General features: G+C 40.7%; 1 protein-coding gene and 1 pseudogene across 2 annotated transcripts; both read right to left on the bottom strand.

The window, feature by feature from the left end:
- Nucleotides 1-44334: 44334 nt before the first annotated feature.
- LOC103647015 (uncharacterized) lies at nt 44335-55251 on the bottom strand. Its single transcript, XM_008671590.1, has 7 exons — nt 55205-55251; nt 55053-55115; nt 54853-54945; nt 54723-54776; nt 54518-54625; nt 44690-44935; nt 44335-44589 (listed from the first exon to the last, which is right to left on the bottom strand). Exons 2-7 carry the CDS (start codon nt 55065-55067, stop codon nt 44569-44571), a joined length of 537 nt encoding a protein of 178 aa, XP_008669812.1. The 5' UTR covers nt 55068-55115; nt 55205-55251; the 3' UTR covers nt 44335-44568.
- Nucleotides 55252-56240: 989 nt separating this feature from the next.
- Nucleotides 56241-58431, bottom strand: LOC103647013 (uncharacterized; annotated as a pseudogene). The gene is made up of 4 exons (NR_161313.1): nt 58296-58431; nt 56842-58214; nt 56532-56773; nt 56241-56457 (listed from the first exon to the last, which is right to left on the bottom strand). The product of NR_161313.1 is annotated as an uncharacterized protein (transcript).
- Nucleotides 58432-72089: the final 13658 nt, after the last annotated feature.

The raw sequence follows: 72089 nt of genomic DNA, 5'->3' as shown, positions 1-72089 counted from the left end.
AATATTCATTTCTTTCAAAACTGGTTTCTCAACATAAACAATCATTCTTTGCAATGATAGTTGGAGCTATCCACCAACCGCTCAACAACTTAAATTCAAATTGATGATTACCTTGTACCCCAAAACACGCAATTCACACTCCTCTTAGAAACATCCACAATCAAGCATATATAACAATATTATTGTAATAAAACTCAACCATGAAAAACATGGTGAAAACAACATAGGCATACTTGTATATCACAAGCATAATAACAACTTCATTCTCACCAATGACCAGCAATATCTACCACATTAATAAAACAATATCAAAATTTCAGAAATAAATTATATCAAGCATTAAGCCATAAACAACTTACCACATCACCGTAAAGGAATAGGGAGGGGTGAAACTATTGTCATCTGCACTCCAAAGACATTAATATATATCAAAGATATTTGAACCCATACCCTTCCTATATGTGCAAGTGTGTCAAATTTATCTTCAAATTGCCAAGAATCTAAAGCCTATGCTTTGATACCAACTGTAACACCCCGGGATCCACAAACACCCCAGAATGCTACTAAACTACACATCTAATATTCATATATAAAATTTCGACAACATCTCCTTTGAAAATTGCATAAACGTGGGAAGCAACAAAGTATAAATAGATATCATGATAAGAAAACATATAAGACATTAATAATCTGCTAGCAATGGGAAGACAACCATAACAACATGAACTGAATTAATCAGTGCGCACGACTAGTTAAAAACAAACATCCTTTGACAAGAAGTTTCTAATTAAATCATGGCTGCGTCTGGGCAGCATTATTATGAGAATGAAGGTGGATGTGCTGCTACTTCCCACTCCCCTTGATGAGCAACAAGCACCTGCATTGAGTAATGCAAGAGTGAGATGAAACATCTCAGCAAGCTAATTGTTCTGACGAGATATTTAAACCACAAATTGAATTCATCAACATTTTAAAAGAGTCACAATTAAAAATCAGAAATGCTTGTAGATATAGAACTCAGTAGTCCCACTATAACCAATACCATCTCATTTCCTCGAACAACCACAATAGGTTCTATAACACTTCCCTGCGTCAACAATACCTGCAAATATCACTTCAATGTATGCATAGGAATGCAATGTGTAGGTACTCTATCTTCATACCTCTGGGGGTATAAAACCACATCATCTGCAAATATCACTTCAATGAATGCATATGAATGCAATGCATATGTCCTCTGCCTTCATACCTCTAAGGGTATGAAGCCGCATCGTACCCCTTCTCGGGCAACGTACGATGCTAAGTTGTACCGGTACGGTCGGACCATAGGTCACGACAAAACTTCATATGCAAATGAGTCATGCAATGTATATGGCATGCTACATTTATCAATAAACTTTACTTCCTTCAGATACAACACAAACCTCAAATAATACTTCATTTACCTTCAGATACAATACCAACCTCAAATAATACTTCATTTACCTTCAGGGGTGTGAATTAATCTCATGAGTCATACTCAAATCATAATCATCATCAATATATGATTGAGCATCAGTATAATGCAAGCAAGTAAAGCATCACCATAGAGTCCAATTATGAAAGAATCTGATACTTCTGAATATTAGAGTGTAGGCGATAGAAATAACAGGTCAGAACGGAAGCAACCACCGCTACATTCACTTGCCTTCATCGAAGAAGAAGAAATGTACTAGACATGATCTGGAGTGTAGCCACCTGCTAGTGGGCATAAAACTTAGTACAAATATTTTATAAACATTTGCCATCAATCAACAAAACACTCCTACACTTGAAACCAAGACCCAGTGGAAAGACTCCCACCCTGAACCACATGCCATACAACAGCAACGCTGTTTGTTAATTTTGTATCTTTAAAATTAAAACAGCGGTGATATCAAACAAATACTCTAGGAGTATCTACACAAAATACTCTACAACTTCAGTATTCAATAGATAATTAAATTCTGCCATCTACAAGTTCTAAAACATCTGACAAGATAACTGACTGAATCTGTTTTAGACAGCAGTATGATTAACTTTAAAATTCGATATCTCCAAAACTGCTGAACCAAAAATTATGAAATTCTGCTGGAAGTAAGAACTTTTATCCCTCTACAAAAGTCTCCATAGTTGGAAGAGCCAATTCGGCCATTTACTAGATGAAACCCACCAGTGAACCGACCCACTCATTTTTGTCAGGTAAACAGGAACAGCCACAGTAAAACAAACATAACTGGAGTTTCACAAATCATATGAATGCACTCTTTAACAATCTGGAAAGCTTATAAAATTATCTACAACTTCTTTTACCAACCCACAGTTTAATTCTGTTGATAAAATTGCCTAAATCTTAAGAGAACAGATTCTGCACAGAATTATGAGACTGAAAAACTGCTATAGTAAAACTGCAATAACTTTCTGGTCGGATGTCCGATTGAGGTGTTCTTCGCGGCCACCGAAAGATCTACAAATTATCTACGACTCATACATAGACTTTTTATTTTTTTGAGGCCACTAAGACCACGGAAAACTGGCATGAACAGAAACTGTCGAATCTGCCATTCTGCAGAAAACTAAATTCGAGATCAAAACCTAACCCCACATCAAATCCAACCTCTAATCCTTTAATTCCCATGATCCACAACCTCCAAAAGCCCATAATTACAGGGAGGAACAAGGATCTCATCCATACCTAGGGTTTCCCCAAGAAATCTTCAAGAGGAGATGGGGAAGAACATCTCCTTGATCCTCTCTTCCTCTTCAATTCAACGTGCCCCTCCTTTTCTCGATCCTTGCTGCGTAGGAGGAGATCTTGGGGGAGGAAGCAATGGAGGATGGCTGCCATAGGGGGAGGGGGCGTCCAGCCAAGGGGGAGAAAAAGGGGGTGGCGGCCAAGAGGGGGGTGAAGGGGAAAAAAAGGGGTGGCCACCTAGGGTTTTTTGTGGGAGAAAGAAACGACGCCTCAGATGACTTCTATCTTTGCATCCAATGGCCCACAACCCTTTACCTCATCCACGCACCAGAGATTAACTTTTGGTCAACATTTTTTTGGGATATTACATAGACCGTTGAAGCTCTGACAAGTGGTGCATCGGACAGTCACTGTTCACTATCCGGTGCGCCATCTGCGCCTGCTCTGACTTCTGCGCACGCAGGTCGCGCACTGTTCACCTTTTGCAGATGACCGTTGGTGCTGTAGCCGTTACTCCGCTTGGCACACCGGACAGTCCGGTGCTACATCGGACAGTCCGGTGAATTATAGCGGAGAGGCAATCCCAGAAACTCGAAGGTGGCAAGTTCGGAGTTGATCTCCCTAGTGCACCGGACAGTCCGGTGCGCCAGACCAGGGCAGCCTTCGGTTTTCTTTGCTCCTTTCTTTTTGATCCCTTTCTTTTAACTTTGTATTGGTTTATTGTGAACCTTTGGCACCGGTAGAACTTATAATCTAGAGCAAACTAGTTAGTCCAATTATTTGTGTTGGGCAATTCAACCACTAAAATCGTTTAGGAAAAGGTTTGACCCTATTTCCCTTTCACCAACTAAAAGCAACTGCTTAACCTTAACTCCACATACATCTAGTCCACCTTAGCCAAATGGGACATTTGCTGAGTACGTTGATGTGTACTCACCCTTGCTTTAAAAACCACCCACCCAGGTTGTCCCCACTGTATTCAGTGCTCATGAGGAGATGCAGGCAACATGGAGGACTTTGAGGAGTTACAGGATTACGACGAGTTTTAGTTATGTTAGTGGCAAACGCCCTAGTCAGCTGCCTGTGAAGGCCATATCTGCTACGTTTCGTATTTTGCACTTTGATAATGTTAATGACTATGTTAAGTAATGACTATGTGGATGCCTTGGACATCTTGATGTAATAAAGTACTATTTCCGCTATTTATTTTGAGCAATGTGTGATGATGTCCAATTATGTAATCGTTGTGTACGTGAGATTCTGATCCTGGCATGTACATGGTTCGCATTCGGTTTGCCTTCCAAAACCTGGTGTGACACTTCTCATCAGCTTTACATAAAACCATTCGTTTGCCCAACCGGTAGGCCACTTTGTGCGATAACCAATCACTGGAGCCTTTGTGTCTTTTCGGTATGCAAAATTGTAGCATCCGAAGTTTTTATGTAGACCATTTGCCCTTGCTTTGGTCTGATAATGAAACTCATGGACTCTGCAGAATCCTTTGGCATTAGCACTTTTTCATTGACCTCGTAAAGCCCAAATATACACGTTAAGCCTGACTATAGTGTTTAGAGTCTATTGATGAAGATATGTTTCAATTTTTTTCAAAACTCCACTGATTATTTCATACAAAGGGAGCCGAAGCCCTACCCTAAAGAAACTCTTAAAAACAACAACTTGGTCATCTCTTGGCTCTGGAATTATTTTGTCTCCAGCAAACCGCAATAATTCGTCATCATTTTCCCAAAATATCCAAGCTTCTTCATTAAAACTAAGTCTTCTGCCTTCATGATGGATTTTCCAAATTCAATATGCCTAGGTTTGCTTGGACTCAAAATGGCATCATCCTCATCATCATCACTAGCAGCTTCGACAATAGCATCATCTTTCTCCGAAATAACCTCTTGAACAGCTAGTCTAGAACGTTTCATTACTTCTGACATCGAGGTCGTATCAACTGCTTCAGTATCCTCACCTTCGTTTGTTAGTCTAGCAGTAGATCTGATCCTAGCCATTTCAGTCCTTAAGACGAAGCTAAATTTCAACTAACTTGGCAATTGTACGAAGGTTACATAGTAATTGCACAGAAAACAGAAAGCTTCGGCTTCAGTAAAAATTTTCAACAGCACAACGATGCAATAGCAATGAATGTTGTGGTAACTTCTCACCAACTCATCTGTTTATATAGCCCTGCAGGTGAAGAAGGCGAACCACTGTATCACGCATACTGGCTGATCGGTTGACGGGCAAAGTCCATAATGTTTTATTCGTTTTTAAATAACAAGCTCAGGGAAGGTATTTTTCGGACCTTCGACATTCAGAAGCCTTCATGTTTTTCGCGGATCGAGCTCGTTATGAAAAAACGACCTAGCACCGTGAAGGGCTACTGTTCGGGGTCTCCTTCTCTACTGAAGGTCCTCAGGACGAAGAAATTGACTATAAGCAATGAGACTGAATGCCGAAGCTACAGCAAGCATGCGTGAAGCGCTGAAGGATGACAACTTTGGCTCAAGGTGGATACGAAGGTCAAACACGATGTTGAGCCGAAGAGGAAAAGACTCGTTAATCTCTGATGTTTCTATAAGGATTATGTGTATATGTCAGGGTCATAAATGTATTTTTGCTCGGGTTGCATCCCATGCCTATAAATAGATGAATAGTACCCCCGTACTGTTCATGCTGGATTGGGATTGTACTCTCACTTTCACCTTCGAGCAAGCCAAAGGTACAAATGCAATATATATCATGTATTACTTTGTCAACATATGATACAAACTTCAATGTTAGTAGTGGCATTATAACCTTCGTTCGAGAATCATCAAACCCGTAAGGATTTGATGCTTCGAAGGATGAAGGTCCTTTGCATGTAACATTTGTGTTGCCTTGTTTTGTGATTCAGCAATCATAAACAAGAGATCAATAATACTCACTACCTAGGCCCAGTAATAGTTAGTAGTGGCAGTAATACTCTCTACCTAGTCCCAGTAATAATTAGTAGTGGAAGCAATACTCACTAACTAGTCCTAATAATAGTTAGTAGTGGCAATTATACTCCCTAGCTAGTCTCAGTAGCAGTTAGTAGTGGTGCTCTAAATAATTATGTATCAAGTTTAATAGTTTTATTAATAGTTAGTAGTGGCAGTAAACTCACTACCTAGTCCCAGTAATAGTTAGTAGTTGCAGTAATATTGCCTACCTAGTCTCTGTAATAGTTAGTACTGGAGATATGAATAATTATGTATCAAGTTTTATATTCTCAGTAATAGTTATTAGTGCCAGTAATACCAACTATCTAGCCTTAGTAATATCTTAGTAGTGGTAGTAATATTGACTACATACTCTCAGTAATAGTTAGTAGTGTTATTCTGAATAATTATTCATCAAGTTTTATAGTCATAGTAATAGTTAGTAGTTGCAGTAATTACTGTCAGACACAATGCTTTTTACTCATTTTTTATGAGTGCTTTTTATAGTGGATTTTTATACAAGTTGTTCTTATATTGTTTATTTCGCACAAATTAATGTGTTTACACACTTCAGGGATGTTGAGAAGACAGTATACTCCGCCAACCGTGGGCCTAGGGTTGTTGATGTCAGGGAATCAGAGCTTGCTATTGTATGTGCTGCGCGTGGTGGCTTGACTAGTTCTGTTAGGGGAACTCATGGTAGAATTCGTCAAAACGCCATCGCAAACAAGGGCAGAAGATCACCAATGGCTACACATGGAAGGCAACCGTCTGGATCATCTGATACAGGCCGAGCCACAAATTCTGAAAGAGACATCCCATATGGGGTTAGTTCACTAGAGTCATCATTGGATGTCTTTGCGGCGTTGCTCCCTGACGAATCTGCAAAGGAGGCATTTAGAAAAGCATTGATAGAGCACGACAATTCTATTAGGTAGTGCAGGACAATATTGAAGTGATAGAGAAGCAAATTGCGGATTCGCAGGCTGAGTGTAGCATCCCAAAATTTAATCCCAAGGTTAGAAACCCTAATCTCCTAGCCCCCCTTGATTATTCTCTAGACTCCACCTCATAGGACATTTCATCATATGCATACACCATGATTGTTAGTAGCACCTCACATAGAGTATTTTTTTTGATACCTAAGAATATATAGCTAAATATTTGTTCAAAAGAAAAAGGAGATAAAAGATGTGGCAGAACCGCCCGAATTATTCCAGCTTAAGTGCCTAAGTCACGCCTCAAAGTCGGTAACACACTAAAATCGGAATAACCCATCAGTCCCTCAGATTTAGTCTGATAAAGCCACATAACCAGGATCAAATACCACATACTCACTCGAAGGTGAGCCACAGAAGAAATACAATAAAACAAGAAAAACTAAAATTAAAGTACTGAATTATTACATAAATCGGAGTTTTTCAAGTAGCTGGTAAAAGTTCATAAAAGAAGATGCAGCGGATAATCGATGTCGTCGGTAGCGAGGAATTGGGCAAGGCCTAGCCCACTACTCCTCTTGCTCCTCTCCTGCCGGAGCAGCATCGCACTCGATCGTCTAACCCGGTGGCAGGGTGGTAGGCCAAGTCACACCATCAACCATATCCTGAAGTGTACCTGCAAAAATTATGCCACAAGCAAGGCTGAGTATACTAATACTCAGCTAGACTTACCCGGTGTGAGGAATCTACTCCTCTACCTCTAGACCATGCAACTGTTTGGCTGAGGGGTTTGGTTTGCCAGAAGCACTAGCTGTATCTAAAATCAAATTTTAGCTTTTCAAATTATAGCATCATTATCTTAACTAAGTTTGCTCTTTCTACGCATACATGGTAGCAAGCATTTAGTAGATACAACGAGTTATCACATGTAACCTCATTTCCCTTCTTACTCAATGTAGTACAAGGGGTCAAGCAGTCTCATTAGCTGCGAGAAGCAGACGATTCGAATTGAGTTTTAACCTTGCAAGGTAAACCTAAACACACGACATGTCAGGGCACTCCGTCCCCACACACGTCAACCGTCCCCATCGATTCCCCATTCACGGCCAGGCCTCACCGCCTTGGCATACAATGCTCCACTGACCCCGGCTGCCACCGTGCAGTGACCGCACTTGTACCCACCATAGCTAGCATGGGAGACCCAGTCTCAGGTCGCGTGAGGGATAAAGTCCGCGCCCGGCTTCACTCAGGTACTAGGTTTACCGGTTACCATATTTCTCGACATGTGTTTAGTACGTTCAAAAGCTTGACTCAGGTATCCACACATTAATCCTTAATTCCTTTTTCCCGTCTCATGGACAAGGCATCCTCCCTAGATCCAGTCCATAGACTAACATAGATCCCGTTATCAAGATGAATACAATCAATTCCTGACCTCGCGCGAGTGCTAGAAAAATCACTCGACTTCTACCGAGATCCTGATTAGCAAAGCAGCTACTCGACCTAGCATACTAGTATCCATCTCAAAAAGGAATCCTAAGTTCATGCAACTAGAGTTTCAAGCAACTCCGACACTTAAGTGCACATTACAAGCCTACAAACATTGTGTAGTAAAGTAGCATATATAATTGGTTATGCATAAGACCGGGGCTTGCCTTCAATAGCTGGGGCTACGGGGAGATCCTCGATGGCAGTCTCGGGAGCTTGCTCCTGGTCTTCCTTGTGGACAGCTCCTTGCTCGGGATGAGCACGTACTCTCCGTCAGCGAGATTGCAATCTAATGAATGCAACGAGTAATATATATGCATGGTATGATATGAAATTTAGCAATTAAACTTGGATGGTGAATGATCATTTTAATAAGGTAGGGCTTAATCTTGCTACTTGAAGATTCTTGGGGTATACTTAGTAATTTAGGGTCAAGCTTAGTTAAACTAAGTGGTAAGTCCATTTTGGTGTTAAACTGATTTCCTTTTAATGTCTTAGTGAGAATTTATTAAGATTTCTAGTTGAACTTATTGGAGCGAGGTTTATTTTTCCTCACTTTCCTTCTATTTCTTTTATGCCTTTAAGGTGGGTTTAGACTACAAGTTAACTTAATAAATTTCCAAAACTTCTGCAAACATTACAGTGGCTTCTTACTGGTGTATAAGTTTCTGTCTCAAAATTTGGGGTTCAAAAAGTGAGGGGTTCTCTCTGTATAAAATTATCAAATATTAGGGCAAAGGAGGTGTTTTGAACTACAACTCCTTTTTAATAGAGGGTTATTCTCTAATACATATTTTTGTTGGCATCTAGATGTTATAACATGACTTTGTGCAAATTTTTAGCCATTAATACTTATTAGGTATTTTGCTATGATTTTCTAAAGTTTCTAGCCAAATGGGTGCTTTCTACTACCACTATATTTGAAAAATATCAAACAACAAATTTCTAATTTTTCCTATCTTCTTCTTTGTGCAAGAGCAATCATTCTGAAGTTTGGCAACTTTTTGCTTAAGGGAAGGGTGGTAGGGATTATTTGGATTAAATGGCCTTTTTCATGAAGTATTGGCAATGGGTAGTATTTTGCAGCTTTCAATTGGGTTTTACAATTTTCTCTGGTGGCCTACTTCATTACCTATCTAGTAAAAATTTATTTGCCCATTGTTGCACTCTTTTTGGTTTGCTCATGATTTAATTGAAATATGGCCCAATATCAAACTCTATTTGTTTACCCTACTTAAAGTGATGGGCTGGGGTGTTTATCATTTTTGTAGTGAGGTGCTAGTAGTTAAAAGTCCACAAGATTTTTATTAACAACTTTCAAATTGTTTTCATAATTCTAATAATTGTTTTTCTAGTTTGATTAGTGCCTAATAAAACATTTTCCTTAGAATTTGTTCTAGACTAGGGGTCCCTTTATTTTTCCTAGGTTTTTTATTACTTAAGTAGACTAGGAAAAATAATTGCATTCACTCTTCATTATTTTCTAATACCTTTCTGATTTTTCTAAGTTTTGGGCAAAAATGGCTTTTAATAGATAATCCTACTTAAATTTTCAATACTGGGGTGCTCACTATTTTTAAACAGTGCCTAAGGAGGGTTTACACTTCTACAAATTTTCTTAAGTTCACCACAGAAGCATAACTAATTTTCTTTAATTTAATAAGGTTTGGTCCTTTTCCTTAATCAATTTCAATCTTTAAAATTTAAAACAGAAAGCATATAGTTCAGTATTTTTAATTGATAGCCCATAATATTTTGAATCCAGCAAAATTGGTTTGATAAAATTTGGTTGAATATAACTCAAGATATAAATTCTCTAAGTTCTCTGCTGAATTTTAAAAGGTTAAATAGAAATGGATAAAGGAAAAACAATTTTGCGCTGGGGTCCCTGGTGAAAATCTTAAATGAATTACAGACAGGTCCTCAGTGCACTATTCACATGAGTCTACGGCTCTGCAGAAAACCCCCTAGGGTTTCTGGAAATCGAACTCGCAGTCCTTCCCTAATGGAACAGTGGCTGCGGAGGAAGAAAGGGGCGAAGGGGCTTACCGGCGGCGAGACTGCTCCAGTGAGGTGGTCGAGGGTGTAGGGGAGGTCCTGAGGGTCACGACGATGTGCGGGTCACCGTCGGGGATGGTCGGAGTCGGCCAGTCCACGTGCGCAGGCGGGGGAGCTCGTCGGCAGCGAGGAGTCTGGCCTAACCAGGGCACGATAGGTCAATCAAATGGGTCAGTGAGCTTCACCGGAGATCAAGGAAAGCGTGTGTGCAAGGAATTGGAGAATGACTCACCGGATTGCTCGGTCTACGCGCGCAGGCAGGCGACCGAAGTCCGTCGAGGATGATCTTGGGTCTCCGGTGAGGTTCTGCCGGGTCCGAGAGCTTGGAAAGCTCCACGGGCCACTAGCGAAGCTAACCGAGGGGCATGCGCAACTTGGACGCGGCTGGAGCGGGCTGGCCGTGGTGGCCGAGGCTTGGGCAGTGGTGGCGGGCGGAGGAAAAGCTCGCCGGAGCTAAGGAGGGGCGCCTGGCCAGCGAGGGTGAGCACGGGGTGAGGTGAGGCGCACCCGAGGGAGGGTTTAAAGGCGCGGGCGAGCACAGCCGAGGGCGAGGGCGCGCGACGGACTTGACCGGACGCTGGGGCGAGTGCGCGCGCGGGTTGGGCGAACGCCGGCGTGCCGACCAGGGTCAAACATGTGTGCACGTTCATTCTGCCCGAGTTCTAGCACGTGTGGTCATTCATCTGAGCCTACTCTTGCCTTGGTCAGTGCACAAAACCTCTTCTCCTCCCTATAAGCTACCGATCTTGTGTGGGGGTCATAGGATTTGGCCTCCTGGTTTCAATGATTTGGAGCTCTGAAGTCTCGTCTGTCTCCCAGCCCGAGCCTGAGGCAAATCTTCGGTTTTGTTGTGTATAGGGCTCGCGTCCCAATGCCATCTTTTGGCATGTGACATAGGAGTTAGTTAGACACGTTTTTGTCAATGGGAGCATTAGGATTAGAGCTAAGGATCAAGGTGAACGCGCTCGGTTTTGGCTCAAAGGCTAAAAATTCAGAAATCTGAATTTCAGATTTCCCCAATTGAGCCTCCACTTGAATGGCTTGTTTGGAGTTTTTAATAAACTATTTTGGCCAAGCTTTCATAATCTTTAATGTAGCTTATTTAGTGTATTTCAATTTTTATAATTTGCCTAAGCCATGATTTCATGTTTTTCATGGTCTTTCATCCCTTTTCTTGTTCTCTACTTAAATGGCTTATTTAGGGTTGGTATTAGGGTTTCAACATTTTCCCTTTTTGAAAACCTTAATTGTTTTGAACATGATTCTTTTTGATAAAAACTTAGTGGATCTTTTATTCTTAAGTTAATTTGATGCTTCTTGCTCAAATTTGCTTACATGAAATGATGGTACTTGAGCTAGTATTGAGAAGAACCCTAAGTGACACTGGGGTGTCACAGCCTTCCCCCCTTAAAGGAATCTCGTCCCGAGATTCGGGTCGGAGTCCTCCCGAGGTGAAGCGAAGGGTGAGACTTACTTGAAGTGGGTGTTTTATTTATTAAGACAAACTACTCTTCGAATGTCATTCTCTTTGCAACTTCAGAAGGAAGTCCTTTTAACTTTAGTTTTATAATTAACTCATTCTGATTTAAGATCATTTTTCTGAATTTTAGATTCGAAGGGCAGGAGGAGGGGTTGGGCATGATTATGTACCAATTTCCTTAGGTAGGCAATCGGGGAAGTTGGAACGCAGGAATTCCTCAGTTCCCAAGTAGCCTCTTCCTCTGAGTGATTACTCCATTGGATCTTATACATTTTGATCGATTTAGCCCGAGTTGATCTTTCTGTGCAATCTAGAACCTTGGAAGGGTACTCTTGGTACGATAGATCTAGTTCTATCTCGAATTCTAGTTCTGCTACGATCTCGGTCGGCAATCGAACACGCTTCTTCAGCTGGGATACATGGAACACATTGTGGATGGCAAACATTTTTGGAGGTAACTTCAATTTGTATGCCACGGGTCCACATGCTTCTATGATCTCATACGGTCCAATGTAACGAGGGGCTAACTCGCCTTTGATCCCGAATCTCTACACTCCCTTGGTGGGTGATACCTTCAAATATACGAAATCTCCCACCTCGAACTGGAGAGGTTTCCTTCTCCTATCATGGTAACTCTTCTGCCTGGCCTAAGCAGCTTCTAGATTCTTCCTGATTAGTTTGACCTTCCTTTCGGCTTCAGTCACTAAGTCAGGTCCAAAAACTTCTCTTTCTCTAGGTTAAGACCAATTGAGGGGTGTTCTACACCTTCTCCCATAGAGAGCTCCGAAGGGTGCCATCTTGAGGCTGGATTGATAACTGTTGTTATAAGCAAACTCTGCCAAGGAGAGGTGCTTATCCCAGTTCTTGCCACAATCGATCGCACAAGCTCTTAGCATATCTTCAAGAATTTGATTTACCCTCTTGGTCTGACCATCAGTCTATGGGTGGTAAGCTGAACTTCTGATTAGCTTGGTTCCCAAAGACTCTTGCAGTTGTTCCCAAAATCTGGCAACAAATTGGGCTCCTCGGTCAGAAACAATGGTCCGGGGCAATCCGTGCAAACACACGATCCAGTCAATGTACAACTCTGCATACTTTTGAGCCTTATCAGTGGTGTGCACTGGGAGAAAATGTGCCACTTTCGTCAGTCGGTCCATAATAACCCAAATCGAATCATGATGACGAGAGGTGTTGGGCAGACCCATAATGAAATCCATGCTGATGTCATCCCATTTCCAAGAAGGTATAGATAGGGGTTGCAAAGCTCCAGCTGATTTCAAGTGGCTTGCCTTTATCCTCTAACAGGTTTCACATTCCGATACATATTGGGCTATCTCCCTCTTCATTCTGGTCCACCAATATAAGGGCTTCAGGTCATGGTACATTTTGGTGCTCCCTGGATGCATAGAGAATTTGGAGAGATGGGCCTCGTCCAAGATTTTCTTCTTGAGATCCTTGTTTTTAGGAACCACCAATCTGCTTTCAAACCATAATATACCCTTTCCATCTTGGCGGAAACATTTATACTTCTCGGTCTTCTGATAGAGATTCTCCTTAATAATTTGCACTCCCTTGTCACTGAGCTGGGCCATGATGATCTGGTCTTGCAAAGCTGGCTCAACGGAAACGTGAGACAAAGCACCAGAAGGAATCACTTCAATCTTCATCTTGCTCAACTCATCACACAAGGTGTCAATGCGAGAATCCATCATATCACAGTTGCATTGCAATTTCCGACTCAAGGCATCTGCTACCACATTGGCTTTTCCTAGGTGATAATGTACCTCCAGGTCATAGTCCTTGATCAGCTCTAGCCATCTTCTTTGCCTCATGTTGAGATCTGCCTGAGTAAAGATATACTTAAGGCTCTTATGATCAGTGAAGATGTTGCAGTGGGTTCCCATCAAATAGTGCCCCCACATTTTAATGCATGAACCACGGCTGCTAACTCCAAGTCATGAGTGGGATAATTTTGCTCATGAGGCCTGAGTGCTCTTGATGCGTAAGCAATGACTCGGTTGTCTTGCATCAAGACACAACCTAGTCCAGTGCCAGAGGCATCACAATACACATCAAATGGCTTGTTGCTGTCGGGTTGCGCTAACACCGGTGTTGTGGTCAGATATTGCCTCAATGCATGAAAGGCATCTTCTCACTTCTGACCCCAAACAAACTTGGCTTCTTTCTTCAACAACTCAGTTATGGGCTTCGCAATTCGAGAGAAATCCGGAATGAATCTTCGGTAATAACCAGCTAATCCCAGAAAACTCCGAATCTGACGGACAGTCGTTGGCGGCTTCTAGTTCATCACCTCTTGCACCTTATCAGGATCAACAGCTATACCTGCCTGAGAGATAGTGTGACCCAAGAATTCGATCTCCTTCAGCCAAAAATCACACTTTGACAATTTAGCATAAATATGGTGCTCTCGCAGATGTTGAAGCACTACATGCAAATGCCCGACATGTTCTTCTTCGTTTTTCGAGTACACCAAGATATCATTGATGAAAACCACTACGAACTTGTCCAATTAAGGCATGAAAACAGAATTCATCAGATACATGAAATATGCTGGTGCATTAGTCAGCTCAAAAGACATCACCAAGAATTCATATAGCCCATATCTGGCTGAGAAAGCAGTCTTCAGAATATCGCTTGCTCATATCTTGATCTGATGGTAGCCGGAGCGAAGGTCTACCTTGGAAAACACTTTGGCTCCGACTAACTGATCGAAAAGAACATCAATACGAGGCAAAGGATACTTGATCTTGATAGTCACCACATTAAGTGGGCGGTAATCTATGCATAGCCTCAAGCTTTCATCTTTCTTATTTACAAACAAGGCTGGACCCCAAGGCGAAGTACTTGGGCGAATAAAACCTTTGTCCAGCAATTATTGCAATTGCTTCTTCAATTCTGCCAACTCAGCGGGTGGCGTCCGGTAAGGCCTGTTGGAAATAGGTGTCGTTCCCGGTTGCAACTCGATGGCGAATTCAATATCCCGGTCTGGTGGCATTCCTGGCAATTCATCAGGAAATACATCTACATACTCATGGACCACTATAATCTTCTTCAGAGGTAACTCCGTCATAGCAAAAGCACATGACTGAGTAGAATCTTGACTAGGCAGAAACAAGGTGAAACTTCCACAGATCGGGGAATTGATTTCCACGATGCGGCTGGCTACATCAAGCACTACTTGGTGTAGGGTCATCCAATTAGCTCCTAGAATAATATCCACATTTTCCAAACCCAAAACAAGAAGGGTGGTTTTGATAATGTGGCTTCCCAGTTGAATAGGCACACTTTGGTTTAATTGGTTAGTTGCAATTTTACCTCCAGGTGTGGCTATCATAAATGACCCTTTTGTATGATGAAAAGGAAGTTGACATTTAGCACTGAACTTTTGGCTAATAAAACTATGAGATGCACCAGAATCAAACAGAATTAAAGCAGGTTGATTATAAACTGAAAAGATATCAGTCATGATGGGGGCTCCCTCAAGTAACTCCTCCAGAGTAGTGAAGTTGAGCTTCCCTTGCCTGACTTGTACCTTCTGCTTTCTTCCCTTGTCTTGATTTGGTGCTGGCATCTGCCTCTGCTGATTTCTTGGGCAATTCTTGGCATAGTGGCTCACATTGCCACAAGTAAAACACTTGTTCCCATTGCCCTGGAGGAACTGCTGCTGCTGCGGAGGCTAATTGTTCCTTGGAGCGGGAGCTGGAAAGCGAGTGGGTGCCGGCTGCTGCTACTGCTGAGGTGGTCTGATCACCCATCTGCCTGCCTGCTGCTGAAATCCCCTGCTCTGATTGTGAGAAACAATCTTGAACCTCTGGGCCTGAGCAGATGGTGCTGCCATTGGTGCCTTTCTCTTCTTCTCTGCCTGGTGAGCTACAATACAATCCTCCTGGGAGATGGTCAAGTTGACCAACTCATTGAAGCTATCAGCCCAGACAGTGTTGAGATGTTCCCGCAGCTTGGTATTGAGACCCCTACGGAAGCGGTCTCTCTTCTTCTCGTCAGAATCAGCATGATAACCTGCGTACTGGCACAGGTCGTTGAAGGCCTGAGCGTACTGCAATACCGTGCGGGTTCCTTGATTGAGTGCTAGAAACTCATTTAGCTTGCGATCAAGAATTCTGGCTGGGATGTGGTGCCCTCTGAAAGCAGTCTTGAATCCTCCCAAGACACTTCACGATCAACAGGTAGCATAGAACGAAAGTGGCCCACCAAGTCTGAGTAGGGCCGCGAAGCTGCTGTTCGGCGAAGCGAGCCTTGGTATCATCAGGGCAGTCTCCCGTGACGAGGGGAAACTTGGACTCAATGATGCGTAGCCACACGTCGGCATCCAACGGATCCTCTGCCTTGGTGAACAAGGGTGGTTGCGTGCTCAGGAACTCCTGGTAGGTTGCCGCTGCCGGAGGTCGCTGCTGCTGGCCTCCACCATACTGCTGAGGGTGGGGCTGGCACTGCAAGAGCTATCGCAGAATCTCATTCTGCTGGGCCATTAGCTCCTGCACTATGGGAGCTGGAGGAGGTGGCGATGGAACTTGCTCGTTATGCCCGCGACGCTGCCTAGCTGCCATCTGAAAACAGAGAATGCCGCGATTGTTATCCCGATCCACAATTTCAAACGACATGCTATTATCTCATATGGAAAGAAAATTGCCATAATCATAACATTAAGTTTGAATGAAGATAACATGGTTACAAAACATCCCACAGATCTCAAAGTTCTCAAGGGTTACATCAATTAGGGGAAAGTACTCGTAAGCCTAGTCCAAAATATGTCTTCATCTAAGCTCGCGTAGGTTTCCATCCTCCTAAGACGTCAAAACGACTCGTCAACCCTGAACGGTGGAAGCGACACTAGATGCCGGTGAAGGGGGCATCGAGGAGGTAGTCCCGTTGGCACCAGGGGCTGGTCCTAACTCCTCGGGAGCCTCTTCTCCCTCGCTTCCAGCCTCATTGGCCTCCATCTCTAAGTGGTGCATGTCTAGGTGGTCATTAGCCTCTTCGAGTTCCCGCTGCACATCATGGAGCTGGTTCTCCAAGATATCAATAGTGTTATCTCGGATCTCCACCTACTGCTCCAAGGTGGTAATGCGCTGGCTGAGCCTTTCCACCTGTAGGTCCTTCTCCACCAACTCGGGGGACAAGTCGACCACAAAGTCTTCTCGGCTGTTGAGGGTGAGCTTGGTGGTTTGAGCGATTTTAGCAAGATGTGCCATAGCGTCGCTCTGCAGGGCCTGAAGGCGGTACAGCGCACTCATGCACTGAACAGTGACCCTCCCAACCAAGTCAGGATACATTGCCCACACATCCTTCACATGGATCACACGGTTACACCACATGGGGTCATCCTTCTTCTCAACAGGGAAGAGTCCCAAGGGGTGCATCACCATCTCCAGGGGATGGTAGCCACAAAAAGTTGTCAGAGTCCTCATCGCTGCCGCTTCAGTGGTGTCGTCCGTCCTGAATCCAATCGTCTCGGAGTCAAGAGAACGCCAACCCGGATGAAGGGGATGAGCCTCCAAAGTCAGCCAGACTCGGCAACGTGGTACCCGATGCTCCTCGTACAACTGTACTGTGTACAGAGGGGGCGTAGGGTAACCGGCGGAGTTAAGCACTTCCCACAAGATGGAAGGAAAACCATCGTGAGAAAGGAAGTCAGAGCTAAAACGCGTGTCTCCTCCACTAGCGGGGGTGGGTGAAGTCATCTGCGGAAGGGTATCAGATGTAAAGATTATGGTGGAAGGAAGAAAATAAAGGAGCCTGAGTGGTTTAAAAAGGAAGCGACTTAGCTCAAATTTTTACTTCTTTAGTTCTTAATCCTTTTAATTTTATAATGCATGCATGCTGAAAATAACGTCTCCTCTCCGAATAAAAGGGTGCTTTAAGGCATCTTCTAAGAATCTAAATACTGGCCCACAGGGCCTACTTATTTAGCCACCTATTTCTCCCTCTATTCCTAAGACCTTTCGTCCTAGGTCTAGTGGTCTAGTCCTGACGATTCATATTAGTTTCTAAGAAAGTTTTAGATTTTTTAAAAAATTGGTATTCATGATTTATTGTCCTCCTCTGTGGTGGTATTTGCTCCGATACCAGCTGTGGCAAAACCACCCGAATTATTCCAGCTTAAGTGCCTAAGTCACGCCTCAAGGTCTGTAACACACTTAAATCGGAATAACCCGTCAGTCCCTCAGATCTAGTCTGATAAAGCCACATAAAGGATCAAATACCACATACTCACTCGAAGGTGAGTCATAGAAGAAATACAATAAAACAGGAAAACCTCAAATTAAAGTACTGAATTATTACATAAATCAGAGTTTTTCAAGTAGCTGGTAAAAGTTCATAAAATAAGATGCAGTGGATAATCGATGTCATCGGTAGCGAGGAATTGAGCAAGTCCTAGCCCACTACTCCTCTTGCTACTCTCCTGCCGGAGCAGCATCCCACTCGACCGTCCAACCCGGTGGCAGGGTGGTAGGCCAAGTCACACCATCAACCATATGCTGAAGCGTACCTGCAAAAATTATGCCACAAGCAAGGCTGAGTATACTAATACTCAGCTAGACTTACCCGGTGTGAGGAATCTACTCCTCTACCTCTAGACCATGCAGTTGTTTGGCTGAAGGTTTTGGTTTGCCAGAAGCACTAGTTGTATCTAAAATCAAATTTTAACTTTTCAAATTCTAGCATTATCATCTTAACTAAGTTTGCTCTTTCTAAGCATACATGGTAGCAAGTATTTAGTACATACAACAAGTTATCTCATGTAACCTCATTTCACTTCTTACTCGATGTAGTACAAAGGGTCAAGCAGTCTCATTACCTGCGAGAAGTAGACGATTCGAATCGAGTTTTAACCTTGCAAGGTAAACCTAAACACACGACATGTCAGGGCACTCCGTCCTCATACAAGTCAACCGTCCCCATCAATTCCCCGTTCGTGGCCAGGCTTCACCGCCTTGGCATACAATGCTCCACTGACCCTGACTGCCGCCGTGCAGTGACCGCACTTGTACCCACCATAGCTAGCATGGGAGACCCAGTCTCAGGTCGCGTGAGGGATAAAGTCCGCACCCGACTTCACTCAGGTACTAGGTTTACCGGTTACCATGTTTCCCGACATGTGTTTAGTACATTCAAATGCTTGACTTAGGTATCCACACATAATCCTTAATTCCTTTTTCCCGTCTCATGGACAAGACATCCTCCCTGGATCCAGTCCATAGACTAACATAGATCCCGTTATCAAGATGAATACAATCAATTCCTGACCTCGCACGAGTGCTAGAAAAATCACTCGACTTCTACTGAGATCCTGATTAGCAAAGCAGCTACTCGACCTAGCATACTAGTATCCATCTCAAAAAGGAATCCTAAGTTCATGCAACTAGAGGTTTTAAGCAACTCCTACACTTAAGTGCACATTACAAGCCTACAAACTTTAAGTGTAGTAAAGTAGCATATATAATTGGTTATGCATAAAACCAGGGCTTGCCTTCAATAGCTGGGGCTGCGGGGAGATCTTCGATGGCAGTCTCGGGAGCTTGCTCCTGGTCTTCCTCGTGGACAGCTCCTTGCTTGGGGATGAGCACGTACTCTCCGTCAGCGAGATTGCAATCTAATGAATGCAACGAGTAAGATATATGCATGGTATGATATGCAATTTAGCAATTAAACTTGGCTGGTGAATGATCATTTTAATAAGGTAGGGCTTAATCTTGCTACTTGAAGATTCTTGGGGTATACTTAGTAATTTAGGGTCAAGCTTAGTTAAACTAAGTGGTAAGTCCATTTTGGTGTTCCACTGATTTCCTTTTAATGTCTTAGTGAGAATTTATTAAGATTTCTAGTTGAACTTATTGGAGCGAGGTTTATTTTTCCTCTCTTTCCTTCTATTTCTTTTATGTCTTTAAGGTGGGTTTGAACTACAAGTTAACTTAATAAATTTACAAATATTCTGCAAAAATTACAGTGGCTTCTTACTGGTGTATAAGTTTCTGTCTTAAAATTTGGGGTTCAAAAAGTGAGGGGTTCTCTCTGTATAAAATTATCAAATATTAGGGCAGAGGGGGTGTTTTGAACTACAACTCCTTTTTAAGAGAGGGTTATTCTCTAAGACATATTTTTGCTGGCATATAGATGTTATAACATGACTTTGTACAAATTTTAGCCATTAATACTTGTTAGTTATTTTTCTATGATTTTCTAAAGTTTCTACCAAATGGGTGCTTTCTACTACCACTATATTTGAAAAATATCAAACAACATATTTCTAATTTTTCCTATCTTCTTCTTTGTGCAAGCGCAATCATTCTGAAGTTTGGCAACTTTTTGCTTAAGAGAATGGTGGTAGGGATTATTTGAATTAAATGGCCTTTTTCATGAAGTATTGGCAATGGGTCGCATTTTGCAGCTTTCAATTGAGTTTTACAATTTTCTCTGGTGGCCTACTTCATTACCTATCTGGTAAAAATTTATTTGCCCATTATAACACTCTTTTTGGTTTGCTCATGATTTAATTGAAATATGGCCCAATATCAAACTCTATTTGTTTACCCTACTTAAAGTGATGGGCTGGGGTGTTTATCATTTTTGTAGTGGGGTTCTAGTGGTTACAAGTCCACTAAATTTTTATTAACAACTTTGAAATAGTTTTCGTAATTCTAATAATTGTTTTTCTAGTTTGATTAGTGCCCAATAAAACATTTCCCCTAGAATTTGTTCTAGACTAGGGGGTCCCTTTATTTTTTCTAGGTTCTTTATTACTTAAGTGAACTAGGAAAAATAATTGCATTCACTGTTCATTATTTTCTAATACCTTTCAAATTTTTCTAAGTTTTGGTCAAAATGGCTTTTAATAGATAATCCTACTTAAATTTTCAATAATGGGGTGGTCACTATTTTTAAACAGTGCCTAAGGGGGCTTTACACTTCTACAAATTTTCTTAAGTTCAGCACAGAAGCATAACTAATTTTCTTTAATTTAATAAGGTTTGGTTCTTTTCCTTAATCAATTTCAAACTTTAAACTTTAAAACAGAAAGCATATGGTTCATTATTTTTAATTGATAGCCCATAATATTTTGAATCCAACAAAATTGGTTTGGTCAAATTTGGTTGAATATAACTCAAGATATAAATTCTCTAAGTTCTCTGCTGAATTTAAAAAGGTTAAATAGAAATGGATAAAGGAAAAACAGTTTTGCGCTGGGTCCCTGGCGAAATATCTTAAATGAATTATAGACAGGTCCTCAGTGCACTATTCACATTAGTCTACGGCTCTGCAGAAAACCCCCTAGGGTTTCTGGAAATCGAATCCACGGTCCTTCCCTAATGGAACAGTGGCCGTGGAGGAAGAAAGGGGCGGAGGGGCTTACTGGCGGCGAGACTGCTCCGGTGAGGTGGTCGAGGGTGTAGGGGAGGTCCTGAGGGTCACGACGATGTGAGGGTCGCCGTCGGGGATGGTCAGAGTCGGCCGGTCCATGTGCGCAAGCGGGGGAGCTCGTCGGCGGCGAGGAGTCCGGCCTAACCAAGGCACAATAGGTCTATCAAATGGTTCAGTGAGCTTCACCGGAGATCAAGGAAAGCGTGTGTGCAAGGAATCGGAGAATGACTCACCGGATTGCTCGGTCTACGCGCGCAGGCGGGCGACCGAAGTCTAGCGAGGATGATCTTGGGTCTCTGGTGAGGTTCTGCCGGGTCCGAGAGCTTGGAAAGCTCCACGGGCCACTGGTGAAGCTAACCGAGGGGCAAGCGCAACTTGGACGTGGCTGGAGCGGGCTGGCCGCGGTGGCCGAGGCTTGGGCAGTGGTGGCGGGCAGAGGAAAAGCTTGCCGGAGCTAAGGAGGGGCGTCTGGCCAGCGAGGGTGAGCACGGGGTAAGGTGAGGCACACCCAGGGGAGGCTTTAAAGGCGCGGGCGAGCACGACCGAGGGCGATGGCATGCGGCGGACTTGACCGGACGCTGGGGCGAGCGCGCGCGTGGGTTGGGCGAACGCCGGCGTGCCGACTAGGGTCGAACACGTGTGCGCGTTCATTCTGCCCGAGTTCTGGCGCGTGTGGTCATTCATCCGAGCCTGCTCTTTCCTTGGTTAGTGCACAAAATATCTTCTCCTCCCTATAAGCTACTGACCTTGTGTGGGGGTCATAGGATTTGGCCTACTGGTTTCAAAGATTTGGAGCTCTGAAGTCTGGTCTGTCTCCCAGCCCGAGCCTGAGGCAAATCTTTGGTTTTGTCGTGTCTAGGGCTCGCGTCCCAAGGCCATCTTCTGGCATGTGACTGAGGGGTTAGTTAGACACGTTTTTGTCAATGGGAGCATTTGGATTAGAGCTAAGGATCAATGTGAACGCGCTCGGTTTTGGCTCAAAGGCTGAAAATTCAGAAATCTGAATTTCAGATTTCCCCAATTGAGCCTCCACTTGAATGGCTTGTTTGGAGTTTTTAATAAACTATTTTGGCCAAGCTTTCATAATCTTTATTGTAGCTTATTTAGTGTATTTCAATTTTTATAATTGGCCTAAGCCATGATTTCATGTTTTTCATGGTCTTTCATCCCTTTTCTTGTTCTCTACTTAAATGGCTTATTTAGGGTTGGTATTAGGGTTTCAACATTTTTCTTTTTTGAAATCTCAATTGTTTTGAACATGATTCTTTTAGATATAAACTTAGTGGATCTTTTATTCTTAAGTTATATTGATGCTTCTTGCTCAAATTTTCTTACATGAAATGATGGTACTTGAGCTAGTACTAAGAAGAACCCCAAGTGACATTCGGGTGTCACAAAAGAAATAGAAATAGAAATAGAAAAAGTAAAATCCCCCTCGTCTGGGCCGAATCCGGCCCAACCTTCTCTCCTCTCTCCCGCGCGTCACGCTCCTCTCCCCCCCCCCTCGCGGCCCACGCGACCCATCTCCGCTCGCGCGCCCGCTCTCCTCCCTCCACCGCTGTCAGCCTGACCCCACCCGTCAGCCGCGCTCGCCCTCGCTCCCTCGCAACCGCCCTCTCTCTAGCAAGCGGGCCCCGCTTGTCATCCTCTTCGTCGCGCCCGTGACCAAGCTATCGACGTGATCACCGCCGGCCGCCACGCGCTCCATCGCTTCGCCATTAACACGCTCGCCAGCTCGGTTTGGCACCTTGCGCCACCACGCACTGTGCCCGAGCTATCCCTTCACCCCGCCTGCCCGAGCCATCCCGTCACCACCAGTGTGCGCCATCATCGCCGCCGTGGCAAGATCGCCGGTGCTCGTCATCTCTCCTCCCCTTCCTCGCCCCGGGCGCCTATAAAAAGGGCCGCCCGAGCCCCCTCCTTCACACTGGCCTCGGCCACTCCCTCTCCCCTCCCTTGAGTCGAATCGAGCTCCACGCCGCTGCGCCCTTCCTCCGCTCCGGTGAGCCTTGCCCTCCTCTCTCTATTAAGTTCTAGTCCAATTAAAGTAGCTCTTAAGCTTCACCGCTCCCTCACGAACACGACACACCCATCCCCTTCACCTATTGCGCCCGGCAACCTCGTCGGCGATCCCACCGCCGCGGGCGCCCGCCACCTCGCCGTGGACCGGCCGTCCCAAGCACCCTCCGGCCAAATTGGCCCCACCTCCATAATCCCCTACCTCCACTCGTGCCTTACCACCACTCCGTCGATGCAGAACTGGGACCGCGTTGGAGAACCGCTGCGGAGCCTCACCGACGGTCGAACTCTGGCCGTCCGCCCCCACGTCACCCCCCTAACGCCGTCCCCTCCCCTCCTTGCTGGCATGTGGGCCCGCGCCCACGGCGTCGTCCCCGTGCCGTCCCCCGCTGGTGGGCCGGCTCGGCCGCCTGCCTCGCGCGCCCGTGCTCGGTCGAGCCGAAAATTCCCCCCGGCCCAGTTAGCAGGAACCCCTTTTCTTTTTCCTTTTTCCATTTCTTTTTCCTATTTTCATGTATTTATTCATATATTGATATTTTATGCACCAAAATAGTCTAAATAAATTATAGGACACAAAATAGTAATATCTAAAAGTTGGCACACTCCACCAAGTCACCATGGTTGATGTATTGTTCATTACCTATTTTTGCTAGGAGAAGAGGGATCCGATCCTTCGGAATTTGTAGCTCCGGAAGAAGGGCAGGAACCCGACCTCTCCGAAATAGATCTTTCGTGCCAGGAGAACTTTGACGAAGGCAAGTCCATTCTTCCCTTGATGCATAAATTACCTATTCTTCCTACCACTACCTAAGCCGAGAATAAGGGATGGGTATTTTGCATTGTGAGAAGAGAGATAGCCCGCATTAAAGAATATCTTTTGAGTACAAAATGTGGGATGAGAAAAGGGCAGTGTTTTTACTAAATGATGTTTTCAAAAAAGTGTATGATGAAGGGTATTCACCCTTATCACCTTTTGAGTGGGGTAATCAGGGACTCCCTGGTTTAAGGGAGGGCCTCAGGTGTTGGCTCAGCCGGGTTAGGTGTGAGCAGAAGGATTGTCCCCTCATATAAGGACTGGTTTGTCATCCTTCACAACTTGTACTCATGACAAGTACAACCACTTGAGACTATATGGGCAGTCACTCAATCTGAACTCGTACGGTCCAAACCCCAGGGTTATGATGGCTGGGGAGCACCTAGTGTATTCACCCAGATTTATTTATGTTTTTCAGCAACTGAAGACTTCTTTTCTGCTATACTCGACTAGAAGGGGGCTGTGTCCGCACCCAGTTCTACCTGTGGCTTGGGCTAGTTTATCTTCCACTGCGCTTTGTATTTCAGACTCTCTAGAGCTTGTACTCTGGTATTGTAATAACTTTTATTCAAACTCTGTACTATTTGAAGTAAGGAATGTGGTTACTAGCCTCCTGGGACTAGTAATTGTATCACATTTGAGTCCCAGAGGATTGGGGCGCTTCAGGTGGTATTGGAGCCATAGGACTGGCCGTAGATCGTAGCTTCGACCTTAAAAGTTGTAACACCCTAAATCCATGACCTAAAAGCAATCCAGTTAAGTTATTTATTTTCAATAGAAAGGAGAAATATTTATATTTTTAAATAATGAAGATGTTGATATAAATATGGAATAAGTTATTGAATAGATAAAATTTTACCGAGTGATTGATGCATTCGTGCTGGATCATAAATTTTGGTTGGTTTGATTTGTTAATCCAATTTATTTAAATAATAGATTCTTATCTAAAAACATATATTTAAAATGGGTATTTTATTTTCGAATTTATTTTATATACATAGATATATAAATAAATATATATATATATGATTATATATGTACATGCACTCACGCACACAAAAAAAAAACGAGTCTCTCGACCCTTTTGGCAGGTATTGGCCAATGGGCCTCTCATCCGCATTCCCACTTCCATACAATGACGTGTGGGCCTTTTCCTTTATTTCTTTCTCTATGACACATGGGACCCACCTGGCCTATTCCTCTTCTCCCCAAATTCTTCATTCGTTCGTCTCCTGGGTATTAGGTATTACAGCCGTCGCCTGGAAGTTCATCCGCCGACCGCCCGGATTCACACCGCCTGCTCGACTAAGTGCAGTGGAGCGCCCACATCTAAGCCCCTTCTCCTCCACACTGCTGCAACGCCGTTCGCCGGCTCTTCTCCTCTCCCATCCCCTCTCCTTCTATATAAATTGGACAACCACGCCCACAGAACTCTCCCTCCCACAGCTGAGTTTGCCCCTCTCTCTCACTCTGTTGCTTGCCGTCGATCGCCGTTGTTTACCATCTCGGGAGCCCTCTGCTCTGTCCCCATCGCTGGTGGGTAGCTCGTCGAGAAGCCTGCGTCCTCCTCTACAATTCCCATGCTTTGCTTGCTGCTGTTCGCACCGGTCGCCGTTGCCGTGTCATCGAGCCGCCGGCATTTGCGACTCGCTGGGGCATCGTTTGTCGTAGACTATCTGCCCCTGTGCCGTCTTCAGCGCGGAACATCGCTAGAGCTCCTCGCCGGAGCTGTACTGCCATGTGCCATCGGAAGAAGCTGCTGGACGTCGTTCGATTCCATCACCGCACCGGTCCTGCTGCTTCATCGTGTCGCTGCCCATGTTCGTTGGTTCATCTCGCCGAAGCTATCGCCCTCATCATCAAACTAAGGTAGAAGATAATACAAATTATAAACTACCCTCTAGACTATAGAGCTAATCTCGTATAAATCTCTGCGACGATGTTTTTACTATAAAATAATTATTTACCATTTAAATAATTTATTCGAGCTGTTCACCTCATAAGTTTATGCAAAATACATTAAAATCATTATTTGCAACTGTTCACGTGTTTTTCGTAACTTAAATTTGGTTAGTGATTGTTATAATTGACTTTACGTAGTTTTATAAATAAGAAATGAGAGAAAGATTACATATTTTTAACAAAAAATTGGAGATGTTTAACGATATTTGTATACAAAAAATGTAAAGGTATCAGCTACCCTTCTAATCTACCTTTAATTATGTTTTGGTCCTTGTTACAGTTTTTGTTAATAACAGGTATATTTGGAATCTAAATAGAAATAGTGTTGTTAGTTTCACAATTATATGATAAGCATTTTTAGTTAGTATTTCCAACTGTTCATAATTTAAATATGATTTGTGACGGTTATAATTAATTTATGCATATTTTTCTAATTATGAAATTAAAAAGAATTGTAGATCATATTTTCTAATCAATCGTACTAAATAAACAACTATATAATTACTTTTTTATGATTTAGATTTATATTCAAGTATTTTATATTTAAATATGTATATGCCAAATTGGGATTTCCAATAATATTAATATAGCTTAATGCACCTACATAACTAAAATGATAGATTAAATATTGATGAACATAATTTCCTTTCTAATGAATTAGATCATTTGTTCCTACAATAGAATTAAAGATAATTAATAGATTAATTATCATTTATCATGATTTATTAAAACCTATAGTCAGTTGGTTTTTAACTAAACTTATGGCATGATTAATGATTTCATAAAATTTAGTCCACATTATATACGAATCACTTAGCTTTTCTTAAAGGATAAAATAAAGTAGTAAGAGTTTAAATTCTTTTATAACTTAAAATGTCACATTATATATTGACTTCGAATATAATAATATAGGCTATGTGTTTTTAAATGAAATTAAAAGATAGTTGTGTGTTCATTGTCTTTTACCTAAAAGCTCATTTAAAGCATATACCATAACTTTCCATAAATAGGTGTTTAATAATAATAATAATGACCTTTTCACATAAAACTTATTTAGACTTATATCTTAATTTGTCTTAAGTGAAGGTCTAACAATGAATTATAATACGTTCCATAATGCTTCTAAGATTAATAACATGTTTCATAGCCCATTAACCTTAGATATAACTTATATGTGTTCTAAAAGGTTAAAAAGGTTTAATATCGTTATAATGTGTTTTATCGTCTTATAAACCCTTAATCTTAGACATATCACATATGACGTTTTATAATAGATTAAATTGGTGAACCTAATATTTGTATATTTTAATTAAGATATTTTAAGCTCATGTCTTGTTTTATAAAGTATAGATCACACATTTTTGAAAAGAATACTCTCTTATTATAACCATTACCTGCGACGTTTTTGAAAAGCGAACGTTCTTTTCGTTAGGCTTTCTTTTAGCTTTACGTATGGTGAATGTTGTATGTTATTGAGTGGTGTTTGTTCTTCTTGTTTGTTTGTGTGATATTCAGTGGTTGATCTAGTAGTTAAGAATCAAGATCTATTCCTATCCCTGGAAGAACCTCAAGTTTTCAATAAGCAAGGCAAGTGGACTTCTCCCTCTGCATACTCTGTTTGATCCCAAACAATACATTTAATAAAGTTTACTCTTTTGGATATATATGCATAACTTGATGGGTTACCTATTTAGATAACCTTTCCAATCTTATTCCTTGATCAAACCTGGGTATTATACTTTACCTTAGTAGCTATGCTATTGCTACAACTTAAACTTTATGCAGTCACTCCTGTTTATGATATTAATGTTCCAAATGGTAAGTTTACATTATTGTTGTTAACCCGATGGTTAAACAAGATTATTGCATATTAATTGGAACATGGAGTGACCACCCGGGAAAACAGTGCTACCATGAGAACTATCATGGCTCTGGCCTTGGCTAAATAACTAGGGAAGTCTTATGTTGGGTGCTGGTCGTGGTCGACAGGAACGGGGGCATCTGGCAAGCTCTTATAGTTCCGGCTCAGGCAGATTGGATACGGGCATAGTTCCCAAAGCTTTACCCTGTAGTCTAGACTATAAGTTGGTTACGGTAGGTGTGCCTTATGCAGTTTGACCATTTCCAGCATTTGCGTAATGAGGACTCTAGGGAGAAGCCTCGTAGTGAGACCCTAGCCATTCACCTCGGAAGTGAATACGAGTCTAGCTAACCCGAGCTAGAAGGGAATCACGACTCATGGGTAAAGATGCGCCACCTCTGCAGAGTGTAAAACTGATATATCAGCCGTGCTCACGGTTATGAGCAGCCTGGACTCCTCACATGATAATTGAACTTGAAGATGGAAATAAATCGTGATCCGATGATCTACCAATGGTTTGCTTAAGTGGTTTCACTTGAGTGTTTTTGATATACTCTTATACCTTTGTTTAATGGGAATACTTGGGATTCACACTTATTAGTAAGACAGGTGTTGTTAATAAAATGTTGACCAACTAAAATGCTTACTGCTCAACCTTAGCCTCACCTTGTTAGACCTTGCATTAGTTTTTCCCCCACTTGCTGAGCCCCGACCATAAGTGAGCTCACCCTTGCTTAATTTTGATCAGAAGTTTGCAGATGAAGATATGATGCTGAACTCCATGGATGCTAGTCTAGTGATACCCCTGGTCATCTTCCTGTGGATGGATGTCCTTGTTTCCCTGTACTTTGATGAATAAAGGTTAAGACATTATGTCTGTTCAAAGTGTAATATAATCGTTATTTACGCTTTTATGCATTGTTCTTTTGATATATTACACTTGTGACGTCAACATATGTGTGGAAATAGATCCTGGCACACATATGCTATGCACCCGGTTATGCCCCTTGGAAACGGGGTGTGACAGAAGTGGTATCAGAACAATGTGACCGTAGGTCGCTAGATTAGTTAGAAATGGAAAGCCCGGTCAGTCTTTCAAAGCTTGATATATTTTGCTCCATAAAAACTTACTTTATATCAAAACTCGTCTGTTTTATTTTCAACTCTTCTTGTCTGATTCTTCGTCTATCAGAAGATTCTAATGAGAAGCATTGCAAGATGATCAAGCTAGGATTGCGGAACTTGAAGCGAAGTTTGCCAGAAGAAACCCTCTCGAAGCTATCGACGATGCCCTATTCTCTATCTTATCCCCACTCTGCAAGAAGTTTTGTTATGGATCCCCTGGATCTATTATTTGACTTCTTGGCTAGGTTGATAGGATTGTTCTTTAGTATTAAGATTTTCGACTAGATCGGTAAAGACAACATTATATTATAGTGGTTTTCTAATCCATAATATTGCTATAAAACCCTCGACTTATACTTTTGTTTTCTTGCCATTGTATTGTCATCCTTGGACAATATCTACCTTGATATATTAAACTTTTGCCTCTCTACTTTTCTCCTTGATAATGCTTTCTCCCTATTGATTTCTTATACTTTTGCTTTCGTGCCATTGTATTGCCACCCTTGCGCAATATCTACCTTGATGTATGAAACCTTTGGCTCTCTACTCCTTGATAATGTTTTCTCCCTAACTCACTTCATATCCTTGGTTGTATCATTTATCCTCACTTTAATAGTTCATGGTTATCTTATTTCACTATTGGCCACCGATAAATATGTCTTGTCTAACTCCTTGATAATTCTTACCCGACTCCTTGATATTATAAAATCTTTCTTATTTCGAACCTTGTCTCACCTTTTGTTGAATGAGTAGAATTGGATTATGTTGTGCTAGTATGCTTGAGTTCATTGTCCTTTGTGGTCATGTTTGATTTGCTTCTTTGAAATAATTGTTGGTGTATTGTGTGACTTTTGTCCACAATGACATCAGTTAGCTAGGTAAAACCTTAGATAGATGGGTTTTCTCTGCTCTCTATAATCTATCTTTGCTCAACCCTTTCGTCCTTCCATTCTTCCATACCCATACAGATGTCAGACCTTGGAATGTCAACTACAAGTGATGTCACTAAATGCAAAGAATGTGGTGTGTTGGTAAGTCAAAACAACACTCTAAATAAAACAGTTGATGAACAGACATTGAAGACACAAAAGGATGCACAACCAAACCAACAGACAAGTGACCCTGGAACATGTTATTGTTGTAAGTACTATGGAATCCCTTGTCGCCAAATCAGTACAAACAAAAGTGAAACTACAAAACAGAAGAACCGGATTTTGTTTTCTGGCATTAAAAGACAAATGTCTCCCCAAGAACAAGTAATAGCAGAGTCTCTCATACCTAACGCATTGTCAGTTGATGAATTGCAAAGTATTCCAAAAAGGAAACATCACAAGGATGCCCAGCCCCAAGAAGAAATACATGAGTGTTACATTGATGGATGGACTATTACTTGCACACAGTTCAGCCTCATCGTCGCATCAGGTCCAAGAAACAAAAACGGAAACATGGAAAAAGTCAAGAAATAACTTCAAGAAAAGCTTGCTATCAATGTGGACGTGAAGGTCATTACTTCTGTAACTGTCCTGAGAAGAGTTCACTACAGATCACCTCCGAGATGAAGCTATCTCAGTCTTCAGACATGGAATATAAACAAAAACGCACAGAAACTTCTACCAACACAGTAAAGATAACTCCACCATGTAACTTATCAAGTCGTGCTTGCTTTGGTTGTGGTAATACCGGCCATCTTGTTAATGGTTGTCCTAAGAAGGACGTGGAGATCAATAAGGTCCAAAAGAAAAGACAACACCCTCAAAACCATGCATCAACAAAGAATAAATAACGGAAAGAGACCACATGAAGGATAAGTTATGTAGTGACAGGAACTATTCCATATGATGATGCAGTGATTTTTGGAACACTAGTCATTCACACAACCATCGCCACCGTGTTGTATGATCCTCGTACAACGCATTCTTTTATCAGTGCCCAGTTTGTAACAAAGTATGGTATCTTTAAGTGCCCCTTAAGATCAAGAAAGACCATCAGTACACCTGAAAGGAAAGTGTTAGCGAAACTACATATGTCCGAAAGTAAGTATTAAAATCAACGGGATAGATTTTTCAGCTGATCTCCTAGTGATAGAATCAATGGGAAAGGATGTGATTCTTGGAAAGAATTGGTTACAAAGAACTAAGGCGGTAATCCAACATACTGAGAAAACCATATGCTTGGAAACTCCATCTGGAGAAACAATAGTAGTTGAAGACAACCGACCTCCAGCTCAGATTGGTACATCTGACAAGGAAGAATAATATACCATTTAGCTAGAAGGAGTGTGTCTCACGAAAAAAATGTCAAGTTGTTGCCCCTTTCAAGATTTGTAATCGTTCCAAGTGATATATGAATAAATTTGGAGAATATCTCGCACCTATTGTGTTTTGCCTCTTTATAAAGAAAATAAAGTATGGTGTCATCTACTATATGCAAACAATGTGATGCTCTACTCTAGTTGCCCTAAAGTCCCGCTCAAGTTTTTCTCTCAAATTGTGCTCAAAGAAAAAAATGTTGGATCAGAAAGATGATTTGGATATCATGCTCTGAAATCTATAAAAGTTCAAAAGATCTTTGTTAAGGAATATAACACCTGTAAACTCTTGAAATATGAGGAAGCTAGAAACCATCCTTGTTCCTTGACTAATCTTATCTTGGAAATCAAAAAGTTGTGTTCGCTCTTTATCTTAATGTCATACAAGCCTCTTATGTAGTCTGTCTCACTAACTCTTTTACCCTCTGACTAGATGATGAACCCCAATGGAAATGAAGTAAATGATGCCAACGACAATATTCCTACCTTAACAACTATGAACGAGAAAAATGAGTCACCGAGATATTCAATGAATGGAATGAAGAACAACAAAAGGAATAGGAAAATGTTTGGATACATGATTAGTCCCCCTCAACCACAAGCAAAAGCCACGAAACACATGGATACCCAAACAGAAGAATCAAGTCAGGCTCAGCTACATGAGATACAGACACCCAATCAACCCTCACCCCCGGTTGGTCAAGCAAAGTTGACTCGCAAAGAACTCAAAGCAAGAGGTGCTTGCTACTACTGCAAAAATGAAGAACATGTTATTCACGAATGCCCCAAGAAGCGTCTAGATCAACTAGAGAAGAAAGCTGCCAAGCATGACCTAAACAATAATCCAGAAGACCAACCAGTTATAAGTACAATGATGAAGATCGCTTGAATAGCATTCAATGCGGAGCGAAGAAACAATAAGTTCCTTAAGTTTGGAAGAGTATGTTGTGAACCAAGAACCTACGAGTAATCATATATCACCATTGTTTTCTTGCTAGCCTTCCTTAATCTCGAGGACGAGATTCTTTTTAGAGGGGTAGATTTTGTAACACCCTAAATCCATGACCTAAAAGCAATCCAGTTAAGTTATTTATTTTCAATAGAAAGGAGAAATATTTATATTTTTAAATAATGAAGATGTTGATATAAATATGGAACAAGTTATTGAATAGATAAAATTTTACCGAGTGATTGATGCATTCGGGCTGGATCATAAATTTTGGTTGGTTTGATTTGTTAATCCAATTTATTTAAATAATAGATTCTTATCTAAAAACATATATTTAAAATGGGTATTTTATTTTTGAATTTATTTTATATACATAGATATATAAATAAATAAATATATATATGATTATATATGTACATGCACTCACGCACACAAAAAAAATAAACGAGTCTCTCGACCCTTTTGGCAGGTATTGGCCAATGGGCCTCTCATCCGCATTCCCACTTCCTTACAATGACGTGTGGGCCTTTTCCTTTATTTCTTTCTCTATGACACATGGGACCCACCTGGCCTATTCCTCTTCTCCCCAAATTCTTCATTCGTTCGTCTCCTGGGTATTAGGTATTACAGCCGTCGCCTGGAAGTTCATCCGCCGACCGCCCGGATTCACACCGCCTGCTTGACTAAGTGCAGTGGAGCGCCCACATCTAAGCCCCTTCTCCTCCACACTGCTGCAACGCCGTTCGCCGGCTCTTCTCCTCTCCCCTCCCCTCTCCTTCTCTATAAATTGGACAACCACGCCCACGGAACTCTCCCTCCCACAGCTGAGTTTCCCCTCTCTCTCACTCTGTTGCTTGCCGTCGATCGCCGTTGTTTACCATCTCAGGAGCCTTCTGCTCCGTCCCCATCGCTGGTGGGTAGCTCGTCGAGAAGCCTGCGTCCTCCTCTACAATTCCCATGCTTTGCTTGTTGATGTTCGCACCGCTCGCCGTTGCCGTGTCATCGAGCCGCCGGCATTTGCGACTCGCTGGGGCATCGTTTGTCGCAGACTATCTGCCCCTGTGCCGTCTTCAGCGCGGAACATCGCTAGTGCTCCTCGCCGGAGCTGTACTGCCATGTGCCATCGGAAGAAGCTGCTGGACGTCGTTCAATTCCATCACCGCACCGGTCCTGCTGCTTCATCGTGTCGCTGCCCATGTTCGTTGGTTCATCTCGCCGAAGCTATCGCCCTCATCATCAAACTAAGGTAGAAGATAATACAAATTATAAACTACCCTCTAGACTATAGAGCTAATCTCGTATAAATCTCTGCGACGATGTTTTTACTATAAAATAATTATTTACCATTTAAATAATTTATTCGAGCTGTTCACCTCATAAGTTTATGCAAAATACATTAAAATCATTATTTGCAACTGTTCACGTGTTTTTCGTAACTTAAATTTGGTTAGTGATTGTTATAATTGACTTTACGTAGTTTTATAAATAAGAAATGAGAGAAAGATTACATATTTTTAACAAAAAAATTGGAGATGTTTAACGATATTTGTATACAAAAAATGTAAATGTATCAGCTACCCTTCTAATCTACCTTTAATTATGTTTTGGTCCTTGTTACAGTTTTTGTTAATAACAGGTATATTTGGAATCGAAATAGAAATAGTGTTGTTAGTTTCACAATTATATGATAAGCATTTTTAGTTAGTATTTCCAACTGTTCATAATTTAAATATGATTTGTGACGGTTATAATTAATTTATGCATATTTTTCTAATTATGAAATTAAAAAGAATTGTAGATCATATTTTCTAATCAATCGTACTAAATAAACAACTATATAATTACTTTTTTATGATTTAGATTTATATTCAAGTATTTTATATTTAAATATGTATATGCCAAATTGGGATTTCCAATAATATTAATATAGCTTAATGCACCTACATAACTAAAATGATAGATTAAATATTGATGAACATAATTTCCTTTCTAATGAATTAGATCATTTGTTCCTACAATAGAATTAAAGATAATTAATAGATTAATTATCATTTATCATGATTTATTAAAACCTATAGTCAGTTGGTTTTTAACTAAACTTATGGCATGATTAATGATTTCATAAAATTTAGTCCACGTTATATACGAATCACTTAGCTTTTCTTAAAGGATAAAATAAAGTAGTAAGAGTTTAAATTCTTTTATAACTTAAAATGTCACATTATATATTGACTTCGAATATAATAATATAGGCTATGTGTTTTTAAATGAAATTAAAAGATAGTTGTGTGTTCATTGTCTTTTACATAAAAGCTCATTTAAAGCATATACCATAACTTTCCATAAATAGGTGTTTAATAATAATAATAATGACCTTTTCACATAAAACTTATTTAGACTTATATCTTAATTTGTCTTAAGTGAAGGTCTAACAATGAATTATAATACGTTCCATAATGCTTCTAAGATTAATAACATGTTTCGTAGCCCATTAACCTTAGATATAACTTATATGTGTTCTAAAAGGTTAAAAAGGTTTAATATCGTTATAATGTGTTTTATCGTCTTATAAACCCTTAATCTTAGACATATCACATATGACGTTTTATAATAGATTAAATTGGTGAACCTAATATTTGTATATTTTAATTAAGATATTTTAAGCTCATGTCTTGTTTTATAAAGTATAGATCACACATTTTTGAAAAGAATACTCTCTTATTATAACCATTACCCGCGACGTTTTTGAAAAGCGAACGTTCTTTTCGTTAGGCTTTCTTTTAGCTTTACGTATGGTGAATGTTGTATGTTATTGAGTGGTGTTTGTTCTTCTTGTTTGTTTGTGTGATATTCAGTGGTTGATCTAGTAGTTAAGAATCAAGATCTATTCCTATCCGTGGAAGAACCTCAAGTTTTCAATAAGCAAGGCAAGTGGACTTCTCCCTCTGCATACTCTGTTTGATCCCAAACAATACATTTAATAAAGTTTACTCTTTTGGATATATATGCATAACTTGATGGGTTACCTATTTAGATAACCTTTCCAATCTTATTCCTTGATCAAACCTGGGTATTATACTTTACCTTAGTAGCTATGCTATTGCTACAACTTAAACTTTATGCAGTCACTCATGTTTATGATATTAATGTTCCAAATGGTAAGTTTACATTATTGTTGTTAACCCGATGGTTAAACAAGATTATTGCATATTAATTGGAACATGGAGTGACCACCCGGGAAAACAGTGCTACCATGAGAACTATCATGGCTCTGGCCTTGGCTAAATAACTAGGGAAGTCTTATGTTGGGTGCTGGTCGTGGTCGACAGGAACGGGGGCATCTGGCAAGCTCTTATAGTTCCGGCTCAGGCAGATTGGATACGGGCATAGTTCCCAAAGCTTTACCCTGTAGTCTAGACTATAAGTTGGTTACGGTAGGTGTGCCTTATGCAGTTTGACCATTTCCAGCATTTGCGTAATGAGGACTCTAGGGAGAAGCCTCGTAGTGAGACCCTAGCCATTCACCTCGGAAGTGAATACGAGTCTAGCTAACCCAGGCTAGAAGGGAATCACGACTCATGGGTAAAGATGCGCCACCTCTGCAGAGTGTAAAACTGATATATCAGCCGTGCTCACGGTTATGAGCAGCCTGGACTCCTCACATGATAATTGAACTTGAAGATGGAAATAAATCGTGATCCGATGATCTACCAATGGTTTGCTTAAGTGGTTTCACTTGAGTGTTTTTGATATACTCTTATACCTTTGTTTAATGGGAATACTTGGGATTCACACTTATTAGTAAGACAGGTGTTGTTAATAAAATGTTGACCAACTAAAATGCTTACTGCTCAACCTTAGCCTCACCTTGTTAGACCTTGCATTAGTTTTTCCCCCACTTGCTGAGCCCCGACCATAAGTGAGCTCACCCTTGCTTAATTTTGATCAGAAGTTTGCAGATGAAGATATGATGCTGAACTCCATGGATGCTAGTCTAGTGATACCCCTGGTCATCTTCCTGTGGATGGATGTCCTTGTTTCCCTGTACTTTGATGAATAAAGGTTAAGACATTATGTCTGTTCAAAGTGTAATATAATCGTTATTTACGCTTTTATGCATTGTTCTTTTGATATATTACACTTGTGACGTCAACATATGTGTGGAAATAGATCCTGGCACACATATGCTATGCACCCGGTTATGCCCCTTGGAAACGGGGTGTGACAGAAGTGGTATCAGAACAATGTGACCGTAGGTCGCTAGATTAGTTAGAAATGGAAAGCCCAGTCAGTCTTTCAAAGCTTGATATATTTTGCTCCATAAAAACTTACTTTATATCAAAACTCGTCTGTTTTATTTTCAACTCTTCTTGTCTGATTCTTCGTCTATCAGAAGATTCTAATGAGAAGCATTGCAAGATGATCAAGCTAGGATTGCGGAACTTGAAGCGAAGTTTGCCAGAAGAAACCCTCTCGAAGCTATCGACGATGCCCTATTCTCTATCTTATCCCCACTCTGCAAGAAGTTTTGTTATGGATCCCCTGGATCTATTATTTGACTTCTTGGCTAGGTTGATAGGATTGTTCTTTAGTATTAAGATTTTCGACTAGATCGGTAAAGACAACATTATATTATAGTGGTTTTCTAATCCATAATATTGCTATAAAACCCTCGACTTATACTTTTGTTTTCTTGCCATTGTATTGTCATCCTTGGACAATATCTACCTTGATATATTAAACTTTTGCCTCTCTACTTTTCTCCTTGATAATGCTTTCTCCCTATTGATTTCTTATACTTTTGCTTTCGTGCCATTGTATTGCCACCCTTGCGCAATATCTACCTTGATGTATGAAACCTTTGGCTCTCTACTCCTTGATAATGTTTTCTCCCTAACTCACTTCATATCCTTGGTTGTATCATTTATCCTCACTTTAATAGTTCATGGTTATCTTATTTCACTATTGGCCACCGATAAATATGTCTTGTCTAACTCCTTGATAATTCTTACCCGACTCCTTGATATTATAAAATCTTTCTTATTTCGAACCTTGTCTCACCTTTTGTTGAATGAGTAGAATTGGATTATGTTGTGCTAGTATGCTTGAGTTCATTGTCCTTTGTGGTCATGTTTGATTTGCTTCTTTGAAATAATTGTTGGTGTATTGTGTGACTTTTGTCCACAATGACATCAGTTAGCTAGGTAAAACCTTAGATAGATGGGTTTTCTCTGCTCTCTATAATCTATCTTTGCTCAACCCTTTCGTCCTTCCATTCTTCCATACCCATACAGATGTCAGACCTTGGAATGTCAACTACAAGTGATGTCACTAAATGCAAAGAATGTGGTGTGTTGGTAAGTCAAAACAACACTCTAAATAAAACAGTTGATGAACAGACATTGAAGACACAAAAGGATGCACAACCAAACCAACAGACAAGTGACCCTGGAACATGTTATTGTTGTAAGTACTATGGAATCCCTTGTCGCCAAATCAGTACAAACAAAAGTGAAACTACAAAACAGAAGAACCGGATTTTGTTTTCTGGCATTAAAAGACAAATGTCTCCCCAAGAACAAGTAATAGCAGAGTCTCTCATACCTAACGCATTGTCAGTTGATGAATTGCAAAGTATTCCAAAAAGGAAACATCACAAGGATGCCCAGCCCCAAGAAGAAATACATGAGTGTTACATTGATGGATGGACTATTACTTGCACACAGTTTTAGCCTCATCGTCGCATCAGGTCCAAGAAACAAAAACGGAAACATGGAAAAAGTCAAGAAATAACTTCAAGAAAAGCTTGCTATCAATGTGGACGTGAAGGTCATTACTTCTGTAACTGTCCTGAGAAGAGTTCACTACAGATCACCTCCGAGATGAAGCTATCTCAGTCTTCAGACATGGAATATAAACAAAAACGCACAGAAACTTCTACCAACACAGTAAAGATAACTCCACCATGTAACTTATCAAGTCGTGCTTGCTTTGGTTGTGGTAATACCGGCCATCTTGTTAATGGTTGTCCTAAGAAGGACGTGGAGATCAATAAGGTCCAAAAGAAAAGACAACACCCTCAAAACCATGCATCAACAAAGAATAAATAACGGAAAGAGACCACATGAAGGATAAGTTATGTAGTGACAGGAACTATTCCATATGATGATGCAGTGATTTTTGGAACACTAGTCATTCACACAACCATCGCCACCGTGTTGTATGATCCTCGTACAACGCATTCTTTTATCAGTGCCCAGTTTGTAACAAAGTATGGTATCTTTAAGTGCCCCTTAAGATCAAGAAAGACCATCAGTACACCTGAAAGGAAAGTGTTAGCGAAACTACATATGTCCGAAAGTAAGTATTAAAATCAACGGGATAGATTTTTCAGCTGATCTCCTAGTGATAGAATCAATGGGAAAGGATGTGATTCTTGGAAAGAATTGGTTACAAAGAACTAAGGCGGTAATCCAACATACTGAGAAAACCATATGCTTGGAAACTCCATCTGGAGAAACAATAGTAGTTGAAGACAACCGACCTCCAGCTCAGATTGGTACATCTGACAAGGAAGAATAATATACCATTTAGCTAGAAGGAGTGTGTCTCACGAAAAAAATGTCAAGTTGTTGCCCCTTTCAAGATTTGTAATCGTTCCAAGTGATATATGAATAAATTTGGAGAATATCTCGCACCTATTGTGTTTTGCCTCTTTATAAAGAAAATAAAGTATGGTGTCATCTACTATATGCAAACAATGTGATGCTCTACTCTAGTTGCCCTAAAGTCCCGCTCAAGTTTTTCTCTCAAATTGTGCTCAAAGAAAAAAATGTTGGATCAGAAAGATGATTTGGATATCATGCTCTGAAATCTATAAAAGTTCAAAAGATCTTTGTTAAGGAATATAACACCTGTAAACTCTTGAAATATGAGGAAGCTAGAAACCATCCTTGTTCCTTGACTAATCTTATCTTGGAAATCAAAAAGTTGTGTTCGCTCTTTATCTTAATGTCATACAAGCCTCTTATGTAGTCTGTCTCACTAACTCTTTTACCCTCTGACTAGATGATGAACCCCAATGGAAATGAAGTAAATGATGCCAACGACAATATTCCTACCTTAACAACTATGAACGAGAAAAATGAGTCACCGAGATATTCAATGAATGGAATGAAGAACAACAAAAGGAATAGGAAAATGTTTGGATACATGATTAGTCCCCCTCAACCACAAGCAAAAGCCACGAAACACATGGATACCCAAACAGAAGAATCAAGTCAGGCTCAGCTACATGAGATACAGACACCCAATCAACCCTCACCCCCGGTTGGTCAAGCAAAGTTGACTCGCAAAGAACTCAAAGCAAGAGGTGCTTGCTACTACTGCAAAAATGAAGAACATGTTATTCACGAATGCCCCAAGAAGCGTCTAGATCAACTAGAGAAGAAAGCTGCCAAGCATGACCTAAACAATAATCCAGAAGACCAACCAGTTATAAGTACAATGATGAAGATCGCTTGAATAGCATTCAATGCGGAGCGAAGAAACAATAAGTTCCTTAAGTTTGGAAGAGTATGTTGTGAACCAAGAACCTACGAGTAATCATATATCACCATTGTTTTCTTGCTAGCCTTCCTTAATCTCGAGGACGAGATTCTTTTTAGAGGGGTAGATTTTGTAACACCCTAAATCCATGACCTAAAAGCAATCCAGTTAAGTTATTTATTTTCAATAGAAAGGAGAAATATTTATATTTTTAAATAATGAAGATGTTGATATAAATATGGAACAAGTTATTGAATAGATAAAATTTTACCGAGTGATTGATGCATTCGGGCTGGATCATAAATTTTGGTTGGTTTGATTTGTTAATCCAATTTATTTAAATAATAGATTCTTATCTAAAAACATATATTTAAAATGGGTATTTTATTTTTGAATTTATTTTATATACATAGATATATAAATAAATAAATATATATATGATTATATATGTACATGCACTCACGCACACAAAAAAAATAAACGAGTCTCTCGACCCTTTTGGCAGGTATTGGCCAATGGGCCTCTCATCCGCATTCCCACTTCCTTACAATGACGTGTGGGCCTTTTCCTTTATTTCTTTCTCTATGACACATGGGACCCACCTGGCCTATTCCTCTTCTCCCCAAATTCTTCATTCGTTCGTCTCCTGGGTATTAGGTATTACAGCCGTCGCCTGGAAGTTCATCCGCCGACCGCCCGGATTCACACCGCCTGCTTGACTAAGTGCAGTGGAGCGCCCACATCTAAGCCCCTTCTCCTCCACACTGCTGCAACGCCGTTCGCCGGCTCTTCTCCTCTCCCCTCCCCTCTCCTTCTCTATAAATTGGACAACCACGCCCACGGAACTCTCCCTCCCACAGCTGAGTTTCCCCTCTCTCTCACTCTGTTGCTTGCCGTCGATCGCCGTTGTTTACCATCTCAGGAGCCTTCTGCTCCGTCCCCATCGCTGGTGGGTAGCTCGTCGAGAAGCCTGCGTCCTCCTCTACAATTCCCATGCTTTGCTTGTTGATGTTCGCACCGCTCGCCGTTGCCGTGTCATCGAGCCGCCGGCATTTGCGACTCGCTGGGGCATCGTTTGTCGCAGACTATCTGCCCCTGTGCCGTCTTCAGCGCGGAACATCGCTAGTGCTCCTCGCCGGAGCTGTACTGCCATGTGCCATCGGAAGAAGCTGCTGGACGTCGTTCAATTCCATCACCGCACCGGTCCTGCTGCTTCATCGTGTCGCTGCCCATGTTCGTTGGTTCATCTCGCCGAAGCTATCGCCCTCATCATCAAACTAAGGTAGAAGATAATACAAATTATAAACTACCCTCTAGACTATAGAGCTAATCTCGTATAAATCTCTGCGACGATGTTTTTACTATAAAATAATTATTTACCATTTAAATAATTTATTCGAGCTGTTCACCTCATAAGTTTATGCAAAATACATTAAAATCATTATTTGCAACTGTTCACGTGTTTTTCGTAACTTAAATTTGGTTAGTGATTGTTATAATTGACTTTACGTAGTTTTATAAATAAGAAATGAGAGAAAGATTACATATTTTTAACAAAAAAATTGGAGATGTTTAACGATATTTGTATACAAAAAATGTAAATGTATCAGCTACCCTTCTAATCTACCTTTAATTATGTTTTGGTCCTTGTTACAGTTTTTGTTAATAACAGGTATATTTGGAATCGAAATAGAAATAGTGTTGTTAGTTTCACAATTATATGATAAGCATTTTTAGTTAGTATTTCCAACTGTTCATAATTTAAATATGATTTGTGACGGTTATAATTAATTTATGCATATTTTTCTAATTATGAAATTAAAAAGAATTGTAGATCATATTTTCTAATCAATCGTACTAAATAAACAACTATATAATTACTTTTTTATGATTTAGATTTATATTCAAGTATTTTATATTTAAATATGTATATGCCAAATTGGGATTTCCAATAATATTAATATAGCTTAATGCACCTACATAACTAAAATGATAGATTAAATATTGATGAACATAATTTCCTTTCTAATGAATTAGATCATTTGTTCCTACAATAGAATTAAAGATAATTAATAGATTAATTATCATTTATCATGATTTATTAAAACCTATAGTCAGTTGGTTTTTAACTAAACTTATGGCATGATTAATGATTTCATAAAATTTAGTCCACGTTATATACGAATCACTTAGCTTTTCTTAAAGGATAAAATAAAGTAGTAAGAGTTTAAATTCTTTTATAACTTAAAATGTCACATTATATATTGACTTCGAATATAATAATATAGGCTATGTGTTTTTAAATGAAATTAAAAGATAGTTGTGTGTTCATTGTCTTTTACATAAAAGCTCATTTAAAGCATATACCATAACTTTCCATAAATAGGTGTTTAATAATAATAATAATGACCTTTTCACATAAAACTTATTTAGACTTATATCTTAATTTGTCTTAAGTGAAGGTCTAACAATGAATTATAATACGTTCCATAATGCTTCTAAGATTAATAACATGTTTCGTAGCCCATTAACCTTAGATATAACTTATATGTGTTCTAAAAGGTTAAAAAGGTTTAATATCGTTATAATGTGTTTTATCGTCTTATAAACCCTTAATCTTAGACATATCACATATGACGTTTTATAATAGATTAAATTGGTGAACCTAATATTTGTATATTTTAATTAAGATATTTTAAGCTCATGTCTTGTTTTATAAAGTATAGATCACACATTTTTGAAAAGAATACTCTCTTATTATAACCATTACCTGCGACGTTTTTGAAAAGCGAACGTTCTTTTCGTTAGGCTTTCTTTTAGCTTTACGTATGGTGAATGTTGTATGTTATTGAGTGGTGTTTGTTCTTCTTGTTTGTTTCTGTGATATTCAGTGGTTGATCTAGTAGTTAAGAATCAAGATCTATTCCTATCCGTGGAAGAACCTCAAGTTTTCAATAAGCAAGGCAAGTGGACTTCTCCCTCTGCATACTCTGTTTGATCCCAAACAATACATTTAATAAAGTTTACTCTTTTGGATATATATGCATAACTTGATGGGTTACCTATTTAGATAACCTTTCCAATCTTATTCCTTGATCAAACCTGGGTATTATACTTTACCTTAGTAGCTATGCTATTGCTACAACTTAAACTTTATGCAGTCACTCCTGTTTATGATATTAATGTTCCAAATGGTAAGTTTACATTATTGTTGTTAACCCGATGGTTAAACAAGATTATTGCATATTAATTGGAACATGGAGTGACCACCCGGGAAAACAGTGCTACCATGAGAACTATCATGGCTCTGGCCTTGGCTAAATAACTAGGGAAGTCTTATGTTGGGTGCTGGTCGTGGTCGACAGGAACGGGGGCATCTGGCAAGCTCTTATAGTTCCGGCTCAGGCAGATTGGATACGGGCATAGTTCCCAAAGCTTTACCCTGTAGTCTAGACTATAAGTTGGTTACGGTAGGTGTGCCTTATGCAGTTTGACCATTTCCAGCATTTGCGTAATGAGGACTCTAGGGAGAAGCCTCGTAGTGAGACCCTAGCCATTCACCTCGGAAGTGAATACGAGTCTAGCTAACCCGGGCTAGAAGGGAATCACGACTCATGGGTAAAGATGCGCCACCTCTGCAGAGTGTAAAACTGATATATCAGCCGTGCTCACGGTTATGAGCAGCCTGGACTCCTCACATGATAATTGAACTTGAAGATGGAAATAAATCGTGATCCGATGATCTACCAATGGTTTGCTTAAGTGGTTTCACTTGAGTGTTTTTGATATACTCTTATACCTTTGTTTAATGGGAATACTTGGGATTCACACTTATTAGTAAGACAGGTGTTGTTAATAAAATGTTGACCAACTAAAATGCTTACTGCTCAACCTTAGTCTCACCTTGTTAGACCTTGCATTAGTTTTTCCCCCACTTGCTGAGCCCCGACCATAAGTGAGCTCACCCTTGCTTAATTTTGATCAGAAGTTTGCAGATGAAGATATGATGCTGAACTCCATGGATGCTAGTCTAGTGATACCCCCGGTCATCTTCCTGTGGATGGATGTCCTTGTTTCCCTGTACTTTGATGAATAAAGGTTAAGACATTATGTCTGTTCAAAGTGTAATATAATCGTTATTTACGCTTTTATGCATTGTTCTTTTGATATATTACACTTGTGACGTCAACATATGTGTGGAAATAGATCCTGGCACACATATGCTATGCACCCGGTTATGCCCCTTGGAAACGGGCACTACTACATAACATAGCTTTAGTAACACCAACTTGTGTTACTATATTTCAATAAAGGTGTTACTAGCTGTACTAGTAACACATCTTGTTTGTATTACTATATCCAATGTTACTAGTATCTAACCTATTGGAACACAAAATATATGTTCCTTTTTTATAAAAAAGTGTTACTACTCTGTAACACAATTACTTGTTTATTGGAACATTTATTAGTGTTACAATATTTCTCTAGCGTAACAATTTTTTTAGCTATAGTAACACTTTTTCATTACAATAGTAACACTTTGTGACAACATACATTGGAATTTTAGGTACATGTTGTTTGTAACACATGCTTTACCTATTGTAACACTTTCAAATTTCAAATGAAAACGCTATTTTTAAATTGCACATAGCACATAACATTGACATGAATTTATTAAGGGATCATGACACATTTGCACAACAACAAAAATCACAACTTCGAGTAATCACTTGCATTGATTGGAGGAAGGTAAAAACATAGTACTTGTTCACAAAATACAATTATATATTTACACAATGATATGATTCTAGGGAATAAATGTAGCAAGTGGTAGATAGTACAAGTCTGTAAAGGTGGAAATGAAATGTAACTACAAATAAGAAATATTCTTGGAATTCATGTTTCTTGGTCATGTCTCATGCGCATCCAAATCTACAAATTCATCCATTGATCATTTGAACCTGCAAAGAGAATGGTCGTTGTATCGTTAATCATTTCAGCCTACTACCTAGAGAAAGCAATTTGTAACATTACGTATTTATAAAACTTGTTGTAGCATACACAAAGCCAAGGCCAAGCAATTGCTACTCCTTTTGCATGGGCATCACCAATTTTGTCGTAGCCAGGCATGGGCCTAACCAAAGGCTCATCTTGTAAAACAGGATGGTTGATTCGGACTTTGTAGAATTGTTTTCCTATCTCAACTCCACCAACACTTTCTTTTGGACTAGAGCTCAGAATGGTTGCATAGGCCACAATTGCCTTATTTGGACGGCTTGCTGTCTTAAGTATCACTGTGGTTCCATCCTACATTGAATTCACAGAGTCATCAACAAGCACTAGTTTATTGTATAGTAACAAGCATAATTTGTGTTAAAGTAATTGAAAGGGAATTAGGCTTACACCTAGTTCCTAAATAATTTTGGTGGTTGAATTGCCCAACACAAATCTTTTGGACTAACTAGTTTGCCCAAGTGCATAAGTTATACAGGTGTAAAAGGTTCACACTCAGCCAATAAAAAGACCAAGTTTTGGATTCAACAAAGGAGCAAAGGGGCAACCGAAGGCACCCCTGGTCTGGCGCACCGGACTGTCCGGTGTGCCACCGGACATGTCCGATGCACCAGGGGGACTCAGCCTTAAACTCTCCACCTTCGGGAATCCCCAGAGGCGACTCGGCTATAATTCACCGGACTGTCCGGTGTACACCGGACAGTGTCCGGTGCGCCAAGGGAGGTCGGCCTCAGGAACTCGCCAGCTTCGGGAAACACCAACGGCTAGTCCGCTAAAATTCACCGGACTGTCCGGTGTGCACCGGACTGTCCGGTGCGCCTCCGGAGCAACGGTCGTCTCCGCGCCAACGGCTCTCTGCCGCGCATTTAATGCGCGCTCTGCGCGCGCAGGAGTCAGAAATGCCCATGCTGGCACACCGGACAGCAAACAGTACCTGTCCGGTGTGCACCGGACACCCAGGCGGGCCCACAAGTCAGAAGCTCCAACGGTCAGAATCCAACGGCAGTGATGACGTGGCAGGGGGCACCGGACTGTCCGGTGTGCACCGGACTGTCCGGTGCGCCATCGAACAGACAGCCTCCCAACGGCCACTTTTGGTGGTTGGGGCTATAAATACCCCAACCACCCCACCATTCATTGCATCCAAGTTTTTCCACTTCCCAACCACTTACAAGAGCTAGGCATTCAATTCTAGACACATACAAAGAGATCAAATCCTCTCCAATTCATCACAAAGCCCTAGTGACTAGAGAGAGTGATTTGCCGTGTTCATTTGAGCTCTTGCGCTTGGATTGCTTCTTTTCGTTCTCACTTGTTCTTGAGATCAAAACTCCATTGTAATCAAGGCAAGAGGCACCAATTGTGTGGTGGCCCTTGCGGGGAAGTTTTGTTCCCGGCTTTGATTTGAGAAGAGAAGCTCACTCGATCCGTGGATCGTTTGAGAGAGGGAAGGGTTGAAAGAGACCCGGCCTTTGTGGCCTCCTCAACGGGGAGTAGGTTTGCAAGAACCGAACCTCGGTAAAACAAATCTTCGTGTCTCACTTGCTTATTCGCTTGGGATTTGTTTCGCGCCCTCTCTTGCGGACTCGTTCCTTATTACTAACGCTAACCCCGGCTTGTAGTTGTGTTTATATTTGTGAATTTCAGTTTCGCCCTATTCACCCCCCCCTCTAGGCGACTATCAATTGGTATCAAAGCCCGGTGCTTCATTAGAGCCTAACCGCTCGAAGTGATGTCGGGAGATCACGCCAAGAAGGAGATGGAGACCGGCGAAAAGCCCACTACAAGCCACGGGAGCACTTCATCGGAAGAGTCCCGCACTAAGAGGAAGGAGAAGAAGAAGAGCTCCTCCAACAAAGGGAAGGAGAAGAAATCTTCTTCTCACCACAAGGAGAGGAAGGAGAAATCCTCTTCTCACAAGCCACGTCGGAGAGGGGACAAACACAAGAGGATGAGGAAAGTCGTCTACTACGAGACCGACACTTCATCGACATCTACCTCCGACTCCGACGCGGCTTCCGTCACTTCTAAGCGCCAAGAGCGCAAGAAGTATAGTAAGATCCCCCTACGATACCCTCGCATTTCCAAACATACACCTTTACTTTCCGTCCCATTAGGCAAACCACCAACTTTTGATGGTGAAGATTACGCTAGGTGGAGCGATTTAATGCGATTTCATCTAACCTCGCTCCACAAAAGCATATGGGATGTTGTTGAGTTTGGCGCGCAGGTACCGTCCGTAGGGGATGAGGACTATGATGAGGATGAGGTGGCCCAAATCGAGCACTTCAACTCTCAAGCAACAACAATACTCCTTGCCTCTCTAAGTAGAGAGGAGTATAACAAAGTACAAGGGTTGAAGAGCGCCAAGGAGATTTGGGATTTACTCAAGACCGCGCATGAAGGTGATGAGCTCACCAAGATCACCAAGCGGGAAACGATTGAGGGGGAGCTCGGTCGGTTCCGGCTTCGCAAAGGGGAGGAGCCACAACACATGTACAATTGGCTCAAGACCTTGGTGAACCAAGCGCGCAACCTCGGGAGCGTAAAGTGGGATGACCACGAGGTGGTTAAGGTTATTCTAAGATCTCTTATTTTCCTTAACCCTACTCAAGTTCAATTAATTCGTGGTAATCCTAGATATACTAAGATGACCCCCGAGGAAGTTATCGGGAATTTTGTTAGTTTTGAGTGCATGATCGAAGGCTCGAGGAAGATCAACGAGCTTGATGATGCCACCACATCTGAAGCTCAACCCGTTGCATTCAAGGCAACGGAGGAGAAGAAGGAGGAGTCTACACCAAGTCGACAACCAATAGACGCCTCCAAGCTCGACAATGAGGAAATGGCGCTCGTCATCAAGAGCTTCCGCCAAATCCTCAAGCAAAGGAGGGGGAAGGATTACAAGTCCCGCTCCAAGAAGGTTTGCTACAAGTGTGGTAAGCCCGGTCATTTTATTGCTAAATGTCCTATATCTAGTGACAGTGACCGAGGCGACGACAAGAAGGGGAGAAGAAAGGAGAAGAAGAGGTACTACAGGAAGAAGGGCGGCGATGCCCATGTTTGTCGCGAGTGGGACTCCGACGAGAGCTCAAGCGACTCCTCCAACGACGAGGACGCCGCCAACATCGCCGTCACCAAGGGACTCCTCTTCCCCAACGTCGGCCACAAGTGCCTCATGGCAAAGGACGGCAAAAAGAAGGTTAAATCTAAATCCTCCACTAAATATGAATCCTCTAGTGATGACAATGCTAGTGATGAGGAAGATAATTTGCGTTCCCTTTTTGCCAACCTTAACATAGCTCAAAAGGAAAAATTGAATGAATTGGTTAGTGCTATTCATGAAAAGGATGACCTTTTGGATTCCCAAGAGGATTGTCTAATTAAAGAAAACAAAAAACATGTTAAGGTTGAAAAGGCTTATGCTCTTGAAATTGAGAAATGTGAAAAATTATCTAGTGAGCTAAGCACTTGTCGTGAGATGATTGACAACCTTAGAAATGAAAATGCTATTTTAAATGCTAAGGTTGATTCACATGTTTGTAATGTTTCAATTCCCAATCTTAGAGATAATAATGTTGACTTGCTTGCTAAGATTGATGAATTGAATGTATCTCTTGCTAGCCTTAGATCAGAGAATGAAAATTTAATTGCTAAGGCTAAAGATTTTGATGTTTGCAAAGTTACAATTTCCAATATTAAAGATAAAAATGATATTCTTCATGCTAAGATTGTGGAACTTGATTCTTGCAAACCCTCTACATCTACCATTGAGCATGTCACTATTTGTGCTAGATGTAGAGATATTGATGTTAATGCTATTCATGATCACATGATCTTAATTAAGCAACAAAATGATCATATAGCTAAACTTGATGCTAAAATTGCCGAGCACAACTTAGAAAATGAGAAATTTAAATTTGCTCGTAGCATGCTTTATAATGGGAGACGCCCTGGCATTAAGGATGGCATTGGCTTCCAAAGGGGAGACAATGTCAAAATTAGTGCCCCTCCTAAAAGATTGTCAAATTTTGTTAAGGGCAAGGCTCCCATGCCTCAGGATAACAAGGGTTACATTTTATATCCTGCCGGTTATCCCGAGGACAAAATTAGGAAAATTCATTCTAGGAAGTCTCACTCTGGCCCTAATCATGCTTTTATGTATAAGGGTGAGACATCTAGCTCTAGGCAACCAACCCGTGCCAAGTTGCCTAGAAAGAAAACTCCTAATGCATCAAATGATCATGCCATTTCATTTAAAACTTTTGATGCTTCTTATGTGCTTACTAACAAATCCGGCAAAATAGTTGCCAAGTTTGTTGGGGGCAAACACAAGGGTTCCAAGACTTGTGTTTGGGTACCCAAAGTTCTTGTGTCCAATGCCAAAGGACCCAAAACCGTTTGGGTACCTAAAGTCAAGAACTAAAATTGTTTTGTAGGTTTATGCATCCGGGGGCTCAAGTTGGATACTCGACAGCGGGTGCACAAACCACATGACCGGGGAGAAAAGGATGTACGTTCTCCTCATATGAGAAAAACCAAGATCCCCAACGAGCTATCACATTCGGGGATGGAAATCAAGGTTTGGTCAAAGGACTTGGTAAAATTGCTATATCTCCTGACCATTCTATTTCCAATGTTTTTCTTGTTGATTCTTTAGATTACAACTTGCTTTCTGTTTCCCAATTATGTCAAATGGGCTACAACTGTCTTTTTACTGATACAGGTGTCACTGTCTTTAGAAGAAGTGATGATTCAATAGCATTCAAGGGTGTGTTAGAGGGTCAGCTATACTTAGTAGATTTTGATAAAGCTGAACTTGACACATGCTTAATTGCTAAGACTAACATGGGTTGGCTCTGGCACCGCCGACTAGCCCATGTTGGGATGAAGAATCTTCATAAGCTTCTAAAGGGAGAGCACATTTTAGGATTAACAAATGTTCATTTTGAGAAAGACAGGATTTGTAGCGCATGCCAGGCGGGGAAGCAAGTTGGAGTCCATCATCCACACAAGAACATCATGACGACCGACAGGCCGCTTGAGCTACTCCACATGGATCTTTTCGGCCCGATTGCTTACATAAGCATCGGCGGGAGTAAGTATTGTCTTGTAATAGTGGATGATTATTCTCGCTTCACTTGGGTATTCTTTTTATAGAAAAAATCTCAAACCCAAGAGACCTTAAAGGGATTCTTGAGACGGGCTCAAAATGAGTTCGGCTTAAGGATCAAGAAAATAAGAAGCGACAACGGGACGGAGTTCAAGAACTCTCAAATTGAAAGCTTTCTTGAGGAAGAGGGAATCAAGCATGAGTTCTCTTCTCCCTACACCCCTCAACAAAATGGTGTAGTGGAGAGGAAGAATCGAACTCTATTGGACATGGCAAGAACCATGCTTGATGAGTACAAGACACCGGACCGGTTTTGGGCCGAAGCGGTCAACACCGCCTGCTATGCCATCAACCGGTTATATCTTCACCGAATCCTCAAGAAGACATCATATGAACTCCTAACCGGTAAAAAGCCCAACATTTCATACTTTAGAGTTTTTGGTAGCAAATGCTTTATTCTTGTTAAAAGAGGTAGAAAATCTAAATTTGCTCCTAAAACTGTAGAAGGCTTTTTACTTGGTTATGACTCAAACACAAGGGCATATAGGGTCTTTAACAAGTCCACTGGACTAGTTGAAGTCTCATGTGACGTTGTGTTTGATGAAACTAACGGCTCTCAAGTAGAGCAAGTTGATCTTGATGAGATAGGTAATGAAGAGGCTCCATGCATAGCGCTAAGGAACATGTCCATTGGGGATGTGTGTCCTAAGGAATCCGAAGAGCCTCCAAGTGCACGAGATCAACCATCCTCCACCACGCAAGCATCTCCACCAACTCAAAATGAGGATGAGGCTCAAGTTGATAAAGGGCAAAATCAAGAAGATGAGCCACCTCAAGATGATGGCAATGATCAAGGGGGAGATGTAAATGATCAAGGAAAGGAGGATGACGAAGAACCAAGACCGCCACACCCAAGAGTCCACCAAGCAATTCAACGAGATCACCCCGTCGACACCATCCTCGGCGACATTCATAAGGGGGTAACCACTCGATCTCGTGTTGCACATTTTTGTGAACATTACTCTTTTGTTTCCTCTATTGAGCCACACAGGGTGGAGGAAGCACTTCAAGATTCGGATTGGGTGATGGCGATGCAAGAGGAGCTCAACAACTTCACTAGGAATGAGGTATGGCATTTAGTTCCACGTCCTAACCAAAATGTTGTAGGAACCAAATGGGTCTTCCGCAACAAGCAAGATGAGCATGGTGTGGTGACAAGGAACAAAGCTCGACTTGTGGCCAAGGGATACTCCCAAGTCGAAGGTTTGGATTTCGGTGAAACCTATGCACCCGTAGCTAGGCTTGAGTCAATTCGCATTTTATTGGCCTATGCTACTTACCATGGCTTTAAGCTTTATCAAATGGACGTGAAAAGTGCCTTCCTCAATGGACCAATCAAGGAAGAGGTCTATGTTGAGCAACCTCCCGGCTTTGAAGACAGTGAGTACCCTAACCATGTCTATAAGCTCTCTAAGGCGCTTTATGGGCTCAAGCAAGCCCCAAGAGCATGGTATGAATGCCTAAGAGATTTTCTTATTGCTAATGGCTTCAAAGTCGGCAAGGCCAATCCCACACTCTTTACTAAAACTCTTGAAAATGACTTGTTTGTATGCCAAATTTATGTTGATGATATTATATTTGGGTCTACTAACGAGTCTACATGTGAAGAGTTTAGTAGGATTATGACACAGAAATTCGAGATGTCTATGATAGGGGAGTTGAAGTATTTTCTAGGATTTCAAGTCAAGCAACTCCAAGAGGGCACCTTCATTAGCCAAACCAAGTATACTCAAGACATTCTTTGCAAGTTTGGAATGAAGGATGCCAAGCCCATCAAGACACCCATGGGAACAAATGGGCATCTCGACCTCGACACGGGAGGTAAGTCCGTGGATCAAAAGGTATACCGGTCGATGATTGGTTCATTGCTTTATTTATGTGCATCTCGACCGGACATTATGCTTTCTGTTTGCATGTGTGCAAGATTCCAATCCGACCCTAAGGAATCCCACCTTACGGCCGTAAAACGAATCTTGAGATATCTGGCTTATACTCCTAAGTTTGGGCTTTGGTACCCTCGGGGATCCACTTTTGATTTGATTGGTTATTCGGATGCCGATTGGGCAGGGTGTAAGATTAATAGGAAGAGCACATCGGGGACTTGCCAGTTCTTGGGAAGATCCTTGGTGTCTTCGGCTTCAAAGAAGCAAAATTCGGTCGCTCTTTCCACCGCCGAAGCCGAGTACATTGCCGCAGGTCATTGTTGCGCGCAATTGCTTTGGATGAGGCAAACCCTGCGGGACTACGGTTACAAATTAACCAAAGTCCCTTTGCTATGTGATAATGAGAGTGCAATCAAAATGGCCGACAATCCCGTCGAGCATAGCCGCACTAAGCACATAGCCATTCGGTATCATTTTCTTAGGGATCACCAACAAAAGGGAGATATCGAGATTTCTTATATTAACACTAAAGATCAATTAGCCGATATCTTTACCAAGCCTCTTGATGAACAAACTTTTACCAAACTTAGGCATGAGCTCAATATTCTTGATTCTCGCAACTTCTTTTGCTAGATTGCACACATAGCTCAGTTATATACCTTTGATCATATCTCTTTTATATGCTATGACTAATGTGGTTTCAAGTCTATTTCAAACCAAGTCATAGGTATATTGAAAGGGAATTGGAGTCTTCGGCGACGACAAAGGCTTCCACTCCGTAACTCATACTTCGCCATCACTCCAAGCAACTCTCTATTCTTTAGGGAGAAATGAGCATCAAAGAAAAGGATTTCGTCTTTGGTATAATCTTAACTCATTTATTTATGACCAAAGGGGAAGATAGCACTTCGAGGGCTCTAATGATTCCGTTTTTGGCGATTCATGCCAAAAAGGGGGAGAAATGAGCCCAAAGCAAAAGGACCGCACCACCACCAATTTCAAAATCTTAGTATTGTCCAAGAAAATTTATCAATTGATATCATATTGTGTTCAAAAAGGGGAGAAAGTAGTATTTCAAAAAATCTTACATCAAAACCCTCTTGAACACTAAGAGGAGGATTTAATTTAGGGGGAGTTTTGTTTAGTCAAAGGAAAAGCATTTGAAACAGGGGGAGAAAACTTCAAAATCTTGAAAATGCTTTGCAAAATCTTATTCATTCACCTTTGACTATTTGCAAAAAGAACTTTGAAAAGGATTTACAAAAGAGTTTGCAAAAACAAAACATGTGGTGCAAGCGTGGTCCAAAATGTTATATAAGAAAGAAACATTCCATGCATATCTTGTAAGTAGTTATATTGGCTCAATTCCAAGCAACCTTTACACTTACATTATGCAAACTAGTTCAATTATGCACTTCTATATTTGCTTTGGTTTGTGTTGGCATCAATCACCAAAAAGGGGGAGATTGAAAGGGAATTAGGCTTACACCTAGTTCCTAAATAATTTTGGTGGTTGAATTGCCCAACACAAATCTTTTGGACTAACTAGTTTGCCCAAGTGCATAAGTTATACAGGTGTAAAAGGTTCACACTCAGCCAATAAAAAGACCAAGTTTTGGATTCAACAAAGGAGCAAAGGGGCAACCGAAGGCACCCCTGGTCTGGCGCACCGGACTGTCCGGTGTGCCACCGGACATGTCCGGTGCACCAGGGGGACTCAGCCTTAAACTCTCCACCTTCGGGAATCCCCAGAGGCGACTCGGCTATAATTCACCGGACTGTCCGGTGTACACCGGACAGTGTCCAGTGCGCCAAGGGAGGTCGGCCTCAGGAACTCGCCAGCTTCGGGAAACACCAACGGCTAGTCTGCTAAAATTCACCGGACTGTCCGGTGTGCACCGGACTGTCCGGTGTGCCTCCGGAGCAACGGTCGTCTCCGCGCCAACGGCTCTCTGCCGCGCATTTAATGCGCGCTCTGCGCGCGCAGGAGTCAGAAATGCCCATGCTGGCACACCGGACAGCAAACAGTACCTGTCCGGTGTGCACCGGACACCCAGGCGGGCCCACAAGTCAGAAGCTCCAACGGTCAGAATCCAACGGCAGTGATGACGTGGCAGGGGGCACCGGACTGTCCGGTGTGCACCGGACTGTCCGGTGCGCCATCGAACAGACAGCCTCCCAACGGCCACTTTTGGTGGTTGGGGCTATAAATACCCCAACCACCCCACCATTCATTGCATCCAAGTTTTTCCACTTCCCAACCACTTACAAGAGCTAGGCATTCAATTCTAGACACATACAAAGAGATCAAATCCTCTCCAATTCATCACAAAGCCCTAGTGACTAGAGAGAGTGATTTGTCGTGTTCATTTGAGCTCTTGCGCTTGGATTGCTTCTTTTCGTTCTCACTTGTTCTTGAGATCAAAACTCCATTGTAATCAAGGCAAGAGGCACCAATTGTGTGGTGGCCCTTGCGGGGAAGTTTTGTTCCCGGCTTTGATTTGAGAAGAGAAGCTCACTCGATCCGTGGATCGTTTGAGAGAGGGAAGGGTTGAAAGAGACCCGGCCTTTGTGGCCTCCTCAACGGGGAGTAGGTTTGCAAGAACCGAACCTCGGTAAAACAAATCTTCGTGTCTCACTTGCTTATTCGCTTGGGATTTGTTTTGCGCCCTCTCTTGCGGACTCGTTCCTTATTACTAACGCTAACCCCGGCTTGTAGTTGTGTTTATATTTGTGAATTTCAGTTTCGCCCTATTCACCCCCCCCCTCTAGGCGACTATCAGTAATGCAACTATATCAATTGAGGTTATATTTGCTCACCTTAATTGGACGAGGTTGTGTAAATTTTGAATTATTATGGCCCATAGCTTTATCCTGAGCAATTTTCTGTGCCATGATCCGGTTCTCTTTGAGTACTCCTTGTTGGTTCTTTGTCATTTGAAACAATGTATGAAATCATATACTAAATAATACCATTTTTTTGGCAAATGGTGCAAAAACATGAAGAAGGATAATTCTTGTGTACCTTTGTTTTTCTTCTTATTCTATGATCAATTGAATTTTGTGTGCATTCATCAACCTGATAGAATCTCAAATGGATGAAACTTTGCATGACTGATACATCACATGTTAATGATTTATCTAGAATGGTGTACCTCTTTTTGTCCAAAACCAATACTAGAGCATTGTGGCGAGAGTGGCTCTTCTGCTTGATGTGATAATTGCTTGCGATTTGCATCACCTTGACGCTAAATACAACAAAAAAATCATGCAAACTTAAAATAGTAAACCCAAATATCAACATATAATCTGCTATGAGTAGAGTGTTGAGAAATGATAGGAACATCATGATAACCTTTTTGTTGGACATAATTGGATCAACATTGTCGCTGTATTCGGATACACATGTACGGATGTTCTGGTAAATAGAATAAAGGGTGTGTCATGAGGTTTTATATACATTAAGTAGAGAAAATGAGTAACAAGTATAGCAGGAATGATATTTACTAGTGCAACATTTTGTTGACAGATTGCATCTCCATGGTCTGGTTCAGTGCATCAAACTCTCTACATATTTCAAATAACATTAAGGTCAATAGAGACAATTCTGTGAAAACCTGATAACAACAAAACTACCTTTCTGTTGGAATGCACTACATGATTCTGAAGGTTAGCATGGCCAGTCTGAAAATCACCATGAGCAGTCAGTTCCTACAAGTGATATTGAATGTTAGTATATGTTCAGTACACAAAGTTAAGTGAAAGACGTGAGCACCTTTATCAATTCTTCATTCTCATTGTGTCTTTTCTTGTTTATGAGTTCATCAATAACTTTGTCTTGTTTTCTTGCATGCTCCTTGAGTTGTTGTATTTCCTCCAACAAATGTGTGTCTACGTCTGCTGATGATCCTTCTATTGTAGCTATATTTATGTCCTTAAATTGACGTGTTGTTCGGCCATAAACTTGTTTAGGAATTGGAAGCAAGCCCATGCCATGTACTTGTCCAGATTTCTCCTCTCCCAATACTTGATGTAGTGCATCACCTTCCCACGCAACCCTTCCCTCACAATTTTGTGCTAATTCTGGTTGCTTTTCTATAAGGTTTTCCAGCTGAACCTGTATGCATAAAAATCATACCTAATTATCTTGTTTGTAAAGTAAAATTCTTGATATTTTCATATATGATATATACATCTTTGTGTCTAAATAGCATACCACAGGATGATTTGCCTCCTTGACCCTTTTCTTGTGAGTTGCTAAGTAAACTTGTGCTCTATGTGGTTGTTTTTTTATGGGATCACCTTGTCTCTAGAAAAAAACAATACTAAAATGATAAGAAATTAATAGAAGATTTTATTTAGTAATAAAAAATACTCACCATGTCCTCGGACCAACGTGCAAAACTCTTTGTACCCCCTGAATGTGTTGTCTTCTTCATTTGACAACTTAGTTTGTTCTTCTCACTAAGCGCCTGTAGTACAGTAAATTAAGTGATATTGAGCTAGTATATAAACCAAAGAGAGTAGGCCCAATAATGATGCACTATTGTACTAACCTTTCCTTCAGATGACTTCCAATATTTTACTAAGGATTTCCACTGGTCTTCATCAATATCATCTGGACAAAGCTTGTATAAGTATGACCTTTTCTTCTTTGGACTAAATAACTTCTTTTTCAATATTGACTTGTATTTTCTCCAATCTCTCCCTATCGATTTCAGTATCCATTTCTCACATGATCGAGGATACAAGAACTTTGTCTAAAATAAGATAAACACCATTAATAAATCTATTACATGGCTACTATTGTACTTAACATTTCATACCAGCATACCTGAATACATTGAAGTATGGTTTCAGCACTATCCTTCTTTATCTTTCTCCAATCATTGACATCTATTGGGCAATAACCACCGTTCCGTGCTATAGTTCCTAAAAATTGGCCTAACAGACCACCTTCTTTTCCAATAGGTTGCCCAAGTTGGTTGCATTTCACTAATATACGTTTATCCTTAGGTAAATCCCAAACATGTGTCAAAACCGTTCCCTTTCGCTTGATTACATTATTGCCATCACCTATGAAAATAAAGTTCACATTAGTAATGCAGTTCACATATATTGGATTATTCCAAATACATTTGTACCTTGTGTTTGCTGGATGGTATTGTCATGGTGCTGATCAACCTCATTATAATATTGTTCTTTGATTTGGATTACATTTAGGCTGCTTTTCCTTTGTGCCCCTTTTCCCTATGAACAATTATGGGAGAAGTGAAAACATATACCAGAGTATAGAATATTTATAGTATACACCAATGCTAGGATAAGATGACATGCAAAATCACTGCTCATGGATCAGTTAAATTGACATACCTGCTATTGGATGACATATATTCTGCAAAATTATTTTCATATGACATGACATGACATGGCATGACATTCAAATATGACAATTGTACGTTAGTTTTACCTGGATGCTCAAACATACACGAAAGAGCAACTTTTATTTTCATCATACTACTACCTTTATTTTTATTTTCTGCAGAATTGGTAGGTTCTTCATTGAATTTGGTAGGTGCTATGGTGGCCATTCTCTGCTTCGTCACAAACAAGCTAACCTTCCTTTTGCTCTCATTCTCTTCAAGCATTTGCATCACATCTGAATCCCATTGTATTGCAACCAAACCATCTCTTCTCTTGTAGTATACATAGTCAACTGATGTGTATCCATATTCCTCAATCAGTTCAATCAAGTTGAAGAAACATATCTCATCTTTGTCCATTTCCCTTTGCACCATTTTCTGCCCTGGAGGGTCCCCCTCAAATTGAAGTTTTAGGGTCCAAATATCCTCAGCCATGGTAGCACAAACTAATTAAAATTGAGCACCCATGAGAAAAGAATATGGTATGTTCAAAAAACAGCAAGAAAGGCTAAATTGCTAACTAATCTGCTGAACTTAATGTGCTATCATAATTGGATAGGTATGCTGAACTAAAACAACAAGAAATGCTAAAACTGAAAGAAAGGCTAAATTGGTGAGCAGAAGATGTGCCTTATCAAGTGAATGCACCACCTGAATATCAATAGATTTTCCTCTATTAACAAATGGTTTTTCTCTTTATTTGTTACAATTTAGAGATGCAAGTGCACCAGACAGAAAAATTATATAACAGGCATTCACTGAAGAAGACAGACACAAAGCCAGGCTGCCACATACGTGAAAATGGTAGAGTGAGTGAGAGAATAATTTGATAGCGACTTTCTGGTGCGGGCAGTTGAACTTTGCAAATAAAAACAGTAGGGCAGTATTCATCTGATATACTACCTTGACATGAGAGGGCAAGGAGTCATAATGGTGATGATCGAGGAGGAGGGGCACCCTTTTAGTTTAGAAAATACTATGAGTTGTAGTAGTACCAAATTATACCGATGGCCGGCACAGGCCCTTGTAGATGGTGCTGTTCGGGAACAAGGCCTTGAATCCTATGGTAGCGAAGTCCAGTGGCCACTTTGAACCTGCAGGATGACACCAGATGGGGTGGATTGATCAGGAGTTGGAGGCGATTCATATCCATGGGAAGAGCAGAGTTTACTCACACTTGGGGACGAAGGTGAGGATGACCTTGGAGGGAGCTCGGGGATGGAGGCAAGATGGGAGTCGAATGAAGGGGTAAGAGGAGATGTAACTGCTTGCTCTGTTTTTTCGCTAACTGAACAGCTCGGGCCATTTTGGTGGGAAGCCATTGACTCAGTCAAACTACACCATACGACCCCCATGATGTAGTCCCATCTAGCCGTCCTGACTCTATCGTGTTGTACCTCCCCAAAGGCAGCTAGGGTTTAGGAGAAGTCCATCCTCAATCCATCTACAGTGTCGTCCTCTCTTTCCCCCTCTCATCTTGTTTCTCTGATTCTCTGGTTACTAATCTTTGCGCTACACGACCTCGTTGATCTCTCCAAAGGAGCTTTTACAGGTATCATTCAGTTTTATTAAGATATATATTTCTGAAGCACACAAATTCTGTTTAACTGCAATTTCAGTTAAGGTGCAGACCCTATCAAAAAGGATACTTGAGCACATCACTGAGTTTTGTTGTATATCATGCATCTTTGAGGGTTATAAAGGAGGAATTTGGGAGCACATTTATTACAAAAGTTGTGGAGAATTGCAAAACCTTTCCGGCCAGTACACATTAGCAATTTTCTGTTGAGTACATTAGGAGATATAGGATTCTGAATTTAGCTGTCTGCTATTCTCTCCTATCAGTTTTGCAACAGAAGGTTTGGGCTGTTTTAGTGGTTTTGTAAACCGATGTAGAGACACTCGTTATAATAAAAGTTTTTGATAATTTCATAACCTTTCCAATGAGTATCTATTTGCAAAATTTCGTTGGCTACAGAGAGAGTTATGGGGTTCTGAATTTATGTGTCACGTTCTGTCAGATTCTAGTCACAGTTGCAATGTGCAGGTTTAGGTGCTGTTTTAAAACTGGTTAGAGGCAGAATCAAGTATGACTTCTATGGAGTGTTTTGTGGTAGGTTAGATGAGCTTTGCTCATATTGTTTATTCACCCAGTTTGGATAAGAGATTAGTGATATATGGATTTATTAAAACAGCATAGTTGCTGCAACTGGCAGATCAAGTTTGTCACTTTATACTGAAGAATAACCTTAGAGGATGATGAAATTTAGACTTAATTTGAATACCAAATTTGTTGCATATTTTTTGTAGATGCTCAAAGTGTATCTATTTGCTACCTTTGCAATTAAGAAACTAAAGATTCCAAAAAAAAGTGTCCATATTGCTGCTTATGTTTGTCACTTTAGTGATATTTGCTATTTACAACCTGAAAATAAGGTTATATCATTGCTGTTTACATGCAGTTTTTGTCTATTTCCAATGTTTATTTTTCCTCCTAGATTTCAGTAAGTCACAATTATTTGAGGCTATTAAATTTCGGAAGCAGAATATAAAGAAAGTTGACCTCTGTTCGTAGTGGATTAATGGACTTAAATGGTATTAAGAAGTTGTTGCTTTCTGAAAGACCAAGTGATGACTACATAGCTGGAGTAAAGGGATTTCTTCAGTTTGCATACATAGGCAAAAATTCTAATGCAAAGATTCGGTGTCCATGTGTCAAGTGTGTCAACAGGATGTTACAAAAGCAATCTATAGTGTATGATCACTTAATATGCAATGGAATGCTACGTGGATACACGATATGGGGTTGCCATGGGGAAACAGCATCATATATATCTGCTAACAAAGATTCACAGTTCCATTGTCCGAGTTTAAACCATAACATGCGTCAGGTAGTTCAAGACGCTTTTGGATATGTTGACAATGGACTTCACACAAATGAATCAGGTGCAGCAGGTTCTTCTAAAGTTGGACCAGATGCAGAAACACAAGAATTCTTTGAATTGCTTAGAGATGCTGATCAACCTTTGTGGGAGGGCTGTGAACTATCAAAACTTTCCTTCCTAGTTCTTTTGTTTAATATAAAGTCCATCAACAAGTGGAGCAACAAATCATTAAATGATTTGCTTGCAATTCTACAACTCGCTCTACCAAATGGTTCCAACATACCAAGAACATTTGTGGAGGCTCGAAAGATCATTGCAAAGCTTGGTCTAAGATATGATAAAATCCATGTATGCCCAAATAATTGTCAGTTGTGTCGAAATGATAAAAAAGATCATGACTTCTGTTCAAAATGTGGAGCTTCAAGGTGGAAAGGTAAAGCAGATAACACAATATTGACAAAGAAGGAAAGAAGAAAGGCAGCCCCAAATAAGGTGATGCGCTACTTTCCAATCAAACCTAGGCTCAAAAGGCTTTTTTTGCATAAAGAAACAGCCAGGTTAACTAGATGGCATGATGAGGAGCGTACTAAGGATGGGGCATTGCGCCATCCTGCAGATTCAGAAATTTGGAATGCTATTAATACTCAGCACCCTGACTTTGCATTAGATTCTCGGAATATGATATTTGGACTAGCAACTGATGGATTCAACCCATATGGGAAGTGTAATTCAACGCATAGTTGTTGGCCTGTTGTATTGGTACCTTACAACCTTCCTCCATGGTTGTGCATGAAAGCATCTTCTCTTATGCTTACTCTGATAATTACAGGCTACCCGGGAAAGGACTTTCATACATTTATGCAGCCAGTTTATGATGAACTAAATGAATTATTTGACATTGGTATGCCAACATATGATGCTTCCCGAGATGAGGTGTTTCAACTCCGCGCTATATTGTTGTATACAGTCAGCGACTACCCTGGGGCTGGGATATTAGCACAGTTCAGCACAAATAGCCAGTTGGGTTGTCTATCTTGTGAAGAAGAAACAAGTTTCATGCGCTTGAAGCATGGCTACAAACAGTGTTACATGGGACATCGACGATTCCTACCAGCTGGACATGAGTTCAGGTATGATGCCAATTCATTTGATGGAACTGAAGATCATCGGTCTAAACCTACACCCTGTTCTGGGGAAGCTATTTTGGAAAAGATAAAATCAATCCGTAATTTTGAAAACTCCAAAACATGGAAGGGAGTTGGTGGCCTATTCTGTTTGTCTTATTGGAAGTATAATTTGCTCCGGCACAATCTTGACTTTATGCATATAGAGAAGAATGTTTGTGAAAATACATTTGGGACACTTCTAGAAATTGAAGGCAAGTCGAAAGATAATCTACAGGCACGGAAAGACTTGCAAGAAATGAACATCCGCCTAGATCTACATCCACAAAAAGGGCTAATGATAAGTATTACTTGCCTCCTGCTTTGTATAACATGTCTAAAGAGGAGAAGCGCCAGTTTTGTAAGGTCCTTCATGATATAAAAGTTCCAGATGGTTATTCCAGTAACATCTCTAGATGTGTAAATGTTGCTAAAACAAACCTTTCAGGTCTAAAAAGTCATGACTGTCACATACTAATGCAACAACTTTTACCAGTTGCTTTGCGAGGTCTTCTCCCTGATGATGTTACATCTGTCTTATTTGACCTATGTGGATATTTTAGAGAACTAAATGCAAAAGTTCTCTATAGAGATCAACTTGAGAAGTTAGAGGAGAGAATTATAATGACGTTATGTCGGATGGAGATGATATTCCCTCCTGGATTTTTTACTATGATGGTGCATCTTGTTCTTCACTTAGCAACAGAGGCAAAAATAGGTGGACCTGTTTGCTATCGATCAATGTATTTTGTGGAAAGGTATACTTTTCTTTATAGTTTTAGTGTCATCTTTTCCTATTTTATTACATGATTATTTAATGTTTTTGTTGACATAATGTTGGTGTGTTTAGGTACTTAGGTGAGTTGAAGTCAAATGTGAGGAACAAAGCTCATCCAGAGGGATGCATTGCTGAATCAATTTTGGCAAAAGAGGCCATGTCACTTTGTTCAGGATTCCTTGATGGTTTTCAAGGCTTGGTTAACAAGCTCTTGAGGAATGATGAAACAATGGGATGTTGTACTGAATCAGCATCAACAATTTTCCCTCATGCTGGAATGGCACTTGGAAAGCCACGTAGTTATGTTATAAGAGGTTTGGAAAAATTACAAGCACATAGATATGTGCTATTTAATTGCTCTGATGTCAATCCATACCTTAGGTAATCTCAACCTCATAATTATAATTTCAGCTTTTTCATTTCATAAACTTTATTATATCTTACATTAAATGCAGAGCTCATGCTGAAGAGATCACAACAAACCATAATGGACGTCATTTGAGCCATAGATATGTAGAGAAAATGCAAAATGAGAAGTTCCATCAATGGTTTAGATGTCATGTAAGTGACATATTTGAAGTCCTTTACATATAGCAGTAAAAAAACAAGACTAAATTTGTATAATTGTACAGATTATGCAGATTGAGAGGGAAAATGGCATTCATGGTATTAATGACGCCATTAGATGGTTATCCCGTGGCCCAGTTGAAGCATCAAAAAAATATCGTGCTTTCAATAGTCGAGGTTTTCGGTTTAGGACAAAACAGTTTGATGGGGTGACACAAAATAGTGGAGTAGTGGTGACTGCAAAAACATCCAGTTATGCTAGTGCAAGTGATTCTAGACCAGTTTTAGGTGATGTGACTTACTATGGGAGGATAATTGATATTATTGAGCTCAACTACTCTGGGAATTTTACTGTGGTACTTTTTAAATGTCAATGGGTTGATGTTCTTTCAGGGAGAGGAATAAAAAAGGATAAATATGGCTACACACTTGTAAACTTCTCACACCCGATACATACAGGAGAAAAGGTTGGACATGAACCATTTATTTTTCCTAACCAAGCTGACCAGGTGTTCTACATTGAAGACAAACTAAACCCTGGGTGGTCTGTGGTCATGAAGATGAAACCAAGAGATATATATGATGCCGGTTGTGATGAATGGGAAGATGATATAGAATCTGAGCCATTCCATATCACGCACCTTGGAGAGATGTTTAATAATGCAAAGATAAGACATCAATGGGTTAGAACAGACATTGAAGGAGCAACAGTAGATGGTATCACCAAAGGAACTAATGACCAATCGTAATTAGTTTCTTTAATGGTCCGTGTTTCTATCTTAGTTTCAAATTGCTACAATTCATCTTTTTCCATCACCTAATTTTCTTTATATGTTATATTAGGAGTCACTAATATATATATTAATTATTTCTATTGCAGAGCTAAAAGACCGAGGTGTGGAGCCAGATTTGTATAGTTACATTACCTTGAAAAAAGCATATGGGAAAGCAAGAATGCCTGAAGATGGTGTCAAACTGATGCAAGAGATGAGGATTAAAAGCATCAGTAGATTAAATTTCAGTTTAGTTTGTTTCTGGACAGAATACTTTAGAACTGTATTGTGCTTTATTTTGTAAGTAAGGTTTGTCTTTGACTTTCCATGTGAAGTTATTCTCTTATATGCTTCATACTACAGTACTATTCAGCTTAAAATCAGTGATGGATCGATAGCTTAAGCATTCAACACAAGCCAGATCTCCAAGCAATTTTCTGTTTGAGTGCTGATACTTTTGTCCAGCTGCAGTCATTCTGACGTAACCAGCACTTCCTTGTAAGCTTGCCTCTGAAACTGAAGTGCTCGGTCAGGTTTCTGAAATGCATTGCTTTGTCGTGCTGAAATGTTGTGGTCATGCTGTTTATGCAGAGACTTGTAGCAAACTGTGGACTTGTAGAAACTGTGTTGCCGCTGTTTGAACTATGATGCAGGAATGCTGTTTATGCAGAGATGTCACTGCTCGGTAGTTTCTGAGGTGTGTCACTAGCTGCTTAAATGATGCTTAAATAGTATCTCTTTGTTTCTCAATTAGTAACATTTATGTAGCCTAGTGGTCTGTCGCTGCTAGGTAGTATCTAAGGTGCTGGGTTCAAATCCTTTCCCGTGGCCCTTTTTTGGCATCTTTTTTTTTTGGCTGCAAACAAACTAGCCGAAACCATGGCCCTCTTTCCACCTTTTTTTTGCTTCTATAATCCTCTGATATTTTTATCTCAGGCATCTAGGACCAAATTATGACTCCATACCAAGTTTCACTATTTTTTTGACCACGTTTGATATTTATTAATTTATTTTCGGCCAGAAAAGGCATTTAAACTATAGAAATTAGTAAATGATACAAAAAGGGACATCTTCAGATAGAGTGAGTTTGTAACAGTATGATGATCTAATAGTACACTTTTGAACCAAAAAAAACAAGGAAAAGTAAGAAAGATAGCTCAAACACTCATGTTATAGTTGAATGTTAACTTAGTGAGAGATGTGTCCATTTGTGAAGCACCTATATTCACACTTTGGTATAACCTTGTGATCTTTTTATTTCAAGCAACTAGGTCCACATTATGACTCTATACCAAGTTTCACTATTTTTTGACCACGTTTGGTATTTATTAATTTATTTTTGGCTTGAAAAGGCATTTAAACCATAGAAATTAGTAAATGATACAAAAATGGGACATCTTCAAATGAAGTGAGTTTGTAACAGTATGATGATCTAATGGTACACTTTTGAACCAAAAAACCAAGGAAAAGTAAGAAAGATAGCACAAACACTTATGTTATAGTTGAATGTTACTGGACTTAGTTAGAGATGTGTCCATTTGTGAAGCACCTATATTCACACTTTTGTATAACCTCGTGATCTTTTTATATCAAGCAACTAGGACCAAATGATGACTCCACACCAAGTTTCACTATTTTTTGACCACGTTTGGTATTTATTTATTTATTTATTTTCGGCCTACAAAGGCATTTAAATCATAGAAATCAGTAAAATGATACAAAAAAGGGACATCTTCACATGAAGTGAGTTTGTAATAGTATGATGATCTAATGGTACACTTTTGAACAAAAAAAGACAAGGAAAAGTAAGAAAGATAGCTCAAACACTCATGTTATAGTTGAATGTTACGGGACTTAGTGAGAGATGTGTCCATTTGTAAAGCACCTATATTCACACTTTTGTATAACCTCGTGATCTTTTTATCTCAAGAAACTAGGGCCAAATTATTACTCCATACCAAGTTTCACTATTTTTTTATCGCATTTGCTATTTATTTAAATTAACTAAAATTGGCTGCGAAATAACGGATACATGACAAATAGCTGCGCTTCGTTAACTTGTTATTAATCTTCACGTAGTGCAGTGGTGTGTCGTCTCTTTGGGTTGCCTGGTGTGCTGGGTTTGAGTCCTCTCTGTACTCGTTTGTTGCCCTCGTTTTTTTGTTTTTTTCCTTCGGAAGAGTTTCTCTCTGTTGGTTCGAACATTAGATTTTTTTGTTTTTTTCCTTCGAAACGCTAGAGTTTCTCTCTGTTGGTTCGAACACTAGAGTTTCAGATTGCTATTTCAAATATATTGACGTCCATTTTCCTTCTTACAGTATATACCTTCAATAAAATGTGTAAAGTATATGTATAGGTTTCTTTGCAACACATTAGTCATAACACTATTTTATATGTGTTACAAAACACCAATATCTTCGTAACATTTCAGGTGTAACACTAATTTTGTGTTACTGTAATTGTTACCTATAAAAGAGTTTTACTAAACAAATGTTATGTGTTACAGTGTTCTTCAGTAACACATAGTTTTGTGTTCCTATACAACTTCTTGTAACACAATGATATATGTGTTACAAGATAGTGTTACAGTATCTACGCTTTGTAGTAGTGGGGTGTGACAAAAGTTTTCCCTAAAAAGAAAGACCTCTTACCTCTAAAGAAGAATCTTCTCTCCTTTCCCCGATATTAACAGACCCTTCTTTTCTTCTACCAGATGCAAGGCTCCTTGGTCATTAGGACATCCTACTGCTCAAAGGTGGAAGGATTCCCTCACCTTTTGCGGAGTTGCGTGCTTCGCATGGGGATCCGCAAGAAGCCGGAGTATGTCTGGAAAGAATACTGCGAGAATGGAACTGAGAAATGCTCTATGGCAGTCTACCCGGGAGAAAGCTGAAACTACCCAAACCACCCTCCTTTCCAAGTCACCTTCACTAGATGCCGCTTCCCAGACACTTGCCAAAATGTTGCCCGAAAAGCCCTCTGACATCTATGCCAAAACAACAACAGGGAAGTCTTTGAGACCACCCTTTGTTACTTTCCACCTAGAAACAAAAATATCCCTACCTAGAGGAAAAGACTTCAGGCCTTGTCAGAAAGAGATCCTACTGAAGATGACCCTACCATAGTCTACATGGCCAGATATGTCCACACACTTGATAACCACTACGACGATCTTTTCTCCCACTTCACCCACCTAAACTCCCGGGTGGAAAGCTTAGAGCAACAGGTCAAGGAACTTAAAAAGTAGAAGACGTCCCTCCAAGAAAGTCTCGAAATAGCAGAAGGTGAAGAGGCCAACACTCGTGAAGCCTTCCAAACCCTGAAGATGGATTACGATAAGAAGTTAAAGAAGCTCGCCCCCACTAAGAAGATCCGGAAGTAGACCAAGAGTCAAGGATGCCAGACTGAACGGAAGAAGGAAGCCCCACCAGCACTGCCTGGGCAGAATTTGAAGCCGCTTTCCGAGAACATCATGTGCCCCAAGGGATCGTTCAGGTCAAGGAAGATGAATTTCGGGAGCTAACTCAAGGTGGAAGATCTGTCAGTGAGTACGTGCACAAATTCATAGAACTGGCTCGCTACGCGTCTGACGATGTTAGCACAGAAGCCAAGAAGATGGCCCGTTTCTTGAAAGGGCTAAGACCAGAACTCAAGACTATCCTTGCGAGCCAAGATTTCCTCAGCTTCTCGCACCTCTCAAACAAGGCCATACAAGTGGAAAGGGCAAGGGAATAAGAAAAGGGTCACCTCAAGAGGAAATTCCAAGTCCTCCGAGCTCAGCAGCAAGACAGGCACCAAAGAATTCGATCCTTTGGGTTTCCACCCAAGGGACCAAGCTTCAACAAGCCAGCTGGACCCACTCCGTCACATTTCAGTCAGTAGGGTCAAAGCTCTTTTCAGGCCCCCTCCGTTGTAAGCAACCAACCTCCAGCCAATGCCTGTTGGCACTGCGGAGACCCCAGTCACTACAAGAATAATTGCCCCAAGTTGAAGACATCCGGGCCTACTTACTCCAACTCAGTGAATGGCCCCAAGAATGCCCCAGCACCCGCCTCCAAGGCACCCTCCACCAATAGCCAGTAGAGCAAGACCCAGTATCATGGCAGAGCACGAGTAAACCACGTCGACGCTCAAGAGGCTCAACAAGCCCCGGGAGTAGTGCTCGGTGAGTTCCTAGTTGAATTTACCCCCGCTACTGTAGTTTTTGATTAAGGAGCTGAAAGCATCTAGGCCCCTGGTTGGTTTTAGTGATTAATGACAACACAATGTTATATGTGACTAACGTGTGTTTTGCAGAGACAAATGGTAAGTTAGGTCGCATTACACGTAGAAGTACTACAACAGTGAAAACAATCCCATAGATAAGAACTCGAAGCAACGGCTAAAACGATGAAACAAAAGGTGAAGGACTACGGAGTCCGAGTGTCAAGGAGATGTGGACACTCGTGATTTAGTTAGGTCTTTTATTCTCTTTTAGCCGTACTATAAAGAGGGGTTGTCGATGAGTAGTTTGACCAAGAGAGTTCTAGGGTAGTGTTGGTGCACAATCACACTCACATACAGTGCTAGGTGTCACTCTAGAACTCAAAAGTTAGAACGAAAACCGATTTGAAAATCAGCTGAAAAACAAGAAATAGGGTTTCTGGCCCTGGGGCACCAGACAGTCTGGTGTGCACATGACTGTCCGGTGCACCATCTGCCAGGTGGGGCCAAGGTGGCCCTGGGGAAGAGTTTGTTCCCCCAGAAACCCGAGAGCGCCTGTTCCAGAAATGAATTTTAGTGGCGCACCAGACAGTGCACCGGACTGTCCGGTGTGCACCGGACAATGACTGTTCACTGTCCGATATGCCACCAACCCAACAGCTACATGTCAGAATTAGCCGTTGGAAACGACCGTTGGCGCACCGGTGGCGCACCGGACTGTCCGGTGCGCCCGTGCGCAGTAAAGTGCCTGTAACGGCTAGTTGGTGGGTGAGGGCTATTTATACCCCCTCCACCCACCATATTCAATGTCTTGCAGCCCACATTAATTCCAGCACATTGCTAGAGCATTGCAAGCACCAAAAGCCTAGTGAGAAGATTAGAGAATCTTAATCCCGCATTTGTTCCTCATTAGCGCTAGCGAGAGCCACCTAGAGCACACACCACTTGCATTAGGCTTCTCTTGGTCAAGCGAAAGTCTACGGCTTGTTACTCTTGGTGATCGGCATCACCTAGACGGCTTGGTGGCGTTGGGAGCTCGATGATCACCGTGAAGATCTTGTTGGTGACTCGACTCAAGTTTGTAAGCGGTGGGTGAAGTTGGGCTCTTGCTTAGCTCTTGCTTAGGTTTTAATTAGTGTTGATTTTTGGAAAAGCCCAATTCACCCCCCCTCTTGGGCATCGTGATCCTTTCAATTGGTATCAGAGCCTTGTTGCTCTTAGATTAGCTTAACCGCTAAGAGTTACGATGTCCGGTGGGGATGGACCTCCTCCCGTTTTTGATGGAGACGATTTTCCTTATTGGAAAATTCGTATCGAAGCATATTTAGAGGCTATAGACATTGGTGTCTATAAAGCCGCCACACAAGAATTCCCTGAACCTAGAGATCACACAAATCTTGTAGGTGATGAGTTTAATTATGAAAAATGGAATGCCAAGGCCAAAAACACTCTTTTAGAGGCCTTTGCAAAGATGTGTTCAATAGAGTAAGAAATCATAAAAATGCTCATGATTTGTGGTTAGATATTTGTGCTCTACATGAAGGAACTAGTAGTGAGCGTGAGGAGAGATATCACATTGCTATGAGAAAGTTAAATTCTTTTGAAATGCTTGCTAATGAAAATGCCAATGCTATGTACTCACGTCTCAATATTCTTGTAGAGGAAGTAAATGGATTGGGGCTTACTCAAATCTCACAACCGGATGTTGTGAGGAAGATTCTCAGTGTCCTCCCAATAGACAAATATGGACACATTATCACTGTGCTACATCAAATGGATCTTTTAGTTACCACACCTACACAGATATTGGGAAAGATCAATGCTCATGAGATGTACATGCACATCAACGACAAAGATGAGTCATCTTCCAAGAGAAAGGATTTGGCTCTCAAAGCAAATCAAGAAAGAAAAGGAAAAACTAAAATACAAGTTGAGGAAGAATCCTCAAGTGATGATGACCTTGATGCTAACATTGCCTTGATGGTAAGGAAGACCACCAAGATGTTGAAGAAGCTCAACAGAGAAAGCATCAAATTTGATTCAAGAAAGAAGAAATTCTTTTCCAACAAAAGAAAGCCCATTTTTGAGATGGATTGCTACAACTGTGGAGAGCTCGGTCATCTTGCTCATCAATGTAACAAGCCCAAGAAGAACAAGTTCAAGGGCAAGAAAGAAGATGACAACATGATGAGAAGAAGGAAAAGAGATTCTTCAAGAGGAAAGATGGAAAGCAAAAAAGGTTCCACAAAAAGAAAAATGGAAAGGCATATATTGTTGGTGACTGGCTCACTGACATTGAATCATCAAGTGGATCTTCTTCAAGTGAAGAAGAGAATGATGAAAAAGTTGCCGCTATCGCCGGGGACTTCTCTTCACCACCACCATCGCCATCATCGACTTCTCACCTATGCCTCATGGCTAGAGGTGAACGAAAGGTACAAAATGATATTGATATTACCGATGATAGTGATAGTGATAGTGATGAGGAATTTGCTTCACCTTCATATGATGAGCTACCTGACTTGCTTAAAGAATATACTCAAATCATTAGAAAGTCAAAAGCTAAATGTGATAGGTTGAAAAATGAAAATGAATCTTTAAATGCCAAATATGACATAGTTAGGAAAGCTAGTGATGAAATGAAAGAAGAAAACAAAACTATGTCATCAACTATAAATGAGCTCACAACCTCCCTAAAAGATGCTAAGGATAAATGTGACAAGTTAAATGAAGCTAATAGGGAGTTGCAAGATAGACTAGTAAAAATCAAGGAAGACTATACTCAGATTAAATTTGATCATGATAATCTTCTTGTTGAAAATGAACTTTTATCTTGCAAAACACATGAGGCTATTAACCCTGTTGTTAAGATTGATGTAGCAACCTCATGTGATGATTTGAGTCAAGGAGAGCAAACTATTCTACATGCTGAATTGACTGAAAAAGTTGAAGTCTTGACTTTAGACAACCAAAAATTGAAGAGATACTTGACTGATGCAACTACTAGAAGAAAGGTTGCTATTGAGAACAATGATTTCAACAATGAGTTGGCAGTGGATAATGAAAGGCTTAAAAATGAGGTCAAGAAACTTAAGAGTGAAAATGAACATCTTGCAACAAGTGTGCAAAAGTTCAACAAAGGCCAATACCTCCAAAATGAGTTGCTTATGAACACTGTCATGAAAAACAACAAGAGTGGTATTGGATACAATGCTTTTGTGCAAAAGAAAGCCACTACTCAATACAAGCCAAAACAAACTCACAAGCCTATCAAATGCTTTGAGTGTGGAAATGAAGGTCATTTTGCCCACAACTGCAAAGCCAAACCACCAACTCCCTTGCCTAAGCACTCAAGACCATTTGCTTTCAATGCTCATTATGTTCTAAGAAAGGTTGCAAATGGAAAGGTCAAAGTTACATTCCTAGGTCCACCAAACAAGAGTAGACCTAGACAAATTTGGGTTGCAAAGTCCTTGATTGAGAGTCACTGGTCCTATGCAATATAGGGCCCTCAAAACTCAAGCTTGATTTGTCTGTGGATGTAGGTGAACTACAAGACCGGTGGGAGCCATTGGGTTATTGACAGTGGATGCACACAACATATGACAGGCAACCCACGGATGTTCACCTCACTTGATGAGAATGTTGATGGACAAGATAAAATCACATTTGGAGACAATTCAAAAGGGAAAGTGCAAGGACTTGGCAAGGTGGCAATTTCAAATGATTTATCAATATCAAATGTTCTCTTGGTTGCACCTTTGAGCTTCAATTTATTATCAGTGGGTCAACTCTGTGATCTTGGACTTCAATGCTTATTCACTCCAACAGAGGTTATTGTATCAAAGATGGATGATGAATCAAGGGTGTTCAAGGGATTTAGATACAACAATCTCTACTTAGTGGATTTCACTTCAGAAGATGCAGACTTAAGAACTTGCCTCTTCACCAAAGCTTCACTTGGATGGCTTTGGCATAGGAGGCTGCACATGTTGGGATGAGCACACTCAAAAAGGTATTAAAGAAAGACATGGTCAGAGGATTAAATGATGTGGTATTTGAAAAGGACAAGCCTTGTAGTGCATGTCAAGCTGGGAAGCAAGTTGCTAATACACATCCTACTAAAGCTTTCATGTCAACATCAAGGCCACTGAAGCTACTTCATATGGATTTATTTGGACCCACAAATTATGTAAGTGCTGGTGGCAACCTCTACTGTCTAGTGATTGTTGATGATTTCTCAAGATACACTTGGGTGTTCTTTCTCCATGACAAATCTGAAGTTGCATCTATATTCAAGAAGTTTGCCAAGAAAGCTCAAAATGAATTTGATTGCAAGATCAAGAAGATTAGAAGTGATAATGGCAAAGAATTTGACAACACCAACATTCATGAGTATTGTGATGAAATTGGGATCAAGCATGAAGTATCTGCAACATACATACCTCAACAAAATGGAGTTGTTGAAAGAAAAAACAGGACCTTGATCACACTTGCAAGAACAATGATTGATGAGTATAACACACCGGAGAGGTTTTGGGCCGAAGCTGTCAACACTGCATGTTATGCATCAAACAGGCTATTTCCTCATCGGTTACTT

Source organism: Zea mays, chromosome 2 (assembly GCF_902167145.1).
Source record: "Zea mays cultivar B73 chromosome 2, Zm-B73-REFERENCE-NAM-5.0, whole genome shotgun sequence".
NCBI lineage: Eukaryota > Viridiplantae > Streptophyta > Magnoliopsida > Poales > Poaceae > Zea > Zea mays.
Note: the sequence above shows the minus strand (reverse complement) of the source record. Positions and strands in the feature narration are given on the sequence as shown.

Bases quoted from the DNA above. Each gene is read 5' to 3' on its own strand.
- LOC103647015 (XM_008671590.1), bottom strand. The intron at 54,777-54,852 runs GTACACCATTCT...AGATTCTATCAG, and splicing joins TTGGTTTTGGACAAAAAGAG to GTTGATGAATGCACACAAAA. The intron at 44,590-44,689 runs GTATGCTACAAC...TTCTCTTTGCAG, and splicing joins TTGCTTGGCCTTGGCTTTGT to GTTCAAATGATCAATGGATG.